Raw genomic sequence first — 54,632 nt, forward strand, 5'->3', positions numbered from 1 at the left:
AGAAAAGTATGTGGATCTGTTTGAACAAAGAGAAAATGAAATATGAGGTTTTAGACTTTTAACATGTAATTTTTCATGTGGCAATTTTAAATGACGTGTAATCCACCCACCATTGAGCTGTCCAAAAAAGATTTTAAATATTGTGTTTAAATGAGTTTAAGGGTTCAGTTGGCAAAGTAATGAGTAGAAGGATCCAACTGAGAAACGATCGAAAAGCAATTAACTCATGTGCTACTTTTCATGCGAGTACTATTCCATATGTTGCTTTTGCCGGATCTCTTTGTGGATGCAAATAGTGATACTCAACTCGTTTCATTGAACACCTCCTCCCCCGGCCTTCTCGGTGAGCCCCATTTCAGTTTGAGGCATTCTTTTAATATATTTGAAATATTGTCATTTATTTTGGGGTCGTTGTTATACAAGTTTCATGGACACTATTCATATCTTAAATGATGTGAAGTTACAGGTTCATGAAACATCTTATTTATTTCATTCATGAATCATCTTCACAAGTAATGTAGACCATTGGATACAATCATAGTAAAATGTACCGTTTACGACATCAAATGTAATTTAGCCTATATTACAGGATATTTGCAATTTATTTTAGGCTATCAATCAATACTATTAAATAGACTTGTAATTATCTTTTATTAAATAGACTTGTAATTATCTTTTAAGTAATCTAATCGTACAAGTATTACTCCCTCCATTTTAGTTTAGTTGTCATAGTTTACTTTTTGAAAGTCTAAACTATATGAACTTTGACTAACATTTTAAGATATATTTTTTTATCATATTGATATGAAAAAAATTGTAACTTATAGTACTTTTCGTATAGTTTTTGAATACCTAATTTTTTACTTTATAATATTGAGTTAAAGTAATATAATTTAACTTTAAAAATTAGTCAAATTGACTTTCGAAAAGCACAACATAACAACTAAAACTAAAATGAGACGGAGGGAGTAATATTTATCATTAGTTCAGAAAACTTAAAAACTCAAAACAAAATAGCCAGTCAAACAATAGTGAAATGGACAAGTTCAAATTAAGAATGACAGATGAGTATGATGTAGAAAGATGGATGGTAATTGAACTCCTCTAAAAGGCAAATGTTTCACAAAGAATGCAGAAAATTTAGGGAAATGCAGTCAGTCCAACCAGAGCAAACCTCAGAGGAACAGAAAGATAATTTCAATCCTCAATCACAATCATCCTCTTCCAAGTTAATAGTAAAAGCTAAAAAAAAAAGGGCAGTCCGGTGCACTTAAGAATCGCACGTTGGAGGAGAAATGAGAACCCATTTAGTGGAAATGTATATATAACCAAGACAGTGGAAATAGGAACTTCATGATTCGATTCACACGTACACAAAGAAAGAAAGAAAAAAAAGAAAGCTTAAAGTCAGAATGTAACCAGGACCGCGATGAGGGTCTGGCTCAGGCAAATCACTTTACAAAGAAATAAGTTACAAGCTCTTTAAGTCTCAAAGCAAAAGTACATTAAATCAAGCCTAAAACTAGTATCTACCACTCATCTTCACTAAAGCAGACTTGTATATGGCGAGGTTTAACCAAAATATATGTTTCACCTCCGAAGGATTAGTGGAAAGATGCACTCTTCTAGTCAACATTCCTTCTACAAGTAACCATCTGCTCATAAAAATAGCAACTCATGAAATTCTCACTTGTTTCAAAGTAATTTCAAGCTAACATCCAAAGAATAGTAATTAGTAAATAATAATGGCATATTACGGGCTTTATGTAATATTAAGAAGGTAAGAAAAGGCAACAAAAATGAAAGGATTCTCTTCTTTTCGAGAACTTTCAAGTATTTAGGAGCTAGAGTGCACCAGTAAAGCTTCTCAATAACCTTCCTTGAACCCAAGTGGAGCAAGAATTAAGAAACACTTTACCCTCTGACCCTATCGATTGCTAATTCCATAATTAGAGCTCAATAATCATAAATTTCCTTCAATAACATGGACACCGCGACTGAACTAAAGGAGGAGCAAATGATAATTACAATAATCGAGTAATGAGAAAATCAACTATAGACTGGAGCTTTCAACACACAGTTGAACTATTAAAGCTTCGGTAAGTGTCATGGTAGGGCGAACATGCACATTTATGACTGAGTAAATATATCTGTTTGATGCAACAAAAAATTCCGCACATAGACACAAGAATTGCATCTTCACTGCTCTTATTAGCCATCCTGTGAAGCTTAAACTAAGTGTAATTCTCAAGATATAGACCAACTGCAGATCTCCAGTGGCATCATAAGATTTTCTTGTAGTAATTAAATCAACAATTCATCAGGAAAGTAAATAGATAGTCTCAAGACCATAGCAATTATGTTCCGGAATACATTGGTAAGTGCCTATTTTCATTTTAAATTCAATCTATTCAAGAGATGTGAACTTAAAATGTTTCCACAACAATATTCCTCATTTTTTTCCAATGGCAATTTTAAGAGAGTATAACAACAATGCATTCTTCAACGTGAATTGAATAGAACAAATTAAATTTAGTTCAATAGTATAAAATACTGCTGGGAAAATATAATTTTGATCAAACTTACTATCCCAGTTAGACACCAGGGGATTGCTTGGAGGATCCATTATGTAGCTAGAAAAGTTATGGGAAAGAAAAAAACCTTAACAGAAAACCATAATACTATGCCAATTGCCAATCCCAAAAAAAAAAAAAAAAGATAATTTCAAGAGGAGCCAAGAGTTGGTCGAAGTCCTCATGAAACCATTAAAGCATCCAATCATCTAAACCTCAGAATGAAAAGAAATTCAAGTAATAATTTGGTTCGATCATTTTATTTCTTTTTTGGCTAATAAGATCAAGAAATCTACATAAGCTATTTAATCTTGGTAAATAAGTGAGATGCATACTTAGTCCAAGAGGTTGTCATCTAAACAGTTTACTTACATAACTAACCAATGTAGAATAAGACCTACTGCCTGAACTTGTATAAGCACTCAGAAGCTGATTCCTGACACATGAAACACCCAACTATCCAAGAAAGATTTTGTACACCAGCTTTGAGATTGGCAAGTCGAAGTCAAACAATAAAGATGGTGTTGCACAACTGAGCCTATGGAAGCAGGAGACGAAGGCATAGAGCATGGGTTTTCGCCAAACTAGTACTTAAGTGGGTTGATAGTGTAAAGTCTGATTTTGAAGAGTAATAGCCTCTATTTCTAGTATATTCCAGTCTGCATTGAAGGATTGGATGTATGTTGTGGAGAACCATATTAATTTTTTAATCACTCTACTTTTTGGAATACTTCTTGTATAAGGAAACTTTCCCATCAATTAATATATGTTATTGTACCCTTTTCAAGAAAACAAACAACATATGTTACCTCATATATCTTCAATGCAGTTAACCTCCTTGATAACTAACTCATAAGAAATTTTATGCATTAACTCCTCAACAAACAAAAACAAAGAGAATTTTTTTTTCATGTTAACTCTATCAGTGGGATGAGATTTCCATTAATACCTCAGCAAAGATACAATGAACCCCCAAGTCACATCCAGTGAGAAGCACCCATTCTCCATCCTTGGTCATTCATATGTTCTTTATGATTGTCAACTTCATCCAGTGTTTCTTTGCACTAGTACAGATCAAAGAAAAGGGCCATTACATCACTAGTTCCCATTATCAGATATCCTGAATTTCCCTAAAGGTTAACGCAATGAAACTCTTATCGGGTTTAATTTCTTCAGTCTTATTAAAAAGAATCCTACTAGTGCATGTTAAAAAGAGGAAAGGAGAAGTGAAGATAAAGCAACTGACAACACCAATCTCAATCTCTCTTTCCTCAGGAAGAACCCCAAATTGAAGCAAAAGTGCAATTAAGAAACAAACACAATGATCTACCATCATTATGATCAATCGGAAACTTCCCAAACATTAAATGTCAACTAACAACTTGAATAAGAAACATCTTCATATATCTTTGTATCAAACATCCAAATTGAAAGATTCTTTAAGATACATACATAAATAGGTACACATATAATACACGACCGCCAATTGGATTGCTATCTAAAATCAAACAGAATGAAAGAAACAGTAAATTCTCCACTAGGAATACATAGTCACTCACCAGCTTGTGAACTGTTCTTAGCGCGTTTAAGCTTTTCAAGCTGAACTTGTGACTCCATAATGAGTTTCATTCTTTGAATCTCCAAATCCTTTGCAAACTGCATTCTTTGCTTCTCTAATTCCACCATTTGCCTCTGCTTAGCATCTTCAACTCGCTCATATATCTCAGCAAACCTTCCTATTGCTTCAGCTAACCTGCTACAACCCTCCACCAATGCTCCACTCTCCTTCCTCCTACTTAAAGCGCCGGCATTAAATGTGACCGGACTTGAAGTTTCCGACTCCTCCTCTTCTTCAGAATCCTCGGAAGCAGCAGCCGCTGCAGCTGCAGCCATGGCAGAGAAATTTCTCCGGGAAACGGCGTCCTCCATGACTGCCGCAGGCCTCTTTGACCGGGGACCAACCGGAACGGCGGAAGGTGGAGGAGGAAGCAACGGAGGTGTCTTACGGCGAGGAGCGACCGTCAACGGCAACGGCGACGGCGACGGTTTGAAATTATCACCGATCAGGACGTCGAGGCTGTTGAAAAATGGCCACTGCGGGACATACCGACCCTGGGATTGAGAAACCCTAGCTTTCTCGATCTTATACTTCTTCTTCAATGTATCAATGCGGTTTTTGCACTGTATATCGGTGCGAAATTGCTTCTTTGTGTGGCCGTGAAGAGCGTTAACGGCGTTAGCCACCTCCTGCCAGTGCTTCTGCCGGAGATTACCTCGCTTCAGCTCCATGTAGTGGGAACCCCACGCTTCAATTAGAGTATGAGTCGCCGCCTCCGACCAGCAGTCCTCACGAGCCGGAAAAGCAGCCGATCTAGTCGACGCCGGCGGGATCGTCGTCGGCGGAGGAAGAGTTACTAGTTCATTCTTTAGAGAAGACTGTGGAGGTGATGGAGATGGCGACGGAGAATTGTTATTCGAGGAAGGACTGGCGACGAGATCGTCGTCGGACATCGGCGAAGTCGGTGAGGAGACGGCGGCGCAATTGGATTGCTGAACGGTGGTGGAGGAATTAGGGTTAGAAGAAGAAGAGAGGGAAGAGGGTGAGAAGTAATCAGTGTGATTAGGACGACGGTACATCGACAAAAATGTGCCGACGATGTTTCGGTTTGCGTGGGTTGTGGGGTGCGGGGGGGGGAGTGGGGAATGTTTGAATATGAGCTTTTGGGCTTGAATATGGAGCAGGTAAAGCCCAAACTCTGGTGTAGAGAGTCAAAGATAATTTTGGGCCTTTGGGCAAAAGCTTTTGACTAAATTTCCAGAAATGACTAATGTTATTGCAAATTAGAACTCTATAGTTATAATTTGAGTATTTGTCATTCATAACAAGATGAGAGAAACGAGCGAGATTGGAAGAGGAGAGAGGCCAACAAAATTTGAAAGAGAGAGAAGGGAGATGCTAGATGCAGATTGTATTTTACGAATACAGGTTGCATCAACAAATATAGTCCGACACATTATATTCGCTGCATACAGATTGTATCACTTGTATTTATTCGCCTTTATATCACTTGTATTTATTTGAGATATAAAAATACAGATTGTATTCGATACAAACAAGGCTAATATAGTTGTATCACTTTTATTCATACAATTTTGTATCGCTTGTATTCATTCGTGAAACATAAATACAAAAATATAGATTGTATTAGATGCATACATGTTGGTACAAATTGTATAACTTGTAATCATTCATTCTACTTTGCTTGTATTAATTTGCAGTACAAAAATACATGCTTATACAAGCTGTATTCGGTAACTACAAGCGTATACATGTGTATCGTTTGTATTCATTCGCCCTTATATCACTTGTTATAGATAAAAAAAATGCAGGTCGATATAGGCTAATACATACAAGTTGATACATGACAATATGTCAATACAACCGTTAGAGTGATACAATTGATACAAATATTTTCTTCTATTTATTTTTTCTATATATTTATTCTCTGTATTTAGTAGAATACAATTGAATTAATTATATGCCTCTGCTATGGAGTATCATATTGTGAAATACAAAATATAAAGAGATGAGGCAATAGAGGGAGTGAAAGACAAGATAGGATAGAGGCAAACAAAAGAGGGAGAGGGAGGAGAGAAATGCTAGAAAAAATGAAGTGTAGTTGTAGAATGTAATTTTTTAAAGTATAGTTATGATTATTAAATACATAGTACATGTTTGCTATACCATGTAAAATATTCAAAGTGTTTTGCATGGAGTGCTCCTATTTCGGGGCGTTAAAGGGCGAAGGATCTGTTTTTGTATCGCCATTTAAATATGTTTATTTTTTATTTTTTTTGTATACCAATGTATAGTTTTTTCGAAATAATTCATTCATACACTATTGAGGTTGAAAAATTGTGTGAAGTGCATATAAAAATTAGTGTAAGTCTCATTCATGTGTGTATGAATTTGTTTTGTAAAAAAAGTTTTTTTTCTTTAAATTTCAACAATTCAATACACAAATTTACTCCAAATAAATTTGAATTTGAAACATAAATTTCATATATCATAAAGAACAAACTTCAATAATCACTTTATCAAAACATCAACAAATCTAATAAATTCATTTAGTATTCTTTTTTTATAAAAAAAACAAAGAAGAAAAAAAGAAGAAGCTAGTAAGACTGACTTGTTAAAATTGGCTAACTTTAGTCGTGTACTGATATATTTTCATATAGGCATGCTCGCAGTTATACGTGACCAAAATACATGTCAAATTTGGCCAAAATTTCAATCATGTGCATTTGATTTTTATTGCCAAAATAATAATTTATCAAATGTATTTCAAATAAATTCAATTTTGAAACGTAAGTTTCATGCATCATAAAAAACAAAATTCATTCATCAATTTGTTAAATAACACCAAGTCTAACAAATCAATTTAGCGCCCTTAAGTTTTTCAAAAAAATTGTGCTCAATCGTAAATGTCTGAAACACATGTCAAAATTGACTAAAAATTTTGGCATGTACATCTGATTTTTTTGGCTTAAAAAATATACTAATTTTATTTTGTCAAATTAACCCCCAAATCTACTCTAAATAAACTTAAATTTGAAACATAAGTTTCATATATCATAAAGAATAAATTTCAATCAGTATTTTGAAAAATATTTCGGGGAAAGTCCTGGGGCGAGCCCCGGGGCGGGGCGTATCAAAAACGCTGAAGGGGCGCAAATTGAAGGCGTAAATCCATTGGTGTAAGTCCTAAAATTTGGGGCGTAAGCCTCGGACATAAAACGTAAGTCCTGAGCGTAAAAACATACGCCCCGTACGTTAATTTTTTTTGGTTGTTAATCCATTTTTACTTTAAATCATTTTTTTATTATTATTGGTGTAATGATATTTATATTTTATGTTATCATAATTTTTTTAATAGTAGCGATTTATTCTAAAATGTATAAATAAACTTATATAAAAAATGATATTGTTATAAATAATTTTTTAGATAATCGTGTCTGAAATTAATATGATGAATCTTTCATAACACTATGTTTCTGAAACAACTTTATTCATTTTTTATCATTACTCTTACACTTTTTATCTTCTTCTTCTTTAAAATATATAAACAATAATCAATGCAAATATTAATGGAGTGTGAAAAGAACCAGTAAATGTAAAGATGAATGATAATTTTATATTAAAGATTATTTTGGCTATTATCATTTTTTTGTGTTGTTAGTTGTTACTTTTCTCAAATAGTAATTATAATACGTTTTTCTGTATTATTAATTATGAATACCTTTCTCAAATAATAATTATGATATTTTTTTTCAATATTATTGGTTATTTATTAAAATTTATTTGTAAAATCATTGAAAATTTTACTTTTGCTTATTTTCCAAATAATAAAATTATAAAATTGAATACACATGAGATGTCCACCCCGTAGATCCATGGGACTTACGCCTCGCCCCGTATTGCGTTAAACGACTCGCCTTATGCCCCCGTCTTTTAAAAGATTGATTTCAATCATTAATTTGTCAAAACAACAACAAGTCTAACAAACTCATTTAGCACTCTTATAATTTCTTTCATGTATCTTTGCGCTCAATCGTGCATGCTAAAAACTGGCTAATATTGCAAAATAGAAGTTTAGAGCATTTTTGTTTGGTTTCACAAAAAATATGTAATATCAAATTCTCAAGATATATTTTTAGAAATTTTTTGTGATGTCTCTTAAAACATAACTTTATGGGTGATATAATTATTTTTTCCTTGTATTAATACTTATTTGTTTAATAAATTTTATTTTTTAAACAAATTAAATTAGGAGAAGATTGTTTTTCAGCATCAACTTACTCAATAACAAATACAAAATCTTCGAGCCTGTAGAAAATTGCAAACTTGTAATAGTATTTTAGTTTAATTGCTTACAAGTACTGACAAATTGGGAAGATGTGCCATTACAATTATTTTATTTATCTTGTTAAATTGTTCACGACAAATATTAAGGTATTTAGATAAGATTTGATATTATCTTCATTAATGTATTTATTTAATTGTTTACAAGGACTGATTGATTAACAAGATTGGTTAAATATTATTATAACTATTTAAAGTACTGACCTGTTGATAAGACTTGATTTAGCCATCAGTTATTCATCCACCAATTTGTTTTTTTTGGAATCAAGTCAATTATTCTTATTCCCTGCATTAACATGCAATCATACATAAAAGAAAGAATATTATCTTCATTCTATAAATTTTAAAAATTATTCAGAAGTAATGTTTTGACAAAATTTAGTACTATCTTTATTCTAACGTTCTTATTAAATTATTAAAATTATGAATAAGTTTACAAAACTTGATATTGATTTCATTTTATATACCTTATTAAATTATTCATATGATAAAATACTTTCAACAATTGACCAATGGATTTTGAACTAGATATGTGTTGGAGTACAAAAAACAAAGGAGAAGAGAGAAAGAACAATGAAGAAGATGGAACAAGGATAAAAAGAGAGAGAGAGAGAAGTGAAAAAGGCGGAGAGACAGAGAGAGAAGTGAAGAAGACAGAAAGCCAAAGAGACAATTTTAACTTTTGAAATAAAATATCAGCCAACAGCTGTATTAATCTCAGTCACACAAAACACACACTTGATTAATTAATTCTCCACCATTAGATTAAGAGTATAACAAATTCATATTTGGTCATGTGATCAGCATATGAAAGAATCAAAGTTTGTTATATATTTGGACAAATTAGAATAGGACAAGTGTAATTAGTTTTATCCATTCTTTTATTTTCTATTACATAGCATTGTATATAAATAGATGGATAGATGATTGAATAAAAATTACACAGAAAATTCCCAAATACAGTGTCTTCATCTTCATCTTCATCTTCAATTTGTAATACACCTTCATCTTCAATTTATAACATAGTATCAGGGCATCTCTAAGCTCTCAATCCACATCTGTGTCATCACATCAAAGCCATCTTCAAATTCTGAGTAAACTAATATGTCTGAAACAAATGAAACAGAATTAGGAATCACATATGACAATGGACATCCTTATCACCTAAAAAATTCAGATTCACCAGGTATGACTCTAGTCAACACTGTTTTTTATGGAAGAGGATACCTAGGTTGGAGGAGATCTATCCTTCTATCTCTATCAACCAAGAGGAAGCTTGTTTTTATCAATGAAGCTTGTAAAGCCCCAGATCTGAAGTCTAGAGAGTTTGAGCAATGGAGTTGTGTAAATGATATGGTTATATGCTGAATTTCAAATGCATTATCTAAGGATATTGCAGACAGTGTGATGAATTCCAAGACTGCAAAAGAACTTTGGGACAGTCTAGAACAGAGATTTGGCAAGTCAAATGGTGCCAAACTCTACCATCTACAAAAGAAACTGACAGGACTAGTACAAGGTAATAGTGACATTGCTGGGTACTTCACCAAACTTAAGAGATTATGGGATGAATTAGATGGGATAAATGTGATTGTTTGTTGTTCATGTGAATGCACTTGTGAGGGGAAGGCAAAATTAACAAAATCCCTGGAAGATCAGAGGTTCATTCAATTCCTAATGGGACTAAATGATGTGTATGCTCAGGCAAGGGGAAACATACTTATGATGAATCCCTTACCTGGAATAGATATTGCATATTTTTTGCTTTTGCAGGATGAGAACTAGAGGGAAACATATGCAAATGCACACTTCACCTCTGATTCTAGATCTTTTATGGCAACTGGACAAGGAAAATAATCAAACAACACATTATTTGCTGAATTTGCAGCATTCATGGCTAATGAACAGGGAATAAATGCACAGAGATTTAAAAGTCAAGCAATGAGAGGGTAAAACACATATCAAAAATATAATAACTTAAATCACAAGATTGCCAAGCCACAGAACAAATTTAGAGGGAAGAAGAAATAGACTGCATGAATTTCTTACCTATCTGACTCCTAAGAAGTTGCTGGCTTTTCATCAGCCGTTGCGCGCTAGCGCGCCAAGGCAGTTCGACAAAGGCAGAAAGAGTCTCTAGTAAAGTTACTAACTAGAGGAAAGGCTACTAGAGGGGGCCGCAGATTATGAGTTCACTAATTCCAGGAACTATCAGCCTCAGATTAAAGCAAATGCAAGTTTAACTCATGAGGTAGAGAAGAACATGCTAGGACAAGATCTTGGAGTCAGTGATGGCAACTTTCAAGAGAATTTTAGCAAGGAACAGATTGCAGAAATGATGCAAATATACAAGCAAAGTAAATTGACACAAGCAGGAAAGACAGGAATCAATGTAAATGCAGTGGCTGATACCATTCTTAAATACTCAAGTTCTGTGTTCACTAGCCTTAAACAAAATACTTGGATCATTGATTCAGGAGCTTTAGAATACATGTGTTTTGATCCCAATTCTTTTCTATTTTTTATTTCTCTCCCTATGCCTTTGAATATCAACCTTCCTAATTCCTTCAAAGTAAGTGTGACTCATATAGGGAGTGTCTTTATTTTACCAGGTCATGTCATAATTGGTGTGCTTTTTGTTACAAATTTTAAGTATAATCTCCTATCAGTCCACAAATTTTGTGTGCAGTTTCAATATGATATACTATTCACAACTACTGGAATTTTGTTGCAGGGACTTTCAATAAAGAGTCCTCAAGCTTTTGGTGAAGTTAGAGAGGGACTCTATCTATTGGAGCCTAATAGTACCAAGTCTAGAAGTATTTTCAATTCCAATGATGTATTTTTCATTTTCCATTCCAAAAGAAAGAAATTCCATTTTCCATCTAGTTTCAGCTTCTAACCCTGTACATGTTAATGATGTTCCTAATGTAAGGCTTTGACATGTAAGGTTGGGACACCTTTCATTTTCAGCAATGAAATATCTGAGTTTTCTTCATTTTGATTCTAAGTCTGATTTTATTTGTGATATCTGTCTTAGAGCTAAACAAACTAGACAACCTTTTCCTACTAGTAGCATAAAATCCACACACATTTTTGATCTCATCCATATAGACACTTGGGGACCCTACAAGTGTAACACTTACAATGGATTCAGGTTCTTTCTCACAATAGTAGATGATTTCAGTAGAGGAACATGGACATTCTTACTAAGCACTAAGAGCAATGTTTTTCCTATTTTAAAGAGCTTTCTATTTATGGTAGAGAGACAATTCAATGTGAAAGTTAAAATGATAAGGTCTGATAATGCTTTGGAGTTGGGAAAAGGGACACAATAATCAGCTTTTCTAGCCTCACAAGGAATTCTGCATCAACTATCTTGTGTAGCTACCCCTCAACAAAATGGAATTGTTGAGAGGAAGCATAAACACCTCTTGGAGGTTGCTAGAGGATTGATGCTCCAATCCAATCTGCCTATGTTCTACTAGAGAGAATCTATTCTGACTGTTGCTCACATCATTAATCGACTGCCATCTAGTGTCCTCAAGGGGAAGACACCTTATGAAGTATTGTTTGGACAAAAGCCTACTTATGATCATTTGAGAAATTTTGGGTGTTTATGCTATGCTTACACCCTAGGACAAGGAAGGAACAAGTTTGATAAAAGAGCTACTGCTTGTGTTTTACTAGGCTATCCTTTACAACAGAAAAGATATAAGTTGTTGTCCCTTGATAAAAAGAAAGTGTTTATAAGCAGAGATGTGAGATTTCATGAATCACACTTCCCTTTCCACTTATCTGATAACTCATACACACCTATATTTCTTAATCCCCCCTCTTCCATAGATGATGATTCTTCTTTTCCATTTCAGATTCAATCAACACCATCAGTTAATGATACTTTTCACCAAGTTACACCCTCAGAACCTCACCAAATTACTTGTACAGACCAGTCTTTACTCCCACAATTTGAGCCTACTTACCCAAATTCTCCTTCCCCACCAATTTCTCCTCATATATCTGTTCCTACCATAAATCCACCAAGAAGGTCTAGCAGGATTTCTCATGAACCTGTTTATCTAAAGGACTATATTTGCAATAGTGTGATCTTCACTAATCTGGGGAAATCTTGTTTACCCAAATTAATCTTCCCCACCAATTTCTCCTCCTATATCTGTTCCTACCACAAATCCACCAAGAAGGTCTAGCAGGATTTCTCATGAACCTGTTTATCTAAAGGACTATATTTGCAATAGTGTGATCTTCACTGATCTGGGGAAATCTTGTTTTAATCACCCTCATAAGCCTAACAATTATGCTTTTTCTTCCTTATCTATTAACAATAAAAAACTACTCTATTGCCTTTCCAATATTACTGAACCTAGTTGCTACAACCAGGCTTCCCAACATCCAGGCTGGAGAGAGGCCATAAACTCAGAAATTCAGGCCTTGGAAAGTAATCAAACCTGGGAAGTTGTGATATTGCCTAAGGGGAAGAGAGCTTTACCTTGCAAATGGGTTTACAAAGTAAAACACCTCTCAGATGGCAGTATTCAGAGACTTAAAGCAAGGCTTGTGGTGAGGGGGGATATCCAAAGAGAGGGTATAGACTATGGAGAAATATTTTCACCTGTCGTGAAAATGATCACTATCCGGTGTTTACTCACTATTGCAGCTAAGAAGCAGTGGTCTGTTTCACAATTAGATCTCAGTAATGCCTTTTTGCATGGAGAACTCTAAGAAGAGGTTTTTATGAAGTTTCCAGCAGGAATGACACCACCTAGTCCAAATCATGTCTGTCTTCTACGAAAATCTCTATATGGTTTAAAGCAAGCTTCACGACAATGGTATGCTCGGCTTGTAGGGGCTTTAAGTTTCAAAGGTTATTCATCTTCCTTAAATGACTATTCTCTGTTTTTCAAGAAAAATAGGACACTAATTTCCATCCTAGCTGTTTATGTCGACGATATTCTCCTCACAAGGGATGATTTGGATGAACTTGAGAATCTCAAATATTTCCTCCATACAGAATTTAAAGTGAAGGACTTGGGAGAAATTCACTATTTTCTTGGCATGGAAATTTTACGAGCTGAGCATGGTTTTATTGTGAATCAAACAAAGTTTACCTCAGATTTACTTCTCGAGTTTGATGTCTCCCATTTGCCTACCGTTGCTTCTCCATTGGATCCCTCTTCCAAACTTCGCGCAGATGACAGTCCCCGTATGGATAACCCCACACTTTATCATCACTTGGTCGAAAAGTTGAATTATTTGACCAATACTTGCCCAGATCTATCATTTGCCGTTCTTGCACTGAGTCAATACATGCAGCGACCTTGTTTGTCACACTTTTCCGCTGCTTTACGAGTTTTACAGTACCCGAGCTCAGATCATGGTCAAGGCATCTTACTTTCTTCCGATCCATCCTTTTCTTTACTTGCTTTTTGCAATGCGGACTAGGCATCGTGTAAAGATTCTAAAAGGTCGGTTAGTGGGTTTTTTATTACCCTTGGGGGTGCTCCAATCTTGTGGAAATCCAAGAAACAAATCTCCATCTTTTTGTCCTCAGCGGAGGCGGAATATCGCTCTATGCGTCGTGTTATTGCTGAGCTTACATGGTTAATTCATCTTCTTGAGAATCTTTCTGCTTCGATTTCACTCCCAATCCCACTCCACTCTGATAGCCAAGCTGCCATCCATATAGCCCATAATCCGGTCTTCCATGAACGCACCAAACATGTCGAACTGGATTGTCATTTTGTGCGCTAATAGTTCCAATCCAGTCTGATTACGCTTTCTTTTGTTCCATCTCAAGATCAACTTGCAGATCTCTTTACTAAGCCTCTTTCTGGGATTTCTCACAAAGCGATTTTGAACAAGTTGGGGGTCATGACTCTCTCCTCCAACTTGAGGGGGGATGTTGGAGTACAGAAAACAAAGGAGAAGAGAGAAAGAACAATGAAGAAGATGGAACAAGGATAAAGAGAGAGAGAAGTGAAGAAGGCGAAGAGACAGAGAGAGAAGTGAAGAAGACAGAAAGCCAAAGAGACAACTTTAACTTTTGAAACAAAATATCAGCCAATAACTGGATTAATCTCAGCCACACAAAACACACACTTGATGGATTAATTCTCCACCATTAGATTAAGCGTATAACAAATTCATATTTGGTTATGTGATCAGCACATGAAAGAATCAAAGTTTGTTATATATTTGGACAAATTAGAATAGGACAAGTGTAATTAGTTTTATTCGTTATTTTATTTTCTATTACATAGCATTGTATATAAATAGATAGATAGATGATTGAATAAAAATTACACAAAAAATTCTCAAATACAGTGTCTTCATCTTCATCTTCATCTTCAATTTGCAATACACCTTCATCTTCAATTTATAACAGTATGTGATCTTCAAGAGAAGGGAGATTCAATCTAGGCGACTAGCTGCATAAATAAAGTCATCAAATTTTAAGAAAAAAATACTTAAATATACAATTTATTTTATCATATTCTTTAAATTTTTCTACCATTTGAAAAAACTACAAAAATTCTTAATCTTTCCTAATCTCTGATACATTATGCGATGTATCGATCGGTTACATCACTTTACGTGATGTATCTGGATTAAACCAAAAAGAAGGAATTTCGAATAATTTTAAAAAAATAGGGATAAAATGTAATTGAAAAGAATCACTATGAGATTTAGATAAAATATACATATTATTATTGAATGATGTAGTGTGGTGGATGAAACTGTTCTTTTCTAAATTAGAGGTTTCGATTTTGGTCATGGCGTACGTATGAAAAAATCCTGGCTCTATAGAGCTTAAATCTGAAATAGTCAGACTTTAATACAAAAATTGAACATTGTGCAAAAAATAAAATAAAAAAGTTAAATTAGAATTTGAAGACTCAAGCTAACAATCCATGCATCTAGCCTTTCCGAATCCGTACTCTCCAAAAATCTTATCAAGTTTAAATTCCTAGTTTCTTTCTCTCCTGTTTCACTATCTATCCACTATTGCACTTCCATTTCTAAGTCAGGCGAGAAATTATATTGTACGGTCATGCCTCTCTAGGACAATTATCATTGATGATAATATTTTATTATAATAATCATATTTTTTTGTCAAATCAATTTTTCATGTATATTATATGCTAGCTGTAACAATATTTTTTAATAACAATTTTAAAAAATATAAATAAATAATACTATTATAAAGAGGTTTGATGTGTATATCAGAAAACATCTCCTCTACCCCAACAAAGATAGATAGATATAAAGTTTGCATATATTTTATCTTTCCCATATTTTACTTACGAAATTACAATAAATATATTATTATTGTTATTATTGCCTAACTATATATTTTCAGAAAGATGCTCAAATGATCTTTATCCTCACAGTATTCTCTATTAGTAATTATGCAATAATCACAGTTCTTTACTTAAATTATCCTCAATCTTCCTATTTCTGTAGATGAATTGAAAATCTCAAAGATCAACAATGTTAATTAATAAATCTGATACGTAACACATCAAACACTAAATATAGATTTCCTAAAAGTAAACCCCATGTATATGAATTTCAAAGCGTTTTGCAAGTAATCCAATCGAATACGAGTCCAAGTCAAATAAGGGTGGCTCATTTGCTCTACAAATTCTAGAATGATGTGTGAGTAAAGACAGGTGGTAGTACAAGAATGGCACATCCAACTGGACACAACTCATGTGAAATGTCTTTTAGCACTGAATTTAATTGACATTATCCAATCACAAAAAACTTTATTTTCTACAAAGAAGGACAATTCTTTTAAAGGGACCAACAAATCTAATCCACGACGAATACTTTGGGGATAAGATTTGAAAATGTCCCAACTCGATATTGTAGATTGTGTGTGCTTTATTATTGTTCTTTTTATATGATCAAAAAGGGGAAAAAAATGTGTTTTATTGTTAATTACATTTAAGAGTAAAACAAGGGAGAAAACAAGAAACTTACAAGTAGAACAAATTTTTAAATTGAATCAATAAATGTATATATATTAAAAATACAAAAACTCAAGGAGCTCTAAGGGGTTGCTTGATTCAAAAACTAGTCATATTGGGATTAATTATGTTATTATTAGTTATTTTAATGTTATTTATTATTAACTATTTAATTTATTGAATTAAAAATAACATAAATTACATAATCACTTTTAATATGATTTGCAAATTCTTATTTTTTTTATTAACAAGAAAAATATGCAGCCGCTATTCTTTAGGTGCGCACATGTTAAAATCCTTGTTTTTATGTAATAGCTTGTAAATCACGCAGAAAAGATAACCCGCACTAGATAAATTCGACGGGTGCGATGAGCTCGATTCGGATTTGCAAAATTTTTCACATAATACTTAAAATCTAAAAGCATAATGAGCTCTGATTATGTCATAATTAATTAAAGTTATTTTGTAACCAATCCAATATTAACGGTTAAGTAATTTGAGGTATTATAAAACAGTTTGATGCGTTTGGTAATAAAATGTTTTGATAAATACTTTTTCTATTTAAAAAAACATTTTGTCCTCAAGCTATAGAAAAAAATGAATTAAAAATATTTTTTATACAATAAAAAAGACGAACGACGTAAATAGATTAGAGAAACAATTAAAAATTATATTTTTTGAAGAGTATTTTGGAAATTATAAAAAATACTAGGGACAAAATCGTAAAAAAATTGGTCAAACTAATAATGATTATAAGCTAGCTGAGAGTGACCAACTTATAGCTTATGACTAATTTTAACTTAGATAAGTTAAAAAGTAAGCAAAATATTTAAAGACACCCATGAACTTAACGTGTTTTCTTCTGATCCCTTTAAATTATCAGTAATCTTAATTATCCCGTGAACATGATTATTTGATTGCTTAAGGGTGAATCTGAAGAAAAAATATCAAATTTAGAATAGTCTTTAAGAAAAATTCGAAAAAAATGCGTGAAGTTTATAATGATGTTCAACACCTCTTATTATCTAATTTCACCAAATGAAACTTTTTCTTTCTTTCTCTCTCCTAATAACAAACAGACAACTCATTTTGAAAACATTTAGGATAAACTTTTCTTGCTGCTTTTAAAAAAAAAAAAGAAGAAAAAAGAAGCAGATTGAATAGTTGGTAGCATCTCACAATATTATTTTCCCTTATCAACTTATCCACTAAAAGTAAGTGACACTTTGTTTTCCTTTTTTGGTATATCTTTTTTCAGTCCTTCCAATCTATAGCTTTACTTTTTGTAGTGTTGGAGGAGGAATTCCAAGCACTCAAATTTGTGCTAATAAAGCATCATCACTATGTTACTTGGTTACTTCTTTTTTGTGTGTAAATTAAACTCAAGTGTGTTGAATATTAAAGTGTACTAATAGTTAGTATTGTTGGTTTTCTATTAATTAAGATAGAAATCTTAAAAGAAGGGTGTTATGTTAATTGGAAAGTGAAGTGAAATAAGATGGAGGATAAATAAAGTGTATCTTTTACGAGAGGAGATCTTTTGTGCTTTTAATAAGTAACACTTGATTAAAAAGCAAAGAAGAGGGAATTAATTTAAAATTGGCGAAAAATATTCCAAAAGGACATGTTTTTGATTTTGCATATACTTTCTTATAAACAAATTCGAGTATTTGTATGATTTCGTTGCTTGATTTTTGAATTCGCTAAAGCTATTGAAGTTTAATGTATCTCTGCTCTTTACCAAATTTATTTGTTTTATCTTTGAGGGAAGCTAATCTATCACCCCGAATACAATGAAAAAATTAAATTTCTTAAAGACACATATTAAATTTTGTGGTCTCGAATATTTTCTTATTCGTCTTAAAATATTTATGACTTTCTATTTTACAGTTTACTTAGATATTATGATTTGATGTTTTTAACACAGATCATCAAGAAGTATAACTTTCTTGCACTTTTATAAAAAGATTTTAGTAACATATAGTGTATAAATATTTAATTTTAAAATAAATAAAATATATTCATAATTGAATCATATTAGTATATTAAAGTACTTTCTCTATTCACTTTTACTTATTCATTTTGAATTTTACATATTTATATTCCTAATTAATATTTGATCTTAGATTTTAAAAAATAATTTAAAAATACGTAATTAATGTTAAAGGTGAAAGTTATTTTTCATATAATTAACTAGTAAAAAGTAAATCAGAGAGTATAATTTATTTATTTTTTTATTTTTTTTTTTAAAAAAACACGCTTTACTACTTTAATTTTTTTTCATAGGTGTGGATATGGAGGTGCCACGTGAATCATTCCTCCTTGAAAGGGCCATCGACTGTCCGCGGCGAATGGCATTCGTAATTCCATCAACTCAACCTTTGTTAATCACGCCCATTTAGATTCGTATGGAAAAATAAAATATTTTTTAATAAAGATGATATTGTATTTAATGAAATTTAAATTCGAAATTTTTTGATTAAGAATAAAATAATATTTACTGTTTTATTATAATTCTCGTTGGTTCATATACTCCGTTCTTCATTTTTAAAATATTTTTTTTTGGTTTGTTGTATATGTGCAGCCGAAAGTGGTCGGAGTATGATGAACGATTGAATTTAAATTATGAAAAAATAAAAATAATTGAATAATATTTTATTCCTAAATAAATAAATGTATTTTTTATACACAAATTTCAAAACATAAATGATCATCCAAGAAAATAACTCCTACCTCAAACACCCACTTCAAAGTTGTGGATAAGATTTAGAGTCGACACATAAAGGACGGCATAGAGAGAAAAAATAGAGGAAAACAAACACAGCAATTGTCAACAATTACACACAACTCTTGTAAAAGGGGAATACATTTTTATTCGTTCACTATTTCCCCGTCTTATATTAGAATGATTAAAAAATTATTAATTGATTGATCAAATTTATTATTTTATTTTTTATTTATATTAATACACATAAATATAAAATTTTAAAAATATATCTAAAATATAAAAATAGCTAATATTAAAAATTATTCATATTTCAAAAATCATATTAATTATAGGGATAAAATGAGAAAAAATTAATTAATTCTATCATAATTTAGTAAGTGATAAAGTAACATGAAACAATTTTTTTCAATAAGATGCCCGCCTAATATGAAGCGAAGAGAGTATTAACTTATCATATTTTTTATAATTAAATAAATAAAATGATGATTTTATTATATTATCTTTTAAATATAATATTGGTGTATGAAAAACAACAAAAGAGTTTAATAGCTGAAACACAATAAACAGATGATAATAAATATTAAAAACTAAAAGTACAAAAGTATGTATGACTAGTACAACGATAATCACCAACAAATTTAAACCCCTTAAAATAAAGCATCACTCCATTACCTACTAATTTTATAACCTAATTTGCGACATGAACATCCTTCTATCTAAGGTCATATTTCCACATCATATTATGTCTGATCACCTCTATCTCTCTATTGCTCTTTCGATCTATCTCTACTTCTCCTCATACCTATTCATTCAATCTCTCACATTTTTTCATTGAAATATATGTATATCTCTGTTTTACATGTTTAAATTATTTCATTTTTAATTAATTAAAATATTATAAAAATCAAAAACTATCAATCGAGAAAGTTAAATTGTCATTTTTAAAACTGTTATCTAAACATGAATGAAGTGATGAGTACTCCTTCACCTTTAATTAAGAGGTTTCGATTTCAAATCTTCTTTGGTTATAAAGTCATTAAAAAAAACTTTGGCATTTATTACACGTGACGCTCACGTGGATCCTTCTCTGTTCCGACATTTCGTCCCTACACCCCCGTGCAACTCAGTACCTCTGCTACCCGCAACCCCTCTCCATCCTGTTTGGATGGTTACTATCCATTGTTTTGTATTAAGTTTAAATATAATATTTATTTAGATATTTTTTTTTACTTTTTTAATTTTAAAATAAATTAATTATTGGAATATTACACGTCTATTAAGAAAAAAATATTAAGATATTAATTAGATTTTTTAAAATTTTTTAACCTTTTTAATTACTTATTCAAAACAATTAAAGTTTCTTGAACTCATCACATAAGAAATGAAGGATAAAATTGAAAGAAAATTCTAAAATTATTCTTGAAGATTAGATAATCAATTAATTTGACCTATGAAAGCTGTCTCAACAATTTAATTATTTTGAAATAAAAGTAGTATATCATTTATTAAAAGTATTCTATTTTGCGCAACGATTAATTTTAGTATGATCACATGATTATCTTTTTTCTGCCTCATTTTTTCAAGATTTATTTTTAAATTGTTGATGTGCATGGACGGTATAAGTATAATCAAGGGTGGTGAAGTACTCCTTCAATAAAAAATTATATTATTTATACATAATTAAAATATATATATATATATATATATATATATATATATATATATAATAGTTTGTTGATTTTTCTTCAATTTTTTCATGTGTTTATTTGTTTATGTTCTCTTAATGAAAATATTAACTTCATCATTATTAATATGTAACAATATATAAAAAGAGAAAATATGTAATTTATCCCATCAAAACTATATAATAAAAATATATTATGAAAAAATATTACCCACCAACCATCCAAACAGAGTGTTACACAGCTCAACTCACCCAGAAATTTCTTTAATTTTCTCTCACTGATAAAAACCCAAAATCCTCTTCCCTCTCATTCACTCATCAACAAGCTTGTTTCTTTGCTCTTCAATGGCTACTTCAGCTAGACCAACCACCATTAATGACCTTCCTGATGTAATCCTTTCTAACATAATCGCCGCCGTCTCCGACGCCCGCAGCCGGAACGCCGCCGCACTCGTCTGCCGTAAATGGCTTGTCCTTGAACGTTCCACTAGAACTTCCCTCACCCTCCGTGGTAACATCCGTGACCTTTTCATGTTACCCACTTGCTTCCGATCTGTTACCCATCTCGACCTCTCACTTGTTTCTCCTTGGGGACACCCACTCCTCTCTCCACGCGCCGCCTCCAGCGACGGCGACGGGGATGCTGATTCTGCCCTCATCGCACACCTCCTCCGCCATGCGTTTCCTTCAGTCACTTCGCTCACTGTCTACTCACGTAGCCCACATACCCTCCAGTTTTTGCCAGTTCAGTGGCCTCAGCTTAAGCATATCAAGCTTGTTCGTTGGCATCAGCGTCCGCAATTAGCAAGTGGGGATGAATTCAACTTGCTATTTCATGGATGCCCGCAACTGGGTTCGCTTGATTTATCTACTTTTTATTGTTGGACTGATGATATTCCTCCAGCTCTTGAATCAAACCCTCTTGTAGCGGTTAATCTAACAGTGTTCAATCTGATGAATGCTTCGTTTTCGGAAGGTTTCAAGACGGATGAGATTAGAGTAATTACGAAATGTTGTCCGAATTTGAAAGAGTTGAAAATTGCTTGTATGTTTGATCCTATGTACATTGGGTTTGTTGGGGATGAAGCTTTGGTTTGTATATCTACAAATTGCCCAAAATTAACAGTGCTTCATTTAGCGGATACTTCTACTTTGTCTAATTGCAGGGCTGATCCAGATGATGAGGGGTTTACTACGGATGATGCGAAATTTAGTGTTTCAACTTTGATTGAGGTATTTTCGGGTCTTTCCTTACTTGAAGAGCTTGTATTAGATGTTTGTAATAATGTTAGAGATAGTGGTCCTGCTCTGGAAATACTGAACACGAAATGTCCCAAATTGAGATCGTTGAAGTTGGGGCAATTTCATGGCGTTTCTATGCCAATCGAGTCTAAGTTGGATGGAGTTGCACTTTGTCAGGGGCTTAAATCTTTGTCGATTAGAAATGTAGGTGATTTGGATGATATGGGTTTGATAGCAATTGGTAGAGGGTGTACAAGACTAGCCAAGTTTGAGATTCAAAGTTGTAAGAAGATCACGATGAGAGGAATGAGGACGCTAGCTTCTTTGCTCTGGAAAAGTTTGGTTGATGTTAGGATATCTTGCTGCAAGAATCTTGGAGCCTCTTCTTCATTGAAAGCATTGGAACCAATACAAGAACGTATCCAGAGGCTTCATATTGATTGCGTGTGGGATAGTGTTGAAGAAATTGAAAATCTTAATGGCGTTGAATACGGGTTTGATCTCAATAAGACCAATGGAGGTGAGGCATCAACTCATGCTGATGGATTTGGGTACACATATGGAACCATGGATGATGATATCATGTTTCACAGGAATAAACGATGCAAGTACGACTATGATCTTAATAGTGTTTGCATGGAAGACAATGGCCATGGGAATGGTTTTGGTGGACGAACATGGGACCGGCTGCAATATCTCTCACTTTGGATTGGTGTAGGTGATCTTTTAACTCCTTTAGCAGCTGCAGGTCTTGAACATTGTCCTAACTTGGAGGAGATCAAGATTCGGGTGGAAGGAGATTGCAGGCTATGGTCAAAACCTTCAGAGAGGGCGTTTGGGTTGAGCACCCTTTCGTGGTACCATAAACTTGTGAAGATGCATTTGGATTGTGGAGATATCATAGGTTACACACACACTGCCCCATCTGGCCAGATGGATTTGAGCTTGTGGGAACGGTTTTATCTCTATGGGATTGGAAATTTGAATCTCAGGGAGCTGGATTACTGGCCACCACAAGATAGGGATGTTAACCAAAGAAGTCTATCCCTGCCAGCAGCTGGGCTGCTCCAACAATGCATCGCACTCAGAAAGTTGTTCATCCATGGAACAGCAAATGAACATTTCATGATGTTCCTGCTTAGAATCCCAAACCTAAGAGATGTACAGCTGAGAGAAGATTACTATCCAGCACCAGATAATGACATGAGTACAGAAATGAGATCAGACTCCTTGTGCCGCTTTGAAGGGGCCCTAAACAGACGACATATTTGTGATTGATGCAAGGAACAGGTTCCATTGTACAATTTTCCAATATCTAATTTCCCTTGGATTTATTCCTGATTGATGCAAGGAACATATACTGTTATGCAACTTTCCTATGCCCAACTGTCTTAGGTTATATTCCTGGGATAGTAGTGTTGTCATATTAAATATCCAGATCCTCTATATAGTATTTTGCATTTTGAACAAAATATATGACAAGACTTTGGGAGTGATTCGAGTGAATTTTACTTACTGAGCTGAAATGGATGTATGAACTCTACTTTTGGTTCCATCAAAGGATGAGCTTTTTTATATTATGCTTCTAATCCTGGAAGACATCATAAAAACATCTCCCGTATGTTTCTCAAAAACGAAAGAGATTGCACCAGTATAGGAAGAGATTGCACCAGTATAGTGAGTGTTCAGTCTTGCTGTCCTGTGAGAACTTCCTCCCGCTGTCTTTCATTCAGCTCGGTCCAGCACTCTGCGTACAAAAGATTATGGGGTAATGCAGGAGAAAAACAAATGAATTTAGAGTCTACAGAGGTCTCTGGTATCAACATCTACAAATGACTGGAAATATCTGCAATTGATGAACCAGAGGTCCTTCAGGTATGTCTAATATTGATATCCATCGAAAACAGTACAAACATCCTAACTTGTAGCCATCCATACTGGAGTTCCAACTGATGTAGAGTCTCACTCAAGTGCAGGTGTCATTATTCTTGAGAGCGCAAAATTACATATTTTGACAAAGCAGTTCTTAATGATTATATAATCTCACTTTTTAGATTATGTGATTTACTTTCTGATGTATGCTCATAATCCTCTTAGTTGCCTAGAGAAACAAGGACCAAAGTTATAAGAAGATAACATGGCTGAGTTAATTGCCACAAATGAATACAACAAACATACCTAGTGTGATGTCATAGGTAGGGTGTGGGGTGGGTAAAATGTACGGAGGCCTTACCCCTACCTCCACGAGGTAGAGAAATTGCCACAGATGAATAATTCTTTTGATTGTTTGATCAAAAATCAAGGAGCATCATCTATGGTTGTTTCAATATCTAAACTATTGTTGCTTCCTATTTGGTTTGCCCTTATTCAGTGACATCTGTGATCAGCCTTTTTAGATATATCAGGTTTTGGAGTAGAATTAATTTGAGAATAATTTAAATATGAAATAGACGGAGAATAACATAGATAGTTATAGCAGTAACAACAGGGTTCCTTTATTCTTAACCAGAGGTCTAGGGTTTGAATCTCCATGGATACGGAGTCGTCTTTGTTAGGGAGTGCTTTACCTCCAATGTGGGACTTTTTGACGCGAATCCGGATTTAATCGGGTTCTAATGTGAGTACCGCACACTGTGTTGGAAACCAAAAAATAAATAAATAGTAACAGCAGGGAGGGAGACCATGGAGTCTTAACAGTTTTATATTCATACTAATTAGGTTGCTCATCCTAAACTATTTTATTTAAGTTGAAGGAAATAATTGAGGGATAAATGGGCAAATAGTCACCATTTGAACCCACTAATTAGCCTCTAGCCACTGTTTCAAAACCATTCAACATTTAGCTGCATTTTAATGCAGAAATAAAATTTGAACAAAAAAATCACTAGCTAAAACATGGAAGAACTTCAGGATTTTTTAATATTATTTATGTTATTGTAATTATTTTACTTTGTACTTCTACGGCGGGAAGTGCACATATAGTCGGTTTTTGGGACCTCCATTAAGGCATAGTCAAAGTTTATAAATTCTTGCAAGTTTAACCACGTCGAAAACAACTTCAGGAATACGCGATTGAAGTTGCAAAACTTAGCATTCGAAGTTTGTCTTGTTATTTATGCCAGCAAATTTCCAACATACACGCTTAAAGTTAGGCATGCCAAAGCCAAACTTTAGATACAATGCCTGAAGTTTGGCCTTGATATGCAAGGCCAAACTTCAACTCTGTGTATATCAAGTTAGGCGTGGCAGTCCGAAAGTTCCAACATTTTTATATGATGTTTTCTATACGTTTGCTTCAAGTTTGTAGCTTTGTAGTAAGAGACTTTGTAATTATCGATACTACCTTCGTCCCGTTTTAGTTGTCATGATAAGGTTATGCATAATCTTTTAAGAAAATATTAATTAAGAGCATTACTAGTATTTGACTAATATACTCCTTATTAATTTTTTAATTTTTATCTATTTACATACCTCTTAATTTTAGAATAACTAATGCTAAGGGCAACATAACAATTAATATGGCACGGAGTGAGTATCAACAAAGTTTTGATTAGGCTGGCAAAATGGTTAAAAAACGAGTAGCCATTCAATCCGACCTATTAAATATGAATTGAATAACTGACCATTTAAAAATGGATGAAATATGTATATTATTCACTAAAAATGGATAATATGTAAACCCAATTGTCGTCTTGGTATTTTTCATGAGTTTGTCTTTTAGGAGCCCAAGTTTGTGGACCATATATGTTATTGTTGGGGCCCTAAGTTTATTTTGGTTTTTAACTTGTGTTCACGCGATTATTCTTGAAACCATGGAGATGTTTTATCCGTTTTTATTTAACCCATTCCGATGCAGCCATATTCGATCTGACCTGCCCATTTGCCTCCCTTAGTCTTGATCATGCCTAATCCTCTGATCACAACTGGTTAATGATTCTTTTATGATGAGACTGGTTGAGCATACATACATTGTCACTCTCCTCAATCCCCCCTTCTTGGGCATCCCAAATCCTCTGGTTTGGAAAATGCTTGGTCACAAAAATTGTAGCAAATTTTCATAATTTGAGGCATGTCAATGATACTGTTCTTGAGGATATATTACCTGGTATAGGTATTCCAGGATTCAACAAGCCCCTATTTACAAAATTCATTAAAAATGAAAATCTAACCGTCTATAATATGGTAGGAAGATTTTATATTGATCTATACCAAAGAGAGGAACTTGTGTTCATTTATAGACAAGAGAATTCATCAAATGGGATGGCTAAAATACTCCCTAACATTTGTTGAATACAATCAAGAGGAAGAATAATGACAATAAACGGTAGTATAATGACTACATAATGTCAGAAATTGTAACAGCTAAAATAGAAATAAAGGCTCATTTATATAATATTATTGACACATTAATTTTTGGTTGAATGTTGGCCAATAAAAACTATTCAAGGAGGTAAAATAAATGTAGAATCAATTGTCTTGTAATTGTAATTGTAGACATAATAATTCTTTTGAGATATTAAATAATATTTTCCAACACCTGTTACCTCTTCTCTGCCTTATAGCCCCTCCATTTCCATTGCAGAATCAACAATGAAGAAGGGAAAATGGAGAATAAGAGGAGCAAAAGACATGCTTTTGCCTGAAGTTTGTCAATACTGATTATCTATTATATAATTTAAAATCACGGAAAACTCGGTTCACATTTTCTTGTCACATTTTCTTTTTTTAAGAGTCAAACTGTATGAACTTTCGTCAGCATTTTAAGATGTATTTTTCATCATATTAATATGCGAAGGATTGAAGTATTTTTCGTATTGTTTTTGAACGTTCAAAGTTAAAATTTAAAATATTGAATTAATCTAATTCAATTTAGTTCCGATGATTAGTCAAATTGACTCTTATGGAAGGAAATGTGACAAGTTAAAAGTGAATAGAGGGAGTATTTGTTAGGTATTTGCCCTGAATTTCTTATCATAATTGGATTTTCCTAAAAGTAAAACACAAAGTCTCCATATTTTGGCTAGTCTTTTTTCTTGTCGGAAAATGTTTATAACAGGGTTGTTCATGGTTGTGGTTAAAAAAAATCAGATCGGACCGCAATCCGAACCAAATCAATTAAAAAAATTGATATTTGGTTTAGTTTGGTTAGGTTTAGTTTTAAGTTTTGAAAACCGATAATATTTGATTTTGTTTTGATTTTACTAAAAATAACTGCAAATTAACCAAACAGAACCCAAAAATAATATACATAAATTTTATAATTATTTATATATTATTCATAAATAAAATATAAATTATGAATAATATATAAATACTTTGTTAAATTTTAATTAACTTAAGTTTTTAACATTACCATTTTCTCAAACCCAATACTTCAATTTTGGTATATAATTTTCTTGTACCTCTCTCCGGATAGTTCCTCAATGGTTGAGCTTGGAATTATTTTTTTGTTATGAAGATTTGATCTTTAGATCTTTGTTGTATAAAGTCTTTAGTATTGCTTAACTGAACCACTTTGTTCGTGTAATAAATAACTCTAGTATTGCTTAATTGAATCCACACTAGCTTTCCTATGGATTGTTCATGTACTAGGTGTTTGTATCTATCGAGATGCGTATGCCCTCAACAAACTTATTATTTTCAAACAAAAAAATAAAATAATCGAACCAAATCGACAATAACCAAATTAACAGTTACTTTTTTGGTTTGATTTGGCTTGATTTTAGAAATTTAAAAACCGATTAAATTGGTTTGATTTTGGTTTTAACCAATAACTGATCTAAACCGAACCATGAACATCGCTATTTATAACTCTATAAATAGAGGTACATTCTTTCTAACTTGATAGCATTTATAATGTAACTCTAGGGTCTTTAAGAGTTTTGTGTAGGGGGAGAATTTGTAAGACACAAATGTTACATTAACACTTGTGTAGACTTCTTTATATTCCGAGTGAACTTGGAGGTTATTTCTCTTGATATTGTAGATGTAGGTTGGTTGACCAAACCACATTAAATGTTTGTGCTTCTTTTGGTATATTTCTCGTTTGTTTTCTTACTCATGATCTTTCGAGCTTTGGTCTGCAAGATTCCGCATGTATCAGATTTGAAATTAGCACTATCAGCCTTGGGTAAGACTAGTTTCCGACATGGAATACTAAGAGTAGGCTTAGGGAGGATAGAATCCTTCATTCGAAAATAAGAGAAAAGTCATAATTTAGAGTTACAAAGAGTGGCAATGTATTTTCTAAGAAATTTTGATACTAATGACGACTTGGAATCATAAGTAGGGAATCAATAAGGTTATGATATTTCGTTGGTATCAAATTTTTAATTTTAGTTGTCGTATTATGGTGAATATGTTGGATTTTGATGTGTCGAGTAGATTTTGAGCTATGTTGGTGATCAATTAGATATCATAGTAGAGAGAAGTTAAGGTATACTAGTGGTACTGCATGTGCAAACCTTGTTGAGAGTGCTTGTATGAGATCAATTATGGGGAATTGCAGTTTCTCGATAGTTTTGGTACTTATCTTATCGGTGAGTACTTGTTTCAGCTATATGTGATTGACTTTGAGGTCCGTTGGGTCTGGTTCTGCCGTTTTCAGTTGTCTACAATCATAGCTACTGTTCCAACTTCCCGACAGTGTTATTAGAGGTTTTGTATTCTTGGGGTGTATCGTTCACCTGGTGGCTACTTGATCATATCCTTCTTTGGATTAGATAAGTTGCATTCTCCCTTAATGAGCACACGTTGTTTACGGATCACATTTTTGCATCTTAAGCTCATGGGAGGATTATGTTAAGAGAGTGGAATTTATCTAAAATCTATGATGGTTAGTTCATTATGAGTGTTTGGTGATTGGTTCCTGGTCACTCTTGGTTTTATTATATAAATATAGTTTTGTTTTAGGGATAAGTATTGTTATACCCAAAAAGAAAAACTATTTACCATTGTACACCCCATTACTTTCATTCCCCCCAAATGAGTTAAAGCGCTTCATCAAGGAAAATCAACTACTTCGTGCACGTCATCAAGGAAAAATACTACAGTGAAAGACACTGCTCAATTACTTCTTGATATCATGAAGGTATCAAGGTCTAAATAACACTGCAGTGAAAATGTTTAACCATCCTTTATATCTTCCGAGTATATATATATATATATATAGTTGTGTCGACGACATCAATCAATCGGGTATTAATTTCCTTGGAGTAACTGGTAAAGTTGCTGTCATGTGACCAGGAGGTCACGGGTTCAAGCCTTGAAAACAGCCTCTGGCAGAAATGCAAGGTAAGGCTGCGTACAATAGACCCTTGTGGTCGGGCCCTTCCCCGAACCCTGCGCATAGCGGGAGCTTTAGTGCACCGGACTGCCCTTTTTATTTTATTTTATTGAATTACTCCTCGATGTATTTTAAATTCAATAATTTTTGCAAAAATATCTGTGACATATTTATTCATTTTATTATTACAAGAATCAATCTTGTAACACTTCCAACACTAGTACAATACTAGATTGGTGAAAATGTATACAATGTTTTACAACACAAGACATTGGATACGTTCACTATTGACAAGTCCAAAGCATTCAACAAACAAAAATAATTGCAAAGTGAACAGACTACCCATTCCCAAAAAAATTCAATACTCAGGGACTGGAAGATCCTCATCTGAAGGTGGTGCCAAAATCCACTCCCCATTTTCATCAAGAACTACCCCTTTATTCTTCTCAACCCACCATGACCCTGGAATCAAGTACTCATCTTTCAAGAGTGCAGATGACTTGTTCACCAAAGCTACGCTCCTCTTCACTTTCAACTCAAACTTTTTATCTTCTCCATTCCATCCAGCCACAACATGTAACATCCCCTGCAAGTTGTGCCAATCCCCCGTGTCTTTCGAATTCTTTAAACTCGGAGACTTTCTGGTATCGATGACTAGATCTATACCTGTTGAAGAATAATTCAAAATTGTAGCAAATCAAATTTGTTTAGGATTTGAGATTTGTTAGTTTATATAATTCATGTTAATATAGGATTTATACTCAAAATTATATAGAAATACGTTTTTCAGTTCTAATTAATATAGGTTTTGCACTATTATAAACTTAAGTATAGCACAAAAGTAGTAGAGAATTGGAGAATTGTAATGATCATGTAAAGAGATTTATGGGATTCTCAATAAAATTACTTCCGCAGTTTTAATTTGTTTATTTGATTTTGATTTGACACGAAATTTATGAAATTAAAGAAGATTTTAACTAAAGATAGATAGAATGTAGCAAAATGTCCTTTAATCTCGTTGTTTTATACATACTACTTGGAAAGTTAAAAGGACATTTTGCTAAATTCTTTTTGAAAAGGATTAAAAAGTAACACTACTAAAAAAATCATTATTTTTTTATTAAAAAATGTTCAGTGGCAATTTTCAAAGATATTTTGATTGAATCGGTGAAAAAAGAAAAGATAATAGTGTTTTCACACGGAAAAATTAGGAAGCTTTCTACTGTTTCAATGAAAATCTGTTTTTTCATCACGTGTATTTTCAGTAAGTTAATTTGACGAAAAATCAGTAAAAAAATTATATTTATAACACAAATTTTCATTAATTCGCGGTGGAAAAAAAGCATGTTTTTAGTAATGGAAAGTAAGACGAATAAATTGAAACAACAGGGAGTATGAGATTATGAATAATTATTTTTTTTCAATACCTGAATTCACATACCCCAAGAGAGCACTTGGATACAGGGGAATGAGATCAATCTTGTTCTTAACATGTAAGATATTCAAGTTTGAGTATTTCTTGACTCTTTCATTGAATGCCTTGTTCCCAACTTGTGGACTACCAAATACAATTGCACATACTGGAATATCAACTGGGACACCATTTTCAACCACATCAAATGCTGCTAAAATAGCTAGGCTAGCACCAAGACTATGCCCTGTAAAAGTTATACTCAAATTCTCATCTTTATACTCATTTCTTAATTCTTGAATTTTTGCTTGAAGTTGTTCTCTTGCACTTAGTCTCGTGAAGGACGATTTTGGGTCACTAGAGACGTAAATCTTAAGCCACCCATCCATTACTTTGACCTCGTCCTCGTCCTCGTCCCTGTTGTTTTTGCCACTTAAAACGCCTTTTTGTAGGGATTTAGGATGAAGCAAAGAGTCAGCAGAATCAGGACGAGCGCCTAAAACATTGACCCATTCATAATTCCTACTCGTGCCACGGAACACAACGTATACTTCTCTACGGCCTAGTTTACGACTAACTTCATCAGTTGTAACGGCTATATAACCAATCCAATTAGACTCTCTGTCCCACGATTCGCGAGACAGAGAGTGTAGGAAAATGGCTTGAAGAGCGCCTATTCGAGCCGTGGCATAAAGGAAGCAATATATTTTATAATCGGTAGCGGATTCTAACATGACTTTTTCGAAAAATGAACTTTTACCATAACGGCTCGTGCCACAATACTTGGAATTTTGGTCATTGTTGAAAGCATCGTAAGTTGCTTGACAAAAATCGCCGCACCGGAGAATTAAGCGTCGGAGAGTGAGATTTAGAGGTTGAAGAAGGCCATCCCAATCGTTGCTTCCTAAAAGTTCATGCCATGTTGGTTCTTTTTCCATTTTAGATAGATAGGTTTTTTTTTCAATTTGAGGGGGAAGTTTATTTGGTGTAGAAGAGGATAATGTAACAAGTAAGGATATAAGAAGGAAGTTAGCTTTATTTTCCTCCACATGTTATAAGAGAGAATAGTAGACTAGTATATTTTTTTTTTTTGAATAGTAGACTAGTATACACTAGTTCTCTTTTTTTTTTTTTTGAACAAAAACCACCAAAACAGATTTGGCAGTGATTTATTAGAACAAAATGATCCTTACAAAACATTGTCAAAAGATAAAGAAAAGCATAAAATTAAAGGGATGATTTACAGCCAACCAAACAAGTGTAATTCTGCTGCGACCTCCAGCCTTACCTCAATACCATTTCAGACACCAACAAGCTCTCACCAGGTGCTATGGTTCAAAGTCAAAAGAATTATAATTCATGCTTGAAAGTTGTAGTAGGAATTCTCGTTCACTCAGTTGTAACTGTAATTATGTTGATGATGCGAATACTTGTCATCGAATCAGCTTCGAAGCTCTTATTTTTCTTCCGACTTGATGTGGTGCCTAATTATTTGATGCAGCTCTCCTGGCAGTTGTTAATCTCCGGGTATATTGTGATCTTTAGCTCTCCTAATCCTCAGATATGGTATTTGGAACTTTTCTGTGTTTAGCATCTTCCTTGCTGTGACAGGAAGTGAACAAAAATTATCAAAGAGATGGTTACCTGCAAAATCAAGAGCATAGTTTGTTAAGAAATCAGCCAACCCATTTCCTTCCCTCAAGACATGTTCCACCCTCACTTCCTTATCCCTCCTCAGTCTGTAGATATCATTTGTGATCATTGATATGCTCCATGGGGTCTCCCACTGCCCAGTCAAAATCATTTTCATTGTCATTGAGTCTGTTTCCAACACCACTGGTAGGAGTTTGTGTGTAACACAGTGCTGAAGTCCCTCATGTAATGCCCTCGCTTCTGCTATCAAATTTGATCCATCTGGTATCCTTCTTGCTGCTGCATACTGGAGGTCTCCTACTGCATTTCTAATACAAAAGGCAACTGAGCTTGGTCCAGGGTTTCCCCTCGAAGCTCCATCAGAATTACATTTGTACCATCCCTGTTCAGGAAACTCCCATTTCACTATTCTGGTTACAAGTTTTGGCCTGTATGTTTCAAATTTTTTCAGTATTTGAGGTATGCATCTTGGTAAGTTTTCCTGCCCTTTGTAGCTCATTCTAGTCAATTGATATGTAATCATGTTTATCTCATAAATCACTTTGTTGATGGACATCTTCCCTCCATGTAGCACTGTGTTCCTCCATTTCCATATCTGCCACATTGTGACCATTGGTATGGCTTTGAAGCTATTTCTTAACTTTGATGGAAACTCTAAATTCCACCATAGTTGAACTAGTTGCCTTAATTGCTGATAAAATAGAAGTGAGCTTTGTAGGATGATGGAGGCTATCAAATAAAAACAGATTCAGAATTCTAAGTTCACGAATTTTTACAATAATTTTAAAATTATATAAAATAATAATTGAGTTTATAATTAAATTATTTATAAATATTTAATAAATGCATATATACAAATACATATCAAACGTCTATCTCCTTTCATTCCCCACTTCTACCTTCTCCCAAATGTTCTCAAATAATTGTCTAATTTAAATTCAACCAATTCTTTTTCTTCTCGGTTTTATGTGTAAGTTGAGTGAAAAGGGAGTAAACAATCAATTATTCATAAGTTTTCAGAAAAGTAAATAGGTGTATTTGCTAAATAAATATATTCAATATTTATAAAAAGGACAGCCCGGTGTACTTAAGCTCCCGCTATGCGCAGGGTCCGGGGAAGGGCCCGACCACAAGGGTCTATTGTACGCAGCCTTATCTTGCATTTCTGCCAGAGGCTGTTTCCAAGGCTTGAACCCGTGACCTCCTGGTCACATGGCAGCAACTTTACCAGTTACTCCAAGGCTCCCCTTCAATATTTATAGAAGGGAAAAAAAGAATCTTATAGCACAAAACAAAATCCCCCAAACTAAAAATTTTATTGACTGAAAAAAGTACTAATAGAACAAGATCGTACCTTTTTATTTTAGAAACGATTTATTTATTTAGTTTTTTTTTTGTTGGTAAAAAGTGAAAGATTATCATAGACAATCAATATTTATATTTAAAGAACATCCCCGAGCATCAGAAACAGTAAAAACAATTAGTTGCAAATTTTTTGAATTATATTATACTACTGCACTTGCTAGTTTTCCTAGAGTCTTTTACTAGTTGTATGCTTTCTATAATCTCCTTCTTAATCCGTGTTACAGCTAATTCCGTATTTACATTTATTCCCTTGAGGTGTTTCTAATTTCTTGCCCCCAAAATTGTTGTTGCCAGTTCCTGGGAACTGAATTGTCGCCAATGTCTCTTTTTTATCCATCTTAAACATGGCAGCACCTCGGATTCAATCCTTGGAAACAACCTCTGACAGAAATGCAAGGTAAAGTTGCATTGTAGTCAGGCCCTTCCTCAGATCCCGCGCATAGCGGAACCTTTAGTGCACCGTGTCTGCCCTTTTTAAACATGGCAGCACCTGCTTCCTCTGAACTCTGCATCCTGACCATCTCTCCAACTCTTGTTGTACTGTCATTGTACATTCAAAAAATAGGTGCTCTTTGTTATCATCACACAAACAACATCTACTGGGATATGCAGTTTATTCATTCTCTCCTTTGTCAACAATCTAGTATGAATTTGTGTCTAGGTAGTAGAATAGAGCTTCAATTCGTACCAGATCAGCTTCCTTTACTCTCTACAAGTTTCCCCGTCAGGTTGAGATACTAATTAATCTCAGTTAAATAGTATGAACGTTCCATCTCTATACTAATATTAATACTGCCAAGTTTCTATTGAGCCATATATGTCAGAGTGCGAACATGAAATAAAATTCTCATTTAATGAGTCTGTTTTAAAAGGGTGACATCAAACTTTCATTTGGAGGAAAAAATGAAAATTTTATGTAAATGTACATGCATTTCTAATTATCTTGTTTACAAACCATGATCGAAATATATACTCCCTATATATACATTTGATTTGATTGTATATAGATATGTATAAAAGTTGAGGATCAATATGCATTATATATTATAATTTATATGTATACAAATTAATGGTTAAAACACATATAAATTATCTCAAGTTTTCGTGTTTCATATTTAAACAATCCATTATTCTCTTTTCCTGCCTGTAATATATATATATATATATATATATATATCATCAAGTAAAAATAAAACCATCAGAAGAGTTTTTCTTCGCGGAATCAAATATGACGGAAGAGTTTTGAGTTTTGAGTTTTTTTTTTTTTCATAAAACTTACAAAAAAAGTAAAGAAATAAATTTAAAGAAAGAAAAATATTTCCTTTTGTCTCAATATATATGGTATTTTAAAATTTCTTGAGACATATTTATATATATATATATATATATATATATATATTAAATGATGACTTATAAATATTTTTACATAATTTTTTAAATATACAATATATTTTTGAATTCAAACAATCAAATATGATAGAAGAGGGGAATCTGAAGGACTCAATTGATTGTTTACTTGAACTTTTATCTTATTGATGAAAATTGATTCTCACGTGTGTGATCCCCTTCCTCATTTCTCCTTTCCATCATCAGTTTTTTTTTAATTTAAAAAATATTATGAAAGAGTTTTAGTTTTGGGACTTTTTTACAATACTTAACAGTTTATTTTTTAATTTAAAAAATATGATGGAAGAGTTTTTAGTTTTGGGACTTTTTCACAATACTTAACAGCAAAGTAGAGAAAGAAAGAAAATACTTCATCTTCCCAAATTATGTGGCCTTCTTAAAATCTTAAAATTTAATTATTTTTTTCTCAGGTTTGTAATTCCTTTCTCCTTTCCTACTCTCATTTTTTTTTTTAATTTTTACTTTTAAAAAATATAATAGGAGAGTTTTAGTTTTGGGATTTATTCACAATGGTTAACGGCGAATAAAAAATTAAAAAGAAATAGAATAAGAAAGAAAAGATTTCATCTATCCAAAGTTATGTGATCTTCTTGAAATTTTCAAAATTAATTTTTTTTCCTTATGTATGTAATCCTCTTTTCCATTTTTCCTTCCTTACCCTCAATTCTTTTTTTTTTTTTAATTTGAAAAATATGATAAAAGAGCTTTTAGTTTTGGTACTTTTTTCACCATACTTACCGGTAAAATCAAGAAATTAATAAAGAAAGAGAAAAAGAAAGAAAAAAAAAATACTTTCTCTATCCCAAATTATGTGTCTTCTTTAAATTTTTGAAAGCTATTATTATTATTTTTTTGATTATGAATTTGAATATATAATTTTTTAAAATAAATTTTATCATAATTTTAAATATTTTAAACTATTAATTATTATGATGTGCATGAAATTCTCAAATATATAAATTTAATTTAAAAAACTATATATCTGAATTTAAAAAATCAAATATGAAAAAGAGTTTGTGAGTTTTGGGGGCATTTTCACAATACTTATGAAAAAAATAAAGAAAGGAAGAAAGGAAGAAAATACTTTTTTTTCCAAAATTTATATTAATTTTGGCATAATTCCAATTTAGAATGCAAATATTTTAATTTTCATCGTGGTTTCAAAACACTAATTTTTTTCAATATAATTTATATATTTAAAAATTATATAAAAATAATATTATAAATTCTAATAATTAATAATTTAAAATAAAAAATAGTTAGATATCAAAATTAAAAAAATATCATATAAATATAATATTTTTTCATTTCAATTTGTTTTGACTTATTTTAACTTAACACACAATTTTTAAAAAATACTTTTATTATTTTAATTTAAATTAAAAATATATCAAATTCCATCATAGTATCTTTTAATCATATAATCATACGTATATGTGAAAAATTATGGTGGAGACTGAGAGAGCAACTAATAAGACAAATGAGGTAGCAAATTAGTTTTAAAAAATCTACCAACTTAAATTGTCGCCAGCTAGCACCTACACTTTTTTATCACTTTTCTGGCGCGGCTATATTATTATTATATATAAAATAATTTTTTATTTTAATAAAATAGTATATAATATTTATATTTAAATTAGTATCAGATATATAAAATAATATTAATATTTCTGTTTATTTGTGACATGATATATTTTTTGTCTTTTTTCAATATACAAATAATTTTTTTTACATCTTTTTAAGTGTAAATTATTCATGTGTATAATAAAATAAAATATTTATTGTAGTAAAGTAAATGGAAAATATTTATTATGGTAAAGTAAAAGAAATAAGATGTCAGATTTTGAAATAACAATATACTATTCTACTTTAAAATACTTTTTATATTTTAATTTTCTCTATCTTTTGTAATAGTACTTAATTCTATATTCAAATTCTCATTTCGTAAAAAAAATTAAACTTCTTCATTGTGTCTTTATTATTACATTTGCTTATAATATTTTTTAAAAAATATTAATTAAATATTTTTAAATACCATGAGAATAAAATGGAATAATTATATTAATTATGCTTTATAACCAAAAAAAGCAGGATAGTAGTAGTATTTTCAGTACATCTAGCTAAATGATTAATACAAACTAAAGGTAAAAAAGTTCTAGCAAAAGTAGCTAAGTTACTAATATAAGTCAATGTAAGAAAAAAATTTAGCAAAAGTAATTTCTAATTATGCTTCAAAAAAAGTTTTTCTTCTACCATTTTCCTTTGCAAGTAGATGCGTCACCATATTCTGCTCTGTAGCAATGTCAAACTCTTCATCATATGCTACAAAGTGAATAAAATTTTTAAATATAATTATAAATAAATAAAATATTATACCAATTAAAAAATAATCATATAAAAAAAAAGAAATCTAAACTATGCAATATATCTACAAATTATTTTTTCAATTGTTCTAACAATAAATAATAATCATCTCTTCAAATCTAACAAATATTGTAATCAAACAACAATATATAATTATATTGTTAGTGTCAACCGCAAATTGATTGTCAGAGAAAACAATCACTATGATACTTGCTTGGAGGATGATAATAAATAAATTAATAAATTATTAAGAAAGCATGACAGTATATAAAGATAAAAAAAAAGACTTGAGAATGAAATATTACTTGAGAATGAAATATTTCTTACCTTCATGTACTTTTTTTGTTATATGTGAATTAAATCACAAATTAATATATTGAATAAGAGAAAAGATAATCTTGAATGTGAATTTCCATGAAACTACATATGAATTTATATGAGTAAAATAGAGAAAATCAAAAGAAACACTTGAAAATAAAATATTTCTTACCTTCATATATTTCTTTTTTGTTACATGTTACTTCATTCACAAATCAATATGATGAAGAGAAGAAAGAATAATCTTGAATATGAATGTTTATAAAACTAAATATGAATTTATATAGGCAAATAAAGGAATATCATAAGACATCATAAATTTATAAATTAAAATTTGGATGTTATGGACATGAAAATTTTGGGGGTTATGAATATTATTAAAATTAAAAATTAAACATATGTAAATCATGGATAATTAGTCCTTGTAATAAATTAAATACTAAAAACATAAATTGTTAAAATATTATCATTTTATGATTAGAAGAAAGAAAAAAAGAGAAAAAAGAAAAATGAATTTATTAAGAGAGAAATTAAAGATATATGAGTTATGAATAATTACTTTTTGTAAATTGGTATGTGAAGAGTCTTTGTTATAAATGTTTTTCTATTAATAAAATATTTATTTGTAATAAATTAAGTAATTTATTTTTACAATACAATAATTAATTTAAATAAAAAAAAGACAAAAAAAAAGAAAAAAGATAAATACAGGCCATAGAGAAAGGTCTCACGTTACCTTATCTATGTTTCTGGTTTATATTATGTATAGATTTTTCCTTATATTATTATATATACTTACACTAGTGATAATAATAATAATAAAGAATACTTACACTAGTGCAACATGTTCTTCATGCAAGCTCATTACTCTAACATAGTAACACGTAGCCTTTCCTTCACTCCTTTAAAACTACACCTCATCAATAATCCTTCTTACATACAAATCCAACCTCTTTAATATCTCCACACACACAAATTCTCTTTATCATCATCATAATTATCACTATGGCTGACCGTCAGTATCCACACCAAGTTCAAGTTCATCCTTCAACTCGTTATGAAGGTGGTGGTGGTATGAGGACACTTCTTCCTCAAAAAGGTCCTTCAACTACTCAAATTTTAGCCATTGTTACGCTTGTTCCCGTTGGCGGACTACTTTTAGGACTTGCAGGCCTTACTCTTCTTGGCACCATTATTGGTCTCGTTGTTGCTACTCCTGTTTTTCTACTCTTTAGCCCTGTTCTTGTACCTGCTGCTATCACCGTTGCTCTTGCTGTCACTGGCTTCTTGACTTCAGGTCAATTTATACTCTTTTCTGTTTCAATTTATGTTCGTGATTCTTTTTATGTCTGTTGGAATATTCTGAATTGTTAATTATTACTCTCCTTCATTTTGGAGAATCTTGATAACTCAGTTTTTTGAAAAAAAATAAATACTCCCTCCATTTTAATCAGACATACTTTGTTTCAAGTCTCTTTTCAAAAAAGAATACTCTTTCCCTCTTTTAACAATTCTTTAATTTTGAACTTTTCATATAGACATTTTTTTTAGCAATTGTTACACACGACATCTTTGTGATGATAATTGAAGGACCATTTCTTTAGTTTTGAACTCTTCACAAGACATTTTCTTAGCAATTCTTTAATTTTGAATTTTCCACACGACATATTTGAGATGATAATTAAAGGACATTTTTGATATATTTGACGTATTTTTGATTTAAGGGAAGTTTTTGTTTCTTGAATTCCTTGTAAGTTAAAATAGTCTGAACATAATGAGACGGAGGAGTACGACTTTTTTTTTTTTTTTTTACATATTTAGTTTATTTCAAGTGTAATTTAAAGATTCTATATGCGAGTTCACTGTCAAAATCGAAGAATCTTCGATTCTATGGTATGACATAAATTTGGACGGAGGGAGTGTGAATTGAATGAATCCCCTTTGTGGCATAAATGTACTTTGATTGCTTTAGGTCCATAGGTTAGAAGTACATCAGGTGATTTATTTTTTCATTTTTTTGACTATGCCGGATGGAACCGGGCTTCAATTTTTTATGATCATTTGATACACGTATGAAATTGTGATTTGGGCTCTAATAAATGTAGGTGCATTTGGGTTGACGGGTCTATCATCACTTTCTTGGATTGTGAATTACTTTAAGGAAGGGAGAAGCATGACAGAGCAGTTGGATTACACTAAGCGGCGAATTCAAGACCGAGCTGCGGAAGCTACGGCACAAGTTGGACAAAAGACTAAGGATGCTGGACAGGCAATACAGAGCAAAGCACAGGAAACCAAAGAAAGTGCTAGGGCCTGAATTAGTTTGGCTTATATTTTGGATGGAAATAATGTTGCATTTCAATTTTAGTTGTTTTTATTAAGGGTTGTGTGAAGTGTTGTTAGGTTTCCTTTTTTTTGTAATGGTGGTTGTTTTGCTCATTTGTAATTTAATAATCTTTCTGAGCCTTATGTTGTGGCATTTTCAGTCCTTTTGTTTTATACACGGGCACAACCGACGACACCACTTCATCCGATGACATCGCCTGACATGACACGCACCTTATTTAACACCACTTGATTTAACCAATATTTAAGGGCATTGTTAAGGACGTGACTTAGTCATTTATTTAGAAAATGTTTTTGATTCATTGAGTAATATTATGTACTGTGTTTATTATGCTACTAAATAAGGCAGTACTCTTGCACAATATAATCTTATCCCAAGAAATTATGAAGAGGATAAAACACCAACAATGCTATCAAATATAACTGAGTTTTTTAAAGAAAGTTTCTTTTATCTGCCTAGAATGAATTGATTGTGTTGTGCAGATACATAAACTAACAAAATGAATTGATTGTTTTGTGCAGGTACATAAACTAACAAATAATTATTTCCTTTTAAAGTATTTGTGAGGATATTTTACGAGTCAGCACCACTGCTATATGGTGGCGTGGGGTGGGGCAAAAACCAAAAACATTGGCTATGCGGGCAAAGTCTCTACGGGTTTATATGCGTTGCATGCATTTCGGTCTCGCTTTTATGTTATTGGTTCGGTTTATCGATTTTTAATTTTTAAATTCGTTAAATCAACTATTTTTATCGGTTTTTGGTCATTAACAGTTCGGTTTATCTAATAAGAAAATACTCATAAAATAAATATATGACTTCTCACTTTTTTGAAAGATAATGAGAAATTGCATCAATAAGAGCAGATGTAGTACGAAAGCTACAATTATATTTTACAATTAAAATATAATATGAAATTTTTGATGTTGATCTAATTACAGATGTTTACGAAATTGAAAAAACTATAATTACAAAAATCAAAACATAATATGAAATTTTTGATGTTAATCTAATTACATATGTTTACGAAGTTGAAAAAGCGATAATTACAAACTAAAACTAAAACTAAAATCAAGCAATCCAACAAGACAATCTTGAATAATCTTAATTCTTATTTTAATCATTAGGTTTTCAGTAAACACTAAAGCGATCTAGTGTGAAATAGAAATACTGTATAGATTGTAGCGTACTGATACAGTGTCTAGTTATGTTAAATTATTACTAATATTTAATACTTATGAAGGGTAAAATAGTGCATTACTGCCTTTTTAACGGATTATCGATTTCTCCAATAACGCAATATTAAAAATCGATAATCCAATATTTTTTTATAAATATTAAAAACCCGTTAACCCAATATCTCAATAGCAATAATCTAATAATATTTTTTTATTCAATTTACTAATCAGTTCGATTTTTACACACACCTAGTGCAAAAAATAAATAAATAATTCTAAAAAATAAAATAAATAATTCTAATGGTAAAACGGATCTTTAATATATTTGTATGTTCTCTTCGGGGCCCCTAAAAAAAGAGAGTAAAAGGTTCGTTTAATGAAGCATAGAGTACAATACAGTGAGCATAGCATAGATTTATCACTAATTCCGAAAATACCCTTAGGTTCAGAAATAGCGCAGCTCCCATATATATACACTTGGATCAAACTAGGGTTTCTCACTCTTCTTCTCTTCCTCTCTGTGTGCGCCATAAAGTTCTGCCGCCATGGTATCTCTCTGCCTTCCATTTTCGATTAATATTGTTGCGTTTTACATATGAGTATTTGTAATCTAATGTACTATCGTTTTTTTTTTTGGTTTTGTGTGATTAGGCTTCAGAGAAGAAATTGAGCAACCCAATGAGGGATATCAAAGTCCAGAAGCTCGTCCTCAATATCTCCGTCGGTGAAAGTGGAGATCGTCTCACTAGAGCCGCCAAGGTGTGTCACCTAATTTGCCGTAAAAGATGAATTGTTTTTTTTTAGTATTAGAGTGAAATGAACCTGAATAGAGCTGAATAAGATTCGGATTGGTTTTAGGATCGAGGTGTAGATAATTGATTGAATGTATTTTTGTATTTGTAGGTCTTGGAACAACTCAGTGGCCAAAGCCCTGTTTTCTCCAAAGGTATGCTTTTGAATTGCATTAACGTTTTCTGATTGTATGTTATGGCTGATTTCAGTTTCTTTTGCACATTTGATCGAACACCATTTTCGATTCTTCGAGCTTTGTTTGTGTCTAAGTATGAATCTTTGCTTATATATGAATGAATCTCACTATTGGTGTTTGAGCTGTTTGATTCTGGTGATTAGTTAATGCTGTTGCTGAACTGGTAATTCGTTGAAGTTTGGCTTGAATGTGTAATCAGTTACTGTAGGAATATGAGGTTGTAGGGTCTATTACCGAGCTTAAGGCGTTAAGCAACTAGGGAAAAAGAGAGTTTCTTATGAATGTGGATTTGGTATGCAGTATGCACCTATTAGTGCTTTAGTTGGTCAAGTTTGTGTAATAATTTGAAATAATTGGAACGTGCTAACTTGGTGCCACACGTTACACATATTATTCCTCATTTTTATTGCATTGATATGGGGTACTTTGTACTCATGTTTGATGTATTTATCCATGATATGAATGGTTTGTTGTTGTTTGTCTTTTGACTGACTAAACATTATCAAATTTTGCACTGGTTTCTCTTTCATGTTTTCATGTGCTTTCTCTGTTAACATTGACAGCAAGGTATACTGTACGGTCCTTTGGAATCAGACGTAATGAAAAGATTGCCTGCTATGTCACTGTCCGAGGTGAAAAAGCTATGCAACTCCTTGAGAGTGGATTGAAGGTCAAGGAGTACGAGTTGTTGAGAAGGAACTTCAGTGAAACTGGATGCTTTGGATTCGGTATTCAGGAGCACATTGATCTTGGAATTAAGTAAGCTTTGTTGAGATCTAACTTTAGTTTGTTATTTAGACTTCTGTTTCGTCTTACATAATCAGCTTAGGAGTGCTGCTAGCTTTTATTATGCCAAAATTATTACTCATATGCGAGTTCATAAATTTTATGGTTGATCATCTTCTAGAAGTGTAGTTGCTTCTGCCATTAGCTTATAGGGAATAGTTCTTACCTTGAAAAATGTTTACTATATGAGGCTAGGAGGTTGTATCAGCTGGTCGTGTTAATATCTTCGAATGTCGTGCTTTTATAATTCATTGACATACTATTTGTTTGTGTCAAAGGTATGACCCTTCAACCGGTATCTATGGTATGGATTTCTATGTTGTCCTGGAACGCCCAGGATACCGTGTTGCCAGACGTCGTAGGTGCAAGTCTCGGGTTGGGATCCAACACAGGGTCACAAAGGAGGACTCAATGAAGTGGTTCCAGGTCAAATATGAAGGTGTTATCCTTAACAAGTCCTCGAACATTCAGTAAGCTGAGAGCTGACGGCTGGATCAGTTTAACTGGTAGCAAGTTTATGTTTATGCATTTTGTAGACCAACATCTAATTACTCCTAGAATTGAATAGTTTTCAAAATTTGCTGTTATTTGGCATAGTATGCTTATTATCATTTTTGGTTATGAGATGAATTCAATCTTAATATATCCTTTTTGTGTTAATTTCCTATTCTGCAATTCTTATAATGTTCCCTCATGGTGACGAGCTTGTCTGATTTTAAATTTTAACAGTTCAGTTTTTTCCGATGGAAGGGTAACCGTGCAGTAAGTGTTTCAGACAATGACAAAAGAGGGTGGGTATATAACCTTTTTCTCCTTTTTTTTGCTAAGGGATTATTTTCACGTCTTGAATATGTGCCTATTGTAATGGCTGAATAATATTTTACTTATTGGTGCATTAGGAGATATGATTGGAGACCTTTTTGCGATTCTGAAATTTCCTGTGTTTTGTATGCCAGAATTATGATCTTGAGAGGTTGCAAGTCTTTTTTTCACTCTTCCAAATCTCATGACTGGGTTTGTGCCCGCGCTATATGTTGGTACTCTTAGTTAGGGGTAGTAATGTTAACCCATGAAAATATGGCGTATTCAATCCGTTGTTTCTCATTTGTTACAGTAATCCATTTTAATCCGTTTAATTCAGCCCAATCAGCCTATTTAACACCCTCTGCCCATAGTAAGCTAATTTGTTGAGACTCCTCTGTTACCGTAACAGAGGGTGTAAAGTTGGTTAGTACTGTGTAAGCTTGGACTTTTTGATCCAAGAGAAAACAGGAAGCCTATTTTTGGACGAGTAATGGTTCTAACTTATAACTCATCAACTGTAGCAGTGATGTGCAAGGAAAAATCTCATAAAGGATCAGTAATCCCATGACCATTAGGCGTTCAACATCTTGCCATGAGACGTGAACGCCTAATGGCCATGGTCACGAATTCTTGTATACATTTAGTCTAGTCAATGTCAAGGTATGTTTTAATAAATATTTGGTGATAGTTTAGGTAGGAAAATTACACACATGATAGATAGTTCTATGAAACTCGCAAAAATGTGATATTGTATTTTTCACTATTCACTATTGTTACAGACCTAGAGACTCATGTGGATGCTGCTATTGCCCTTGCTTTGTTGTCAAACTCGCTAATGATGATCACAACATAGAAGGAAGAGATAAGATGGTCAGAATTCCATAATAGAGTCCGACCATACTTGACTTTGAGTGTAATATAGCAGTCACCTCTAGGGTTCTTTGCAATTGGATAGTACAAAGATCCTTGTGTTCTGACTCTTGATCAAATAAAGTTCTTGAGTTATGACCCAAAACAAAGAAAAAGACTTGCAATAAGACTTGACAGTACAAAGATCCTTGTGTTCTGACCCTTGATCAAATAAAGTTGCTTGAGTTATGACCCAAAACAAAGAAAAAGTCTTGCAATAAGACTCGACATTCCCCATGTTGCGGTACCCTTTGGTCCGTTTCAGAATTGGGTTAGGGGAACATCTGGATGATTGCCTTCACAGATTCAAATGTGCCACAAGGCACAGAACAAGACCGATAAAGACTTCATATAAGGGATCATTTGAGCTATCAAATTGAATTTTAATTTAGATTGGTTTTTTGTGTTTTTGGTTTGATTTCAGATTAAGAATTTGCTTTTTTTGATTTGAAAAATTTAGAAAAATAAAAATCAAAAATCAAAAAACTTGAATTAAAGTTGGAGTTAACCACTTTTGTCCCTTTTTAGTTATTGCCTTTCATTACGATTTAGTTTATATTTTAAGTTTGGACATCTATACTTATACTTTTAAGTATTGTGTTTTAAGTTTAACTAATGATTTATATTAGAAATTATATTTAAGAGATTTAATTATTACTTCTCCTTGTATATTTTTTTCCCAACTTGTAAATATAACTTTGATTATGTTATTAATTATTAACACGACTGAATAATCAAACCGAAAAAATCCAAATCAAAAAGAGAAAAACCAAACTAATCAAACTGATAGTTTTTTTTTTAATCTAGTATTCTTTTTTCCATATCTTTGTTATATTTGTTATGTTGACTCTAAAAACCGTACTATATGAGATCTTTTCTTTAGTTATAGTATATTGATTACCTACTTCTCTATCTTAGAGATTTGCATATAGTAGGTTATTGTGGACTTTATATAGTTAGTCATCAAATTTATCTGAGAGTGCTTGGACTAGTTGGAATATTTTGATCATCAACTAATAAGAAATTAATTTTCTAGTGCCCTGGTTGTTGAGGCAGCAAATAATTCACTTTTTTATATACTCAAATAGTGATTTAATTTGCTTATAACGTCACCAAATCTTTTTGTTAGTGGTATTCCTTGTAAGTTGCTCGTTTATTACTTTTACATTTTTTGGCTTTTGGTTTAATATAATAATATGAGCTTCAAACCAAAATCTTGCAAAGTGCTTGTTGCCTATACATAAAAGTCTTTTGAAGACTAAAATTTAGGCATAATACATAAATATGTCTTTAACTTGATCTCATTTTATATTTATGCCCTCCAATTTTGGGTGTGCACAAGTATACACTTAAAACTAGTATAAAATTGAACAAGTAGATACACATGTCCTATGTGGCACAATACACGTAGGACGTCACATAAGACACAAAATTACTATGTAGAATGCCATGTAGGACGAATGTGTCTAGGACGAATGTGTCTATTTGTTCAAGTTTTGGATAGTTAAAGTGTTTACTTGTGCACTAGTAAAGTTAGAGGTCACAGTTGCTAGCTGAAACCAAGTTAAGAGTCATATTTATGTATTATGCCTAAAATTTAAGAGTAATGACTTGATAAAATCAGTTGAATTATATTAATAATATAAATTTAAAAGGTTATACTCCAAAAGTTTATCTGGGACAAAAGATGATTTTCCCCTCATTTCTTTAAAAAAATATTAATATGAATAATTCATTTATGTCCTAATATAATATATCAAATTCAACTTTCAAATTCAGAAGCAGGAAGGACCACCTGTTTTGGATCTCACATGAAAAAAAAAACTAAAAAAGAAAAACTTATAACTTAATGATGTGAAGCCTTTGGAGAATTGTGTTTGTGGACTTCGCTAAAATGAATAATACCACACTATGTTTATAATAGTCGAACCATTTTTAACCGAACAACTCGTATCAGAGCTAATGATTGGACAAGATGAGCATGCACATGGTGGGGTAATTGCGCGGAGCCTGGCAGGCTTAGTGCCTTAGGCCGTCTACGAGTCATCTTGTTGTTTATGCCCGTAACTTTAAAGACACAACAAAAATGAAGCCAATGGATATTTGGTGACCATAAATATTCGATTGATATGATGGCCGTGGCATACAGTTAATCTTCAAATTAGTTTCTGAACGAGGATGGGCCATATAGAACTTAGTTTAGGGGGGAAATTTTTTCGTGTTTATGATCAAAGTTCCGCATGGAAACTAGAAAAGAAAAAGAAACTACTCACAAGATGCTTGATACTCCTAACAGTATGAAGGCCTTTTGGGAAAATTCGTGCTGACTTAATCCAAAACAAATAATATTACATCAGGTTAAGAGTATCTTTGAGCTGTTGCCCAACAACAATGACCATTTCGCTTTGAATTTGAGGGATTTTCATAAGTAATCATCAAGATAAAAGACATGAGTAGCATCCTAGGGTGTGACGTAATGATCAATGAAATGAGCTGAGAATCATGATGTCTCATGTTTAAATTCTAACAGAGACAAAAATAGTACTAGGTGATTTCTTTCCACCTGTCCTAACCTTAGTGGACAGAATTACCTGGCGGTACCTATTAATGGCGAGAGGTGAATAATATGTCGTAAAATTAGTCAAGATACGCGAAAGATGACCACAAACACCACAATTATACAAGTCATGAGTAGTCTATAGAATCTTTGGAGAAGAAAATTGGATGAAAGAATCAAGCTATATTTACAGTTGCAACAAGCCAAATTAGACCACAAAATGTGAAGCAAACTACAAACAAATAGAAAGAAAGAAGCACAAATATTGTTTGTATTTTTCATCTGAAAGTTGATGCAACAGTTTGAGCCCAAAATCTAAGATTATCTTTCATGTTCATATCATCGTTCATAGATGGAAATCTCCATTTCAACAATTTCCTACTCATCTTTCTCTTTTCAAGAATTTCCCATGATTCAGAAAGATAAGGCCTTTTATGAACAATATTATCCCTCTTTTCATCAACAACTGCCCTGTTCCCCCATTTCTGCAATCCAGGAACAATTGTTACCAAGCTTGAATTTTTATCTTCTTCACTAAACTCAAATCCCAAATCCATAAACCCCTTTAATTCCTCAAGTTCAAGCTCTGATGAGCTTCTCCGAATTCGAATAATTCCCTTAACTCCCTTTTTAGCCTTTACTGCAACTCTGTTATGTGTGATAATCACAGAAGTTGGAGAATTCCCAAGTTGACTAAAACTCGTATCTGATCCTCCAAAACTGTGCTGCTTTTGAAGGGTTTCACATGCATCTGGCAATATTTTTAAAGAGTCCGAACCACATAGGTAATCACTTTGTGATCTTCCAAAGAACTTTGATGATCCTTGAATTTCATGAGGGTTTTCTTGAAATGCTTTCTTGTCTTGTATATCATATGAGAATTTATGTGTGTTGGTAAATAATATTCCTTGTTCAAACCAATAAGTATCAAAGAGCTTAAGGAGCAGTACTTCTTCAGCAGCCATATATAATTGTGCACTAGAAAACAGACTCTATTTTTTCTCCAAGCAAATCTTGGAAGTTTATATGGTATGGTATATATACATATAGTATACAAATATATTTTTATTGAATATTGAGGATTTTATTGGAATATGATCAACTATTATTCGAATCTTATTATAAAAAAAAAAAAATAGGTCCTCATTTCTCCTCTAGAAGACTCAAATAATATTTTTATGTGCTATGCCCCATTAGCTCTTCCAATTATTGTTGAGTTAGTTGGAAAATCAAGTCAACTCTAATGACCTAACATTTTTTAAAGTGTTAATGATCAAAAATATATTTAATTTTTTTTTTGCGAGTTTCATATCTTAACTTTTCATTGTTTCCTTTATCTACTTAAACTTTCACTTATATTAAAAATTTAAAGCACACCTCGATACTGAATTGGTCAAATATCATTTTCACTCGATAATATGCGAGTACAAGTCAACTCATCATTTTATTGGTGCCTCAATATGGGGTTGAATGATAGATTATACAGTCTGATTGGGTAATATGCATTTTATTTAACTAAATTATGTGAATAATTAATATTCTGGTGCTTACTACTATAAGATTTGTAGTGGTCTTGAAAAGAAGCTAGCATAATGTAGCATATATCAAATTGAATAGTTGAAAGGGGTAAAACTTGCACAAGATGAACATTCACTTCTCTGAAACATTACTTTTAGAGATAACGGTTAAAATAGATTTGAATTATTATATTTTTCATGAGTTTTACTTTCTAATTATCAAAAAAAAAATTCTATCTGAATTATCTATCATTTATATATTTTTAAAAACACCTAGTTGAGTAAATGATGATAGTTCAAATACAAAAAAAAAATAGTTATTAGTAGGCCTAGTCAACTTCGAGGTGTGTTTGACATAAATAGTGATAATTCATGCGGAAAAAAAAAACTGATAGTTATAATGTGAAATTCACAAACAGTGGTAAACTTTTTAATTTTATTAATGTTTCCTCTATCTCACGCCAAGATGAGTTTCGAGATGAATTCTAATTTTCCCTATTAAAACAATACTCTTACCTCTTCATTTTCTAATTTTGTAATTCTAAGGTTATATATTTTATAAGAATTTGACTAGTTGTGAAATTTAGTACACGTTTAGAAAATCGATTGACATTTGAAAAGAATAAATAGTGTTGAAGTTATGTAGAAATAGGGTATTTGAAAAGTGAAGTTGTATTTTGAATGAAAAAATAATTCAAAAAACTTGAAAAATTCTAATAAAATGATGGACCAGTTTGATAAACAAACACTTATAGCTCCCATTTGATCATAGATAAAATTAAAATTAAAATCTATGACCAAATCCCAATTTATTTGAAGTAATATCCAAATATTGTAAACGGGATCTATGGACAAACATGGCATAAAACCTCTTTGCTTAATTAATTATTGAAGATAAGTACAAGCTTTTGTTAATTTAGTTGGTAGTGAGACGAAATAATCATTTTAAAAGATGAGATAGAGGTGAATACAATGGATTGGACAAATAAGTAGGACATAGATCTTTGGATATTTTTTGTGATTTTAGCATCACTTGACATTAGGAAATTAATGTGTATTTTCCTAGCAAATTCATTACTTTTCCATGTGTGTGTCAAATCAACCTTTTCCAATCAGCTTTAAGAAATGGTATATTTATAGTAAATTTAAAATATTATTATTATCACTTGAAATCGTCATTTAAAATTCAACCTAAAATTTTGATTTCCCTTCTAGTGGCAACGTCAAAATTTTTACTACTAGTTAAAAGTTATTCAAAATATATTTAAAAATATCCACACAAAAAGACGTTTATACACAACAAAATAATTTAACCTATAATTTTTCTATGAAAAGAATTCTAATAAACTACTTGCGCCCCTAGTTCTGCCCTAATTGAATGTGGTTATTTTAAACACGTACACTAAATTAGCAAATTCAATGGTTTGGGCAATGTATACATATTTTTTTGTTTTTCATCTTGTGTTCGATATCAACATTGAAGTTTGACTAAATTTAGATTGTGCAAGGCTCCTTTGTAGGCAACGCTTCCAAAAATAAATTAATTCATTTCTAAAATTCAAATCTGCAACTTCTGATTAAGATGAAGAAATCTCATTCATTCCACCACAATTCATATTAGTGTGTATACATACTCTAATAAGACCAACAGAAGGTGAAAGTTTCATACTACTCCATATTCGTCGTATCTCAAAGCATTCTTAATTCAAGGAATTTCTTTGTTTGAACGCAAAAATATAATAATGATTATCATCCTACTATGCAATAGAAATAATTGTTGAACTTGCTATCAAACAAATCTGCTACTTTGAATCTTTCAGAAACAAAGTAAAAAATCACAAACTAAATATCTTACTATTGTGTTTTTTATGATATTGAAGAAAAGATTACTTAGATGATTAAGAAGAAAATCGTCTACTGTCATCAGAATGGAGTCGATAACCGTAGAGCTTACAAAGTGTCTGCGTAATTTTTTCTTTAAAAAAAACTCTTCACCTTATCTCTCCTAACCAAAAAAACCCAACACTATCCCTTATGACCCCCCCACCCCACCCCACCCTCACCACTCCAATTTATACATGAGCCATCACTATTAATCTTGACAAAAAAGGATTAGAGGCTTGATCCATCTGACAAGAGTGATGTTATTATCCACTGAGGAGAGATTGAACATGGAATAAATATCATCCCAACTATCTTCAACTGTAGTAAATGTCAATATTAATAGTTTAATACGAAACCTCCTAACTCTGTCATCAGAAGGGAGTCTAGTACGTATAACTCTCCGGCCTCCACTTGTGGAAGTACACTGATTTTTTTTTTATTGTTGTTGTTGTCAAGGATGGAGCTATAAAATTACATTGTATATATAATAAATTTCTGATTTTATAGGTATATATATTAAAATGAACCCTTTGACAATTAAATAAAAGGATGGTTGAGTGGCTAAGGGGTTCAATTATTGTCAAGATTTCTCAAGTTCAATTCCTATTGTTTGCAAAATTTTTCACTTTTTTTTTTTGCTTTGAAAAGGTTGTTTTGGGATCAGAATCTCAACCCAATGAAAGGCCTCATTGTTTTTAGATTTAATGTAAAATTTTATTTATCTTGTTTTTCATTATTGTTCTCTTTATGCTATTTTTTTCTAATTTTTTGTTGTATAATTTATTAGACACATTTTTGATATTTTTGTCTTTTTTATTTATTTATATTGCTCATTTTATTTCTACGTAACTCTCGTCCCATGTACTAACTCATAGAAAATCTTTTAAAAAATGATGTATTATTAAACTTGAAATTGAATTAGATTATATAAAATAAAGCAAATTGAAATCAATCGAATGAAGAAATTTGAAATTTGTGAATATTCTTTTAACAAAATCTATTTAATTAATTTTTTTCTTATTAATTTTATAATATTTTTTTTAATTTGATTCTAAAAAGATGAAAACGAAAACTAAACTAAACTTATTTGATTTATTCACCATTTGTCTTTTTCACAAATGACTAACCTAGTAAATTGAATTAAATGAACTAAAAAATCGATGATGTCATTTATTTATTTTCTGAATTACATTATAATATTAGTAACTCAATTCGTACACGTTTTTAAAGAATCTTGGTAGTTTTTAAAGTAACATATGATTGAATGGGCACCAAACTTGAAAAAAAAGTAGAACACTACAAAAAAAATACCAGAAATATAATATTAAAAGATCCATGAAGCAGGGTAAAAGTAAGAAGAACCTAAAATTGCCATTTTCCTCCCATCTCACACCATTTTTCATCTTGAATTTTCACATATTTACTCTTTTATACTTCGAATCCCCTTCGCCTTCACAAAAATCTTGGCTCTGCCACTGATTGTTTTATATATAGTTTGTTGGTTTTGTTTGACTTTTTCTTTGGTTTGGTTCTTATAGAACCAAAACCAAACCAAACCCAAGAAAGTATAGGTTTATTTAATCAATTTTCGATTTGGAGCAGTTTTATATTAAACCATGAACACTGCATCTTTTTTTCTATTCATAGGTCGGCTTCGTGCAGACAAATTCACACCATCCATTTCAAATAGGATTTGTCCACTGGACACACGAGCAATCCAAACTCCTACCTATAACATTGTGTATAGCATGAAAGATGCTCAAGAAGTCATGCAACAAATAAAAACAAGAAAATATACATGACATGTAATAATTTCCCCAACATGTAACCCCGGCATCCGCATATATGCTCATGACCTCGCATAGATGTTACCCCCATATACCTAACTTAAAAATCTGCATTTTTTCAGCCAAAGCTCAACCAAAGCCCCTCGGGTCTCATCCGGAACCATGCCACCAAGTCCCAAAACATATAATGCCAACATGTTGAAAGTCTCAAAACATGAAATTGGGTATAAGTACTCAAAACGAGACTAGTGAAGTTGTGTATATAAGTACTAAATATAGAAAATAGATGACAAAAGCGATCTCCTAAGAAACTTAATGGATCAACAATAGAAATGAGAAATTTTTACGAAGAAAATTTGTCACTAATCTGAATTAAGGACTTGGATATAGATAAACTTGATTGACTATATTCAAAGCTTTGAGATCAAACAGGAAACATAGTAGATTATACAAGCGCAGACGCAAGAAAACATATCAAATGGGAGAGAAGAGACTTCAATTGTATGTATTTGCCCATTTCCATAACAAATTAATATTACGTACACCTTATCTCAAACTCATGAGAGGCCACAGTGTGTCTCCAGCGGCTGGCAACTGTGTCCGAATCACAGGAACCCGCTTCACAATAGAGAATGCGAATTGAGATACATTCTTGTCATTTACAGTTACTTTCAGCTCCAATGCCTTGCTCTTTTTCTTCATTTTATACAATCTACGAACCAAAATAACAAAAGCCATGACAGCAGCAACAGAAAATGTCCACGAAGGGCTAACTCTAAAAGCAGCACAATACTTGACAAGTTGTATTGGCAACTTCCACCACACTAACCTCCTCTTTTGGTCTCTCTGTTCTACTTCAATCTTTTTTTCATCTTCACTTCCATTTTCCTCATCTTGTAGATGACTATTTTGTCCAGCACAAAATTCCACAGAATCCGGACAAAATTCTTTACCGTTTTCACTTTTAATCTCTTCAAAACCTAATTTATTTTTACCATCAAATTCACTGCCGGAATCCGACCCGGATTCGTGAGAATTCTTCATGGTAAAGTGATTATCAGATCCGGGATCAATCCAACTCGGATTATCTGATTGTTCAGAGTCTTCCTCGCTTCCATAGGCACCAGTAAACGTACTCATATGCCTGATTTGAGAGTCTAAAGAGAAGTAATTGGGTTGAACCACACCGCCCGTCTCTGATCCAACTTCATCGAGACCGTTCATGTTTCCGGCTGAATCAGGCGGAGTTATCGGTTCCGAATCAGACGCCCGATTCGGGTAAAGCATCTCCCAGTCTTGGAACTCAGCCGCCTCAACATCCATGGTGCTTATCTAACCCTAAATTAGGGAAGGAAGATACACAGGGTGAGAGAAAAGAATTGGGATTTTGGATAGGCATTTGGACGTCACTCAATGACTCTCTCTAATCCCTTGTCCCCACTCCCACTCCCTCCGTGGAAGTCAAAGTTTTTAATAATAGTTCAAAATCTAAAAAAAGTAAACATATCAACTAAGAGATTTAATACATATTATTTATATATATAAAATTATTTTAATTATATATAAATAATATAATGTTTCGCTGAAAGGAGTTCAGATGAACTCCTAGCCATCATGTAGCTTCGCCCTTATATGAAGCCATAGACATGGGACCCGTGTTAGCATGAGCTTAGTTGTGTATATCTTATTTTCTCCAATGTAGGAAAAAATGATGAATTTATCCCAAATTATTAAAAATTGTATATAAATACCCTTCGTTATATTACTGGTACACCAATGTTCCTGCCGTCAAAAAACTAGAGCATATATGCCCTTCACTTTAATGAAAAATCCATAGGGAACACATGTCATCATACTACGGAAGGACCCGTTTCAATTTAGAAAAACTCACACCCAAACAAAAAAATCTGTTACCCACCCAAATAGACCCA

The 54,632-nt window shown here is 32.3% G+C and overlaps 7 protein-coding genes across 8 annotated transcripts; 3 read left to right on the forward strand and 4 right to left on the reverse strand.

Annotated features, from left to right (window-relative positions):
* Positions 1 to 1,306: 1,306 nt before the first annotated feature.
* Positions 1,307 to 5,256, reverse strand: LOC129870861 (trihelix transcription factor ENAP2-like). 2 transcript variants are annotated; one of them, XM_055945736.1, is made up of 2 exons: positions 4,133 to 5,256; positions 1,307 to 1,655 (listed from the first exon to the last, which is right to left on the reverse strand). In XM_055945736.1, exons 1-2 carry the CDS (start codon positions 5,208 to 5,210, stop codon positions 1,642 to 1,644), a joined length of 1,092 nt encoding a protein of 363 aa, XP_055801711.1. In that variant the 5' UTR covers positions 5,211 to 5,256; the 3' UTR covers positions 1,307 to 1,641. The 2 variants fall into 2 exon arrangements, with proteins under 2 accessions (XP_055801711.1, XP_055801710.1); XM_055945735.1 differs by lacking the exon at positions 1,307 to 1,655 and adding an exon at positions 1,676 to 3,637.
* Positions 5,257 to 21,124: 15,868 nt separating this feature from the next.
* Positions 21,125 to 26,946, forward strand: LOC129870310 (F-box/LRR-repeat MAX2 homolog A-like). Its single transcript, XM_055945044.1, has 2 exons — positions 21,125 to 24,016; positions 26,724 to 26,946. Exon 1 carries the CDS (start codon positions 21,245 to 21,247, stop codon positions 23,417 to 23,419), a length of 2,175 nt encoding a protein of 724 aa, XP_055801019.1. The 5' UTR covers positions 21,125 to 21,244; the 3' UTR covers positions 23,420 to 24,016; positions 26,724 to 26,946.
* A 2,643-nt stretch (positions 26,947 to 29,589) lies between these two features.
* On the reverse strand, positions 29,590 to 31,900 carry LOC129871437 (phospholipase A1-IIdelta). Its single transcript, XM_055946350.1, has 2 exons — positions 30,854 to 31,900; positions 29,590 to 30,092 (listed from the first exon to the last, which is right to left on the reverse strand). Exons 1-2 carry the CDS (start codon positions 31,773 to 31,775, stop codon positions 29,785 to 29,787), a joined length of 1,230 nt encoding a protein of 409 aa, XP_055802325.1. The 5' UTR covers positions 31,776 to 31,900; the 3' UTR covers positions 29,590 to 29,784.
* A 7,049-nt stretch (positions 31,901 to 38,949) lies between these two features.
* LOC129871683 (oleosin H1-like) lies at positions 38,950 to 40,261 on the forward strand. Its single transcript, XM_055946641.1, has 2 exons — positions 38,950 to 39,241; positions 40,050 to 40,261. The coding sequence occupies exons 1-2, from the start codon at positions 38,950 to 38,952 to the stop codon at positions 40,259 to 40,261; spliced, it is 504 nt and encodes a 167-aa protein (XP_055802616.1).
* Positions 40,262 to 41,911: 1,650 nt separating this feature from the next.
* On the forward strand, positions 41,912 to 43,918 carry LOC129871199 (60S ribosomal protein L11-1-like). The gene is made up of 5 exons (XM_055946082.1): positions 41,912 to 42,017; positions 42,121 to 42,228; positions 42,373 to 42,415; positions 43,021 to 43,216; positions 43,522 to 43,918. The coding sequence occupies exons 1-5, from the start codon at positions 42,015 to 42,017 to the stop codon at positions 43,715 to 43,717; spliced, it is 546 nt and encodes a 181-aa protein (XP_055802057.1). The 5' UTR covers positions 41,912 to 42,014; the 3' UTR covers positions 43,718 to 43,918.
* Positions 43,919 to 47,629: 3,711 nt separating this feature from the next.
* On the reverse strand, positions 47,630 to 48,585 carry LOC129870833 (uncharacterized). The gene has a single exon (XM_055945708.1). The coding sequence runs from the start codon at positions 48,476 to 48,478 to the stop codon at positions 47,792 to 47,794; it is 687 nt and encodes a 228-aa protein (XP_055801683.1). The 5' UTR covers positions 48,479 to 48,585; the 3' UTR covers positions 47,630 to 47,791.
* A 4,662-nt stretch (positions 48,586 to 53,247) lies between these two features.
* LOC129871044 (uncharacterized) lies at positions 53,248 to 54,024 on the reverse strand. The gene has a single exon (XM_055945909.1). It carries the CDS (start codon positions 54,022 to 54,024, stop codon positions 53,248 to 53,250), a length of 777 nt encoding a protein of 258 aa, XP_055801884.1.
* Between the last annotated feature and the right edge of the window lie 608 nt (positions 54,025 to 54,632).

Source organism: Solanum dulcamara, chromosome 10 (genome assembly GCF_947179165.1).
Source record: "Solanum dulcamara chromosome 10, daSolDulc1.2, whole genome shotgun sequence".
Taxonomy (NCBI): domain Eukaryota; kingdom Viridiplantae; phylum Streptophyta; class Magnoliopsida; order Solanales; family Solanaceae; genus Solanum; species Solanum dulcamara.

Excerpts from the sequence above, each read along its gene's own strand:
- LOC129870861 (XM_055945735.1), bottom strand. The coding sequence starts at position 5,210 with ATGTACCGTCGTCCTAATCACACTGATTACTTCTCACCCTCTTCCCTC. Across the intron at positions 3,638-4,132 it reads TAAGAACAGTTCACAAGCTG|TGCAAAGAAACACTGGATGA; the intron begins GTGAGTGACTAT and ends GATCTGTACTAG.
- LOC129870310 (XM_055945044.1), top strand. The coding sequence starts at position 21,245 with ATGGCTACTTCAGCTAGACCAACCACCATTAATGACCTTCCTGATGTA.
- LOC129871437 (XM_055946350.1), bottom strand. The coding sequence starts at position 31,775 with ATGGAAAAAGAACCAACATGGCATGAACTTTTAGGAAGCAACGATTGG. Across the intron at positions 30,093-30,853 it reads CTTGGGGTATGTGAATTCAG|GTATAGATCTAGTCATCGAT; the intron begins GTATTGAAAAAA and ends ATTCTTCAACAG.
- LOC129871683 (XM_055946641.1), top strand. The coding sequence starts at position 38,950 with ATGGCTGACCGTCAGTATCCACACCAAGTTCAAGTTCATCCTTCAACT. Across the intron at positions 39,242-40,049 it reads CACTGGCTTCTTGACTTCAG|GTGCATTTGGGTTGACGGGT; the intron begins GTCAATTTATAC and ends TAATAAATGTAG.
- LOC129871199 (XM_055946082.1), top strand. Across the intron at positions 42,229-42,372 it reads GTCTCACTAGAGCCGCCAAG|GTCTTGGAACAACTCAGTGG; the intron begins GTGTGTCACCTA and ends TTGTATTTGTAG. Across the intron at positions 43,217-43,521 it reads CACATTGATCTTGGAATTAA|GTATGACCCTTCAACCGGTA; the intron begins GTAAGCTTTGTT and ends TTTGTGTCAAAG.
- LOC129870833 (XM_055945708.1), bottom strand. The coding sequence starts at position 48,478 with ATGGCTGCTGAAGAAGTACTGCTCCTTAAGCTCTTTGATACTTATTGG.
- LOC129871044 (XM_055945909.1), bottom strand. The coding sequence starts at position 54,024 with ATGGATGTTGAGGCGGCTGAGTTCCAAGACTGGGAGATGCTTTACCCG.